General features: G+C 44.7%; 1 long non-coding RNA gene across 1 annotated transcript; it reads left to right on the plus strand.

Moving 5' to 3' along the window:
• Positions 1–1,264: 1,264 nt before the first annotated feature.
• On the plus strand, positions 1,265–6,975 carry LOC148185196 (uncharacterized). Its single transcript, XR_015773472.1, has 3 exons — positions 1,265–1,347; positions 5,236–5,352; positions 6,268–6,975. It is a non-coding gene; the product is annotated as an uncharacterized LOC148185196 (long non-coding RNA).
• The last annotated feature ends 65,114 nt before the right edge of the window (positions 6,976–72,089 follow it).

Here is a 72,089-nt window from a genome sequence, read left to right on the forward strand (position 1 = left end):
AGAAGCCTCCTGGCCAGAGAACCACAGAGAGCAACAAAAGCTGCTGCCTTGCCCTGCCTTCTCCTTCTCCTCTTTGCCCAGGGAGAAAAGAAACACTGCCCCTCTATTAAGGCATCTAACTGGCAAACATTAATTTTATCTGCACCCAAGCTAGCTGTGACTCTCAGTGGTGCTGCCAGACACTGATTCACCACTCTGCACCATTTTCCTCTCCATCTACCTGAGGAAGGTTCTTCCACAAAGAAACATAGTTCAGTAGTCTCCTGCAGGCTGGTGGTGGCCAGTAGCACTCAGGTCTCCAGACCTGCAGGCTGGGAAAGTGGGGAAACCATGGGAAGAGAGGCTCTGTTTTGGCTAAAGGGAAGTGGTGAAGGGAAGAGGTGCAAGAACAGGGAGCAGAACAGTCTGACCTTCCCAAGGCCAGGAGTATATGGGCAGTGCTTCAAGCATCATTCAGTTTTCTAGACCCCAGGCAAAGGCTTCCCTGCCAGTCCAGGTCATCCCACCGCAGCCCACACAGCCAGATGCTGGGCACCATGAAAGCATCCTGCCAGCCTGGCAAGTCTCCTCCAGGTGCAGACACATGAGACCACAAGCAGCAGATAGAGGTGATTAATCTTCCCACTTTGTGTGCCATAGGTCTGATCCCTGCTGGGCTGGTTGCCTGCAATCCTCATCACCTGGGGATTTTATGGAGCTGCACCTCCCAGAAAGGAGGTCTTTTCCAGGGAGCTGTGAAGCCATATATAATAACTGCACGTTGCTATTATTAACTTGAGCACCTGGAGGAGGTGACAGCAAAGGCCTTATGGAGGTGATGAGTAGCTGTATTTAAGCCTATCAGTTTCACCAGAGGAAGTTTTGGGGCCTTGACATAAGAGCAAATCTGCCTTCAGCACCTGGGCCTCCTCTCTGCTTCTTTTCCCCAGGCAGGCAAATATTTTCAGGCATGTAAATTAACTCTTTTGTGCTCAATCCCACTGTGCATTTAAAGCATCAGGATTGGGATGCATCCATGCTCAACACAAAGCAAAGGAGGGAAAGAGGTGACATGCAATTCCACCCTCCCCCCACAACAGCAGCATTTGAGGAGAAAATCCTCCAGAAAAAAAACCAACCCATGCTCTGCTTTCTTCTGATGGTGCAGGCTGATTTGTGCTGTCTGTAATTGTAATCAAAGTTAATTTAATCCTGGTGTGGAGGTTGCTGAGCAACTGAAGACATTTATCCAGAGGAGACAGGGGCTGTAATCACGTCACCTCAAGTAAAGGTGGTAGGGCAGCCACATAACACTGCTAATGCCCAGGGCAGAGAGCTGTGGGTCACAGGAAGACACTGGTGTTTGTGGTAGGTGCAGAAGCCAAGGGAAAAGCACTAAAATTATGCCAAAATTGTGCTTTCTTACGTAATACGGGTTGTATCAGACCAGGAATAAGGCCCCACATGGACACCTCACATGAAGGCACAACTTCCCAGAGGATGAGCAGAGAGTGCCTGTCTGGCTCACAGACATGTAAGCAAAACGGTGCAACGCCAGGAAAATGGTCAGTCAAGCCGGTTTGTGTCGCAGGTGGCCCCCTGACACCGCGTTTGTCAAAACTGAGAGCGCGGGGCTGTGCTATCGCCGCCAGCGCCTCGGTGACACCGAGCATGCAGCAGCCAGAGCCTGAGGGAGCTGCCCGGGGAAGGGGTGGGGACGGCCCCCCGCTTCCAGCGCTGGAGAAAGGTGGGAAGCTGCAGCCCTGCCGGAGAAGCTCCTCTGAGCTCGCTGAGAGCCGGCCTCGCAGGGCCCCTGCTGAGCCATCATCAGGGCCATTTGCCGGTGATGAGGAGATTTCCCGAGGTCGCCTCGGTGGGCACCTGCTGCTGCCGGGGCCAGCCTGATTAAGTGGTTCGGCAGGGAAGGAGGGGTCCTGCCATCAGCGCCTCAGCAATCAAGGAGGACTTTTATTTTTTTTTTTTTTTTCTCCCTCTGCTTTTTCTCTTTTTCGTTCTAATTGTTATTTTCTCCAGGACCGAAGAGCTTTCGTGGAATTTAAAGGCCTGTGGGTGCACAGGAGGGCAGGAGGAGGAGGTGGTGGCCTGCCAGGGAAAAGGACCAAAGCGTGGTGGGATCCCAAGCACACCAAGTGCCTCCTTACCTCAGCTGCTTCCTCCCGTCAGACCCTTTTCCTTTGGAAAAATAGATCCTGCAGAGCCACCAGGGTCCATCTCCTGCTGCACTGGCCAGGCTGTCTCTGAAATAGCAGTTGTACGGGGCAAAAAAGGAATTATTTTGCTTTTCTAAAAGGCATATTGGGTTTCTAGCTGAGAGGAGGAGCAGCCTGATGACTTAGGCAGAGATTGTGATTTTTCAAAGCAGAGCTGTCCTTCAGTATGTTGAAATGACCAAAAACGTAGAAGTATGGCAGGGAAAAGACAACACACTGAGCAGTAGCATTGCTGCATGCCAGACCTTGTGAAATGGTGGCAGCACAGCACAGCAGGAGAATGGAGCAGGTAAAGCCTAGTTTCAAGAAGATTTCCCAAAGACAGGCTTTTCGAAACCAGAAATGCCGTAGGAATTTATTTAGCTTTTTGCTTTGTGCTGCCAAGTGTGCTACTTTTTCCATAATTTTGCTCTATTTCATAGAATTCATTAGGTTGGAAGAGGCGTTTAAGACCATTGAGTCAAACTCTTAACCAGACATTGCCAAGACCATCACTAAATCATGTTCCTGAGTGCCACATCTACATGGTTTTTAAATACCTCCGGGGATGGTGACTCAGCTGCTTCCCTGGCAGCATGTTCCAAGCCTTGACAACCCTTTGGGTGAAGAAATTTTTCCTCACATCCAGTGTAAACCTCCTGTGGTGCAACTTCAGGCCATTTCTTTTTGTCCTATCCCTTGTTACCTGAAAGAGGAGACCAACACCCACCTCACTACAACCTCCTTTTAGGCAGTTGTGTGTTGTGCCCAAAATGGGCAATATTGAGTTGTTAGTTTTCAGTGCATAACAGCCATCTCTCCTCCTTCACCTCACTCCTTTCAGGGGGTAAAGGCTGTAAGTGCATGACATACTGGGTGTTCACCTGCCTACCACCCACCCCAGCACCCTCCAAAATGGGCCCATTCCATGTGGATGTGGCTCTTCCTCTTCCTCACTGTGGGAGGTTGTGCTTCTGCTTGCCAGCCAGGGTATTTGCCAGTCCCCACTGCTCATTTGCTTTGCTTCAAGCACTTGGTGGTGACAGCAACACTCAGAGTTTGCCTGCCCTGGGGAGTGCCAGGGAAGCTTTGGGGTTCTGTGCCAAGCTAGCCAGGAGAAATGCACCAGCCACACTCTGCTGGGCTCAGGGCATACAGAGCTCCTCCGCAGAAAACCCCGGACAGGAGGGAAGGGTAAGGCGGTGCTGAGATGTGGTTGTCAAAAAAAAAAAAGGAGGGTGAGCAAAACCACAAATTAAAAACAAAAATCCTGAGCAATTTTCTTCTGGGGAAATTAAGATGCAGTTTTGATTAAATTCCACACCTCTTAGGTTGTCCAAGCTTTAGTTTCACGCCGCCAGTTTTGGTCAGTCCAGGTGCTGATGGATCCAAATATGAGACCTTTTGGAGCAGTTCCTTAAAGGAAATGGAGAGATGAAGAAATGCAATGCATTTAATGAAACCCCACTATGGAAGCAAAAATAACCACCAATGCACAACTCTGCACAAGACTATTTTCCATTTTCTCCAAGGGAAAGCCCCTCTGAAGCCCCACCACCTTTCTGCAGTGGTTTTTGGCAGATGGTAGTCCAGCAAGGGTCCCATCCTAATCCATTCCCAGGGGGGTTTGAGGACTTCACAGGCCCTGCCTAGGCCTCATGGGTGAAGTTTTCCCAAGGGAACTGAGAATACAAGACCTACAGGGATTTCACCAGGCAGCAGGCTGGGTATCACAGTCTAACTGTGTGGCACATCCTATATCTCTTCAGCACTGTGTTGCTCAACAGGGAGAGAAGTGAACCAGCGAAAGCATTCCCCTTCCCATGAAGAGATTCAGAGCCTGTCCTCAGGCTTTCAAGTTTACATTTTTTCCTATGTTACAGGTTTTGGGTTTTTTTTTGTTGTTGTTTGTTTGGGTTTTTTTACTATGGAGGAGATATTAATTTCATGCTTGGCTTGTTTCTTGAGCAGGAGCATTCTCCCTTCTGCATCATGACATACACTTTTTTCTCCACATCAGGAGCTGCTGAGCCATTTCCCCTCCCTGGGGCCATGGGGATGGGCTGCAGACAGTAGGTTTTTATGACTGCTGAGGGGTTGTTTAGCACCACACGGAGGCAGCCACCCACCTCCAAACCTGACCCCATGTGCTGACTGGTGACATTCCCGTGCTGGAGCCACCCCACTGCGTACAATGTAGAGGAGAAATGCAGCATGTCTCAGCTTTGCTTTAAACCATGTTTCCCATGATAGAATCCAAAGTGTTATTTGATTGTGCTAGAACCTGTTTATATTATTTTCTGGGTTTTTTTCCTGAATACTTGTCTCAAAATCTTAAGCCTACAGAGCCTTGGATGGTCCATTTGCAAAAATAAATCTATGTTATACGCATGCCAAGAAAAATATAATATTTCTTTCTTAATTTTTCTAAGTGGTGTTTGTTCCTAACACCTTTAAAGCCCTCTGGTTTTCTGAAATTTCTTTCTTTAAGTCAGTGAGTACAGAGAAAGCAAATGCAGAAGCAGCAGTTTCAGGAGCTGGCGAGGCTACTGAAGATTTATGCTGACATATACGCTGTGCCTATGGCTGAATTAATAGTGCCGCCGAAGCATTTGTATTTTCTGGGGGTTTTCACTCTGACATTAGAAATGGAAGCACAGCCACACCTGCACACAGCGAGTGTGGATGGAATGTATATGGAATTCATCTGCAATTCTTACTTATTCCCTAAATTAGATCATTGTTGAGATTACAGGTCCAGAAATATCACCTAACTCCCCTTTGTTCCTACCCTACATAGGTGAGGATTTGTCTTTTCTGTGGAACAGGTCCTTGGACCAGTTTTACGCCAAAATATTTTCATGTCTTCAGTAAAGTTTATCTTCACTCATCTCAGTGTAATTGACGGCAGAATCTAGCCCAGACTGAGGAATTTAATTTCTCTCCTAAATATTTTGTTGCTTGCTATTTTAACAAAAACTAAAGTAGAAATATTTTCTTCCACTGAAAAATATTGAAAAATAATTTTCTTCTTTCACTTCCAAAGTTCAGTGTATTTCAGAGGCAGAATTCAGCTTCCCACACAGCAACGTGAACCACTTGGAGATGTCAAGCAGTCTATTCATTGCTCAGATTGTATTTTGATGCTGCTCAGAGTTCCCAGGTAAGAAAATACATTCAATCATTTATAGCTGTGAACCAGAGCAAAAGACCAGTGCCTTAAAGGGAAAAGAAGGAAGGAAAGAAGAGATGTAGGTTGTTAAGTGAAGGTGGAGAGCAAAACAGATGAAATTGATAAAGTGGAAAGCTATATTATTCACTCCAAGGCTCCATTTAGTCCCTCTGGCCTGGTAGTTTCAGCAAAGTGAAACTCTTGCTGGAATCAATACTGCTATCATTTCACAAAATTACAGTGGTTTGAACAGAAAACTAGTCATAAATCAACTTTGTGCATGGACAGCTGGAGGAAATATTTCTTGCTTTGAAGATTTGGGTGCTTCAGAACTAGTAAAGAGGATCTTGGCTCTCTAAGAATCCATATTTACTGCGTTTCTTGGAAATAGAAGCTGCTGTTGCATATTCAAACAAGTCAAAATAGCAATGTGAAAAAAGGCAGTGCCTCCATTTTAATCAGATGAGGAAAGAGCGTGCTGGATTTCAGTGAAACTCGGGTGTTTTGGAGATAGTCCCATTCTGTGGCACTCACTAGGAGTTCCTTCAAACTAGGCTAAGAATGTGTCCTTGTTGCTTCTTTTTCAAATGCCTAACCTAGTTCCCATAGATTTTGAGAGGCTTTTGCACCTCATTACTTTCAGCTTAATGAAGCAATTTTTTTAGTCATTGCCACAGGAAGATGTCCAGCCCTCAGCTTCCAGGGAAAGGGACTGGACTTGAAGACAGACTTTGTCTTCAAGGAACACATTTTAGGAACTATTTTAGAAACACATCCTTGAAGATCCTTCAAAGAAAAGCATGAAAAGCACAGCTGATGCCCACTTCAGGAAGGTTTCACTACATTCTTCTGTGTTTTCTTTAAAAATTCTGAAATTTAACATTTTCTCTTGTTCTTGTTTTCCAGTAAAGTTATGTCAGATGGCAAGAAATTATCTGTGTGGGTGCTGGAATCTTAAGAGATATAATGCACAGCAGAAAAGAAGTAGGGAAGGATAATGTCTCCACATCTAATTCCTTGCTCTGGACAGAATAAACATCAGCCACAGCTCCATGACCATCAGCTGGCCAGTGCATTAAGCCTGAGGGACTCTTAGACATTCCTGTTATGGCTGGAAGCCCTTTCCTCTTTTCCTGTGAGGCAGGAAGGGGTGGCATTGGAGCCAGGGCAGAGCTGGGAAGGCTGCTGGAATGAGGCAGCCCTGCTTGTGAAACCACCCCAAAGCCTGAAAACATCCCAGGTTTCTAAACTACAGCTTCTATCAGAGCTTGGTCTTGAAGTGTCAGACCTTTGGATGTGGTTGTCTTTGCTCAGCCCTGCTTGCAGTGAAAAGGCCAGTCCACTGTGTCCTGACTGGGTGCTGCCAAATTGAAGAGTGTGAAGATATAGCATTTGCTAATTTGGGATTGCATCTGGGGTAAATCTCTACTTGTTTTCCCTCTAAGGTGCCTGTGAAACACACATTTGTGCAATATCTAAGCACCATACAGCTGTAATTATTTCTAATGGTTTCCCCTATCTCTTGCATTTAGTGCACTGGAATTTTCTCTTAATTTCAGATATTTCTGAAAATTGCTTAGCTAAATTTGAATTCATTAAAGACAGCAATCATCATTATTTGATAAATAGCATCATTAAATCCATTACACAATAAAATATTGCAAATAAGAGCACAAGTAAATATTTGCAAGAGTATTCACACTGTATTTCCTCTCCTGGCATTTTGAAAAGCTCTTTTATTGTCTCACAACAAAATTGCCAAGTAGCTACAAATGCTCATGCATCATCTGCAAGCAAGGGAGAAAGAAGGCTGCTGTTTCATAAAATTTGATTCATCCAATCAGGGAAGGGAGGGAGCAACGTATGATGTGAGGAGCCAATTGGGTAGCATGTGCTCTGACGATTAACACCAGCCAATTTGCAACGAGACACAAATAATAATCCGTAATCAAAAATAATTCAAGTGACTGAGGCGAATAGACACACTTACTTGAACCGTGACCTGTTCCTTACTTCATCGTCGTGAAAAAAATGGGCTGTGGGTGTTGGGCGAGCTACTTGTGAAGGACTCAGTCAGCTCGGTTTCCAGATATTTAGAAATCTGGAGAATGGCAGGGCAGGCTGGTAAGTGCCCCAGGAGAGGCAGGGTGACTCTGGGCAAGGAGGGGAAGAGCCTGAGAGTCTTGGGGTCATATGGAGAGGACCTCATGGAACCCCACTGAGGCTGGTCCTCACCTCCAGAGTGCTCTCTACTGCCAGCTTCCCACTGCCCCTCTGAAAAGCAAGCAGAGAAGATGAAAAGTGCCTTCACCTCCAGAGAGGGCTCAAGGGCAGCAGTGGTTCCGTGGGCCCCTTGTCCAGCTGCCCATGTGTGGTGCCCCGTACTCCATGTGCTCTGTTGCTGCTGCCCCAGGTGCAGGCACCCACCAGCAGGGACATCCAGCTGCCCACAAAGAGGGGTGGGAAGGCAGCAACAGGGTTTTACAGCTTATTTCAGCCAAATGGTCACGCTTTGGAGCTGAGGCACAAGTAACTGTGAGCAGCCAGGACACTTCCCTAACGCTTAACAAGTCAAGCTCCGCTGCGCTGGAACCGAGTCAAGGAGGCAGGAGCCATTTAATTAGACCAAAGCAACTGGCAGCCACTCTGCTGTAAATCTTCCCTTGCTGCCTTTGAGGTCTCCGGTCCTCTGTGTCTTAATAGTAAATGATATCTCAATGATGGGAGAGAAGGGAACAAACATGCCTCTGCCTATTGGTCTGCTGGAACAGGACAGCAGGACTTGTAAGGGATCAGCTCATGGGCCAGGGTAACAGTGCGGGGCTTCTACCCAGGTTTCTTGGGTACCTCTAAGATGATACACAACAGAGAGAGTCAATTAGAGACTCAGCTGTGGTTTTGTGCATAAGGAGGAAGGAAAACACCTTTGCCACCATGTTTGCAAAACCTCTCTGCTGACCTGAACCAGTCCTTTCCATAGGCTGCTCCATCAACACCAATGCTGGCACCAATGCTGAAAGAGAAAAATTGTATTTGGGTAATAATGGCAGTCTGGAAATGCATTGGTATCTGGCCTGATAGTCATGTGGGGTTTCTTTTCCCAGTCTGTTTCCTCTGTGCCTACCAAAGAAATTAGGATAGGAGTACAAGCAAGCTGATGAAATTTGGTGAATACTGACATAAGGACTATTTTCCCCTACCATACTTCATCTGAGGTACATTAAAGCAAATGTGTTCACCTAATTGCTTATAACAGTGAGCAATGGGCATTAATTGGTTGCAAATGGCAATAAAATTGTGCCTACTATATGTCAGGAGTGGATCAGAGCCAATAACCTCACAGGAGACAGAAAGGACTGACATCTCCAATAAACAGATCCCTGACTTGTCTTCTCTTCAGTAGCCAACAGCTGCTCATTCCTTCAGATCCCATGTCCTGTCTTTTTTTGCAGAGCAATTGTTAAATATTTACCAATCTACACTGCAGAGTGAAGCTCTGTCCTCAAAAAACAGCCTCACGGCTCACTCCTGGCCACTGCTGAGTGGTCTGGCTCCCCTTGGCACTCGTGTTTCCCATGTTCCTGGCAGCAGAAGGCTCCTCCTCAGCATCATTTCCACCCACTCGCTCCTTTCCATGCCGTGCATGGACCATGTGAGCATTAGAGGGATGTTGCCCAGTTTCCTGCCAGATCTCTTTCTCTTGCATAGGGGCATTTTCCTTCTTTGGGCCCCCCGAGTCCCTGTCTCCCCATGGTTGACAGCAGTGTAGATATCCCCTCAGGGTGGTCGCTGTGTGGGTCACGTCTCTCCTGTCTGCCTCCTGGGGAAGCCTTGAGTGGCTGAGATGGGTAACGGATCATCTTTTAACAGTATTTGGGACCAACCAGCCTCTTACTTCTAGCCTGCTGACAGACTCTCATCTCTAGGTCAACTTTACTGAAATTTTTATTTTGAGCTCAGGCACTGACCCCACAGGATGTATAAGGGCATTTCAAGATCTGGTCTCTCTCCTGCCTTCTTTTTTTCTTATTCCTGTTGTGACATATTATGACAGCATCCAGACAGCGCTGAGGACACTGTGGTTCACAGAGGTCCAATCCTGGAAAGGCATCACCTTCCCCTCTCTAAATCACCCATGCTGGAAACTGCTGGCAAGGCAGTGAGCTGCAGTGATGCCATTTCTCTGCTCAAGAGATGTGCCACTGTGAGGCTGCAGGCATGGCACGGCTCCGGTGCTCCTGTTCCTGTCCTGCTTCTCCCACCATGTGGCATTTCCACCCATACATTATGTTGATGCAACCAAGCTACAATACCTTTTGTTGGGGAATTTTTTTCGAGTCTCCTTCCGCAGGCCAGCTCTTCCCACACACATTTAATTTTTGTTTTGCTCCTGAAGTCATTCTCCTGAATTTTAGGGGCTCATGAGAGCTTCTACCAGCTGACAACAGAAGGTATCTGCTCATCACCCACTGCCATGGCTGCTGGCATTCACCTACCCTTTAGCTCCTTCCCACAGTATCCTTCCAGCCCACAGAGCTTTCCAAGGACTTGCTCCTCCCACCCTGCTGCCCTCAAAGCCCTCCTCTCCCAGCCTTGGCCCCTTCCCTGCTCATTACCACCCTTCCCCACACCTCTGAGTCATACTCACTCTCACTCTGGTGCTGACCAATCCGGCATATCAAGAATTTCCCTACAAGTCACTGAGTCACCATTTAAATCTGATATTAAGTTTTCCTTTCAACCTTTAGCCAGTACATTCCTTATCCCATAAAGCATTAAGTAGATACAGTGCGTTCAGGCAAAAAAATATATATATATGTATATATATGTATATATATATATATGTATGTATATGAAGGAGGGGTGCAATGTTGCAATGCATAAACCATCACCTCTTGCCATCTCTCGCTGCATTTTTTCCTGCTTTTTTCACCAGTGGCCTTATGTAAAAGGATTTGCAATTGGCATGTGGGTTGAATGATAACCTTTCAAGGCAACTTTCCTGAGAAGGGTGCAGAAAGATCAAGCCCTCTGCCTTTATAATGATCCCTTTTTGAATTCCTGAAGTAATGTATGCCTAAGGCTGCTATACCCAGCTGTGCACAGGACATTAGTGTATTACCTAGCTGGACACACATGGGGAATTAGGAAAACCTGCCTTGGCCACTTCTGGAAAAACATAGCCCGAGCACTTGCCTCGCCTGGGACTTGGGTTACTCCTGGCTGGTGTAGGTTAGCCCAGTCCCTAAGCTGCAGTGTTATGGAAAAACAAAGTGTTTCAGGAAGGCAGGGAGATGGGGTGGAGACAGGTGGGGGAAGGGCTGCCAACATCTGGCACAATGGGCAGGACCACCAAAATATGGTAGAGCAGCATCAGTGGGGGCAGTCGGAGTGTGCAAAGGGTAAGGCACAGGGACATAGGGACTTCTTATGGGGTGATGCCTGCTGCTCCCCCCCAGGACTTTATCCTATTTCCCTGCCATAAGGCATGGTAAAGCCCTTGAAGCAACTGAAGTGCCCAGGACTGAGACCAGCTGTGTGGTGCAGACAGATTTTCTGTAGTGACAACTATTTGGCCCAGCCCTTCATTAAAATACCTTAAGGAAAGCAGTGGTGAAGGTGGCCTGCTGGTAAAATCACAACCAAAGACATTGCATCAAACTCATCAGCACAGAGAAAGTCACTTTTCAACCGTTTTCTACAGCTCCCCTCACACAGACATTTTACAGTGACAAATTGTTTTCCCTGCAAATGTCTACACACAGCCAGGCTGCAAGTGCAAAGAGAGATCTTGCAGAGTAAGGCAGGGCTCTGCTAGGTCTGATCCAGCCAGGCAGTGCCAGGAGGCCACACCACAGCCTCTTGGGTGGCTTCAGTCTTCTCACAGTAGCAAAATTTAATAGGCCAATAATCACAGGGTGCTGGCCAGACCACAGCTCTGGCAAATGGCATCAGCATTTCCCGGAGGTACAGCAGAAGGTTGTCCAAGGAATTTTCCAACAGACAAGACATTTTGAGATGAATTTGGGATACAATGACCATCGTTTCCAGACCCATTTCCTTCAGGTTCAAGGAGGCAAACCTACAGGTTTTCTCCTGGCTGTCCACTCCCCAGTTAGCTCTCTAAGGGTCAGACATTTGTAGTTACTAATTTTGCCCTGTGTCAGGGCGCAAGGCATCCACGCTTTGCCATGAAGTACTACATAGTCAAAGCATGGCTGCAGCAAGCATGAATTTTTATTTTTGGTGCTTACTCTCCCTGGGGGACCTGCAATCCTCCCTCACTGTGGTACAGAAGGCGGTAAACAAGCGGGGAAAGCCTAGGCAAGCAGGTGTTCTTCTCTTGTCTGATGATTTGAAATAGTATAGACAGCACTGGCATGTATCTGAAGCGCAATCATTATATTTCCATAACTTTATCTGCAGAGGACATAGGAGTTACAATGCAATCAGTGCTATACAGTTTAAAGTGTAGCTGAGATGTATTATAAAGTCAGCTGCAGCAAGGAACATATGGTACAGCTTGCCACCCCACTATAGTATTTCTTCAAAAGACATTTTTCTTACAAAAACTAAGACATTATCAGTCAAATTATAAGTAACCCATTTCCATTTATAGCGTGCAGTCTACCCTCTGAGTCACACACATGATCGGCAATAGCAGCTGTGAGACTTCTGAAAGTTTGGTTGGGGTGGTTTTTTTTCCCTTTTATTTTTATACTCTTGATTCTGAAAATGTTTCTGCTTGAGTGGTGAAGTCTTCCCTCACCTCCCCTGTGGAAGCTAAGCATTGCCACGGCTGTCCCTTGCCTTGCTCAGAGGGCACATGTGGCCCTGCCGCTCGCAGTGCCCGGTGCTTCCAGCCATGGGGGTGCCTGGAAGAGCCCATGGGATGTGCCTAAACCGGGGCACATAGCAGATACCTCGCTACCCAGTGCACCTTAGGAATCATTTCTGCTGTGGCTGGGTTGATTTAGCACAAAAAGCCCATCAGAGATTTGGGGCAAATTGCCTGAAACCACGTGTTATTTACCATTGTGTGATGGTTTACCCCCGGCCAGCAGCTAAGGCACACAGGCATTCACTCCCTACCAGCAGGGTTGGGGAAAGAATTGGAAAGAAAGGGAAAACCTTGTGAGTTGAGATAAAGCCAGTTTAATAGGTAAAAAAAAAGCCATGCACCCAAGTAAAGCAAAACAAAGAACTAGTTCACTGCTTCCTGTGGGAAGGCAGGTGTTCAGCCACCTCCAGGAAAACAGGTTTCCACCACATCTCACAGTTAGCTGGGGAGACAAATGCCATTGCTCCAAAAATGCTCCCCTTCCTTCTTTTTCCCCCACTTTATATGCTGAGCACGACTCCATATGGAATATCCTTTTGGTCAGTGGGGATCAGCTGTCCCAGCTGTGTTCCCTCCCAACTTCCTATGCACTTCCAGCCCACTCGCTGGTGTGAGAAACAGAAAAGGCCTTGACTCTGCTCAGCAATAACAAAAACATCCCTGAATTATCAACCCTGTGTTCAGCACAAGTACAAAACAGAGCCCCATAGCATCTATTGTGAGGAAAATTAGCTCTACCCCAGCCAAAACTAGCACAGCCTGTTACTGAATCCTTCCTACTACTGCTTGCATCACCTGCAAGAACAAAGTCTCCCTTTTCTCTAAGGAGCAGAAGTGCTCATACTTGTCATACTTTGCCATACTTTATCATACAAAGCAAGACTTTGGCACCTCTTTATAGGGAATTGCTTTCATTTATAGCATGTTTGGTGTTTGCTCTTATTCCAATGTGTTTTCATTTAGAGGCCACTCTTAAGGATTTCCCAGCAAAGAAAAAAAGGTCAGGGTTATTTCCTTGGGGAAGGAGGGCAAGAGGAAGGTCAGAAAATTATTTAACAAAATAAATAACACACTGAATTGTCAGGAAAGTATTGAAGTGGAGCAGATGGGTTGCGTTTGCAAGCACATTTGCATCATGACTACCATAGCCATAGAGCCATATCCTGCAGGCTCTATTAATAAGGGAACTTTAATCCAAAACTTCTTTAAACCTTCAGCAAAACTAGGACCTGAAGCTTCAGTCCCACCTCACTTGAAGGGGGGGAGGTCTCTATTGTTTCCAATGAAAAAAACAACATTATTTCCTGTTTAAGATATTGAAATTAGATTTGGCAAAAAGAAAAGTGTTATGGAGTCTGTGATTGTGGAGATGAAGACCATTGTGGAGATAAAGACTATGAAGAAGAATCTGGAAGGAGATTTCAAGTCCACACTGCAACATTTTACTGATTCCATCCTTCACCTCTTCCTAGGGTCGCATCAGCAGAATGAGCTTCCTGAATAATACTGGAGTGGCCAAGGATGTGCATCCAAGCTGCTTTGCAGCTCCATGCTGCAAAGTTTGCCCTCATAAGTGTCATATTCTTCCACGCTGGACAAATTGCTAAGTACTCAGGGGTGAGGCTGTGGGGACTGGTCACAGGAGTGCCTCTGAGTACAGCACAGCAGCTTGAATGACAAGGAACGGGAGAAAGAAGTGTGCCAGAAGGAGAGTGGGTGACAGTGAAAGTGCTTGGTGTGGTGAAAGGCAGATGTAAGAGTCCTTCATCACCTAATAACTCTGGGTTACTGCAGATGGACACTGAAACTTTGAACTTTAATCCATTCCTTATTATTGCTTCTTAGATCCCACCAGACATCATCAGAGGTGAGCTCTACCGAGAACTGCACACATTTACCAGCTAATCCACCACCATCTTAAGAAAGCCCGCTTAAAACTAACTGGATAGAGAGGGTAGATTGAGCCACAGCTTTTCAGGGTGTTTGTGATGCCAATCTGCCTCTGGATATGGGGAGCAGAGAAAGAAAATCCCGTGACTGCACTTTGCAAGCTATGCCTGTGTTCATGCTTTGCACTGCTGCAAGGCATCTGGGTGGGGGATCTGTGCCACCTGCTCTGCTCGAGAAGAGTGATTGCAACACACCTTGTGGCAGCCATTCATTTGTTTTCTGGTAAGAAAGTAGTCCATTGCAAACACGGCTGATTTGCAGTACAAAAGATTTCATAGTCTGATTCACTGATTCAATAGGCTCCCAAATAAAATGAGTCTTTCTTTGCTGGGAAGAGGGGCGTCTTCACTTGGCAAGCTTTTGACTTCTCTACATATAGCTGTAGATGAAGCTGAGGAATTATTTTTGCACTTGCTTGGGAAAAGAACTGCATGGAGTCTAATATAATCCACTCACATGAGCTACTTTCCCCAAGAGAAAAATAATAATTGGATGCAAACTCCTGTGTACTGGGTTTAATAACTCAAGTCTCAAATGAGATCATACCGGTTTTGTACAAATGAACCAGCACCTGAATTTGACTCCAAGGGAGGAAGCAAACTGCAGAAAGTGCTGAAGTTAAGCACATGAACAGGTAAAGAAAATGGAGCTTAATGCAGAAGTTTCTCCCTTGCTCCCACTTGTGGCATCCCCTAGAAGCAGACAGTGGGAAATTACCTGAGGCTTGGGTGCCAAAGAAAGGTTCCAGGATGGTCCTTACAGATCCACCTACCAAAGATAGCTTTGTACCAACCCAGTAAATAATCTCTCCCACATTCTGGAGCACTGTAACCTCCCAGAAGGGTGGAGAAATTATCTGGGATGAGTCCAGGGATTGTAGAAAAAACTGGGTAGAAGCTTTTCACTCCTGGCACACTGGTTTCCCTTCCTCTGCTTTCCACCCTGACTGTTTGATTTGATAGCTCAAGCCATTGTCTCTCCTTCTGGAAGAGTAACCAGTGTATTTCTATTTGCAGACCTCAAGATGCACGTCTTCACCTGCATTCTCAATTAGTTCTTCTCTTGCAAAGGAAGGGAGACAATATAATGAATACATCTATTTTGTGGAACACAGTTTTAATTGAAATCTTTGCTGCTGTTGCCACCATTGGATTAAGAAAGCAGATCTTCAATAGTGAAGAGATTGAGCTAGTTTGTATCTGCAGAATGCAAGTGAGAGGAGTAATTGGAAACTATAGAGAAAAAAAAGAGATCACAACTCCAGCATCACGAATGGGGAGAAAGTTCCACACTGCTAATGTCACATGCTATTATCATGCTGAAGTAGATGAATGAAATAAAAGCAGCCCTCACTGTGAATGCTCCTGTCCTGCACTAAGGCTTGTATGTATACATTGTCCTCTGGTCTGGAAACAAGATCCATACTTGAAGAAAGTTCCTCTCCATATTGGAGAAATAAATTTGTGCTCAGACCTTCCAATGTTACTAACACAAAGCTAAAAACACCTACAAAGAAACCTGTTATTCCCTCCCCCAGAGTAAAAACTCTATCCTAGAGTTATGGCTTGTGACTAGTGTATGTTCCTTCAGCTGAATAGGCTTTGGGGGATTTACACCACATGAGAACCTGACCCTGTGAGCTTGCCCTTGGTTGCAGCAATCACTGCAGGGAGGTGGGCTGGATTCCACTATGCAAAGTGTTTTGTAACTGGATATGGTGCAATCATGCAAAGGCTATGCTGCCACCTACAAAGCCAGGCTGTGCTGCCCTTCGTGAGCTGAAACCCAGGCTCAGAGGGGTCTGCCTTGCTCAGGCAGGACATGTCTTTTCTTCTTTTCTTCTTTGGTCTTCTTTTCTTCCCTTTAGCAGACAGAAGACTTGTTCATTTCCATTCCTGCTTACTGAATTATTCATCAAAAATGTTCCACTGGTATCTTCTTTTCTGCCAGGCAGCTCATCATACAACAATTCCTCTTCGGTCTTTACTTGTAATCAGAGCAATTAGCAACCCATTAAAGGTCTCAGCATGCCCATATCTGTGGGGGTACAGAGTGCAACTCAGGAGCTGGCCCACTTTGACTCCAAAAATCATGCAGAAGACCCACAGGCTGCAGTCTGTTGTGCAGAACAAACCTGCATCAAGAGATGGGGTCGGATGCTCAGAAAAGGAGTTTTCAGTACACACAGTGAGGTCACAGAAATCAGCACATTGATTTGGACTGATCTCAGCGGTGAGAACACAAGGTCTGCCTGGGAGGTGGGATATACTTCTTGTGCCGGCATTCAGCCTGCTCCAAACAAGGTTGTTCAGCTCCCAGGTGAACCTTCCGCCCCTTTTTTTGCTGGAAGAAGCCAAAGGGAACACAAAGGGCTGTCATTAATTTCCTTTGATGCTCTGAAAATGTGAAAAAAATGGTAACCAGGTGGCAGTGGAAAGCAGGGTATTAGGGCTGGGTTGTTCATCCCTTCAGTGGGCTGAACGAGCCTGGTTTGGTGAAGTCCACAGTAGCTTTGCAGGCATCTGATTGTTGCTACTGCTCAGGACCAACACACTCTGGAACTTCAATACCACACTTCTACCTCTAGGAAAGCACTTTACCATGGCTCAGATTCTTCCCTGGTCACCATGAGCTCATCATCTTGCAGGGAAAGGAAGGATCCTGAGCCAAGATCTCTCTCTACCTGCTCTCTGCACCAATGACTGACTACCCAGCATGTAACAAGAAGTGGTGGACAACCTCAGTGTGAAAGGTCAACATAAACACCATCCTTATAAATGTTCCCTTTAGAAAACAGGTGCATGGATTTCCTATTCTGTCTTCCAATCTGTGCCTGGGGCTTAATAGGTCATGACCAGAGCAATTTATCACCTTTCCCCTCTGTCCTTTGCCTTCCTAACATATCAGAGATGCTCTTCTGCACTTCTGGGCTCTGCCTCTGCTAATGTCTCTGGAAAGATAATCTGTTGAGAAAGAATGAGAATTATTAAATCAATAAACACTGCTAACCTTTCAACCGTGTCCATCCAAGGAGATCTTCTCACCACTGCAGCAATTGCTTTCTTTAACAGATTGAAAGCAAAGTGTTCTTATTGCGTATGTCAAACAAGACAGGAAAAAACATGCTCTTTCTCTTCCAGGAAAGTGGAAGTGTCCATGGGGGCTCCCAGTATGTTTCTCATACCTCTGAGTCTGAAAGCCCTAAACCCTGTATGAAATTTTCCTGTGCATGCCCAGATGTTTTTACTGGGGGAGAAACAACCAAACTTACATACAGCCAGGTCAAAATACGTGAATAATGCCTCAAATTATTTTAATGACTTTTGCCAGCATTGGGATTCTTGAGCAGGAGACATCTGCATTTTCTTTTCCAAATACTCTTCTGGAAGACAAAATGCAGAACTGTAGCATGTGCTTGAGCCTGAGCCTGCCAGGAGGAGCAGTGAGCTGCTGGGGCATCTTTCAGCTCTTTAACAGTGAGGGGATGACTAAACATTTTGCTGTTCTCATGAAGGCCAAGGTCTCCGATAAGCACATGGCGACTCGGCTCGTTATGAATATCAGCAGGAATTGCACGTGCTTATCTCACTTTATGGTTTTAGCGAGTTTGTTTCTTTGGTCTGCACAAGAAGTATCTGTTCTCAAAGCCAAATCTGCAACGTGGCTCTGCAGTAATGACTGGAGAGAAAGATTTTGCTCATTCAGGAAATTTCTCCCTCCTCCAAGTATCAACAGGATTCCTCAGCTTCCTGAAAAACACATGAACGAACTGCTAATAGGTCTTGGCTCTTGTGTTAGAAAAATATGATATAAATTGTGTTTGGGGATCATCCCTGTTTACATGCCTGCAGGAACTGAAATTGCTTTCCAGAAACTATTTCCAGATAATACTAGTGTACATTCTCCCAACTTAAAAATAGCCAACTCACTGCTTAAATCACAGAGTAAAAAATCTTTCTATCTGTAAAAGAGATCTCAGAAACTTTTCTTTTAAGTTGTCATGAGATCCTCCTAAAGCCGGTTGTATTTATGTTTTTAATAGTTGAAGTATGACTCTGAACCTCCTTTATCTTGTAGCAGGATCCTGTGTTTTTTGTGTGTGTGTGCTGTGTCAGTGAGCTTCCCAAAGACTGCAGGAGAGGGATTTTCAGGAACAATATTGTCAAAGATAATCCTTTAGGGGGAAGGTACACTGAAATCCACTGCTGCTTTAAATGACATAAGTTGTAACACAAATGTTTAGGTTGGGTTTTTTTTTTTCCCTTTGCACATTCTGAGGAGAAAGAAAAAAAAATCTGTGTGGTTTTATTTTTTTTTTTTTGGCTTTTTTTGTAAGAGTTGGTGCCATGGCAGTAACATACACAGTGAACAACAGGGCAACACAAAACAGCATTTCCAGGGTGTAGAGTCTTTTCCCAGCATCTGTGGCTATGAGCTGCAATGCCCTATACTGACTCATTTTCCTCAGCTTGTCCTGGCTGCAGAAACACCTTGATGTGACTTAGCATCACAACTCCTCAAGGCATCTCAACACAGAAAGGATACACCGGGCCCTGAGTCACTTCCTGCACACAACACAGCATCTGAGATCCACAGGCCAGGCCAAAGAAGAAGTGATTTGTTAATTAATGAAATAGCCAGTAAAACAGAATAGAGGTCCAGCAGTACTGTAAGCAAGCCAGATGTCTCTCAGGCTTGTTGGAGCAAGCTGCACTGTGCCCACACTCAGCTTTGGTGGGACTTGCTCAAGTCCAAGGACAGCTTTAATGAAGTGTCTTCCCCTTTATGCAAGCACATTTACCAATTGCATGATCCCACTGCCACCATGCTCTTGAGGGTCTTCCAAGCAAGGAGCAATGCCCATATGCTCTCTCTTCTCTTCCCGAGTCACCTGTAGGAGGCACTGCCCAGAGCCAGCGTCCACTTCAGTCCCACCTGGGACTGGAGGCAGAAACGGAGTACCCAGGACAGCATCCTCTGCTGGCCTCTCCTCCCTCTGCCAGGGTGGTGCCAGATTACACAGCATTTTGGTGGTGATGGATGTCCATGTCACAGCAGTGTCTGTCACAGACGCATCAAGGTGGGCTTCTCTGATGAACCAGGCACGTTTGCCACCGTAAGAGTTGTCAGTCAGTCGGCCTGGCAGTGTCTCACGGGGGCAAGGGGAGGTGTGGGCTAGCACAGCTCACACTGAAACCTTTCCAGACCTGCCGCCAAGCAGCAGCACCTCCAGAGACTCCCCTTCAAACAGGAGATCCACGAGAGCTACGTGCCAAGCTGCAATAAGAAACGGAGGCTGCGAGTTGTGTAATATTTACATTTAATACAATCCACTGACATCTGACATTTTTCTGGTAAATTTTACGTGGGCCATAAACACTTCTGGATCACTGAGTAAATTTTAACTCCTCTGAAGGTCTTTTGTGCTGGTGGTATCTGGAACGAAATATTTCTCTGCCTTTTCCCCCCAAACCTCACCCATCCTCATCTCTTCAAGCACTGAGATCTGCCACGAGACTTCTTATGCATCCTCAGTGCACCAATGCTCGGAAGTATCCCCCCGTTTTGTATTTTTGGTGTGATATTCCCTGCTATTGGTTTCCCTCCACAGTGCAAACAGCAGGCACATGGCAAACCCAGCTTTCCTGCACCTCAGCAGCATCGTCCCTCAGTGGGGTTTGCATAAGCCATCCCCTTGGCTCTAGCAGTGCTACACTTTCACTTGGTGATGTGTACACAGCTGCCCTGCAAAGTAAAGGTGTCACAAGAAGACACCCTTTCAAAAGCAATAAAAATTCAAAGACAGGGAAAGAAAATTAATAGTTGAGCAGCCAGTCCACCACTGGTAATGAAACACAAAGTGGAGAGACAAGGAAAACCTGAGTCAAATGCAATGGCTCCGGGCTCTGTCTCCAATCCCTTCCCCTCAGACCTTGGAAGGAGGCCAGTAGAGCATCCCGGTATCTGAAACAGTATCCGACTCCAAAGCTCAGATCGATGTGTGCTCTGCAGCCTATTAACTTCTTGTTAATCCTCCCCACACTGTTTTACATCTTGCCCTCCATCACGGACGAGGAGGGACCATGGCAGTGCCGGGCTGACTAATGGCGAGTGGCCCCTCGAAACCGGGGGATGTTCAAGTTACAGGCAGGTGCGGGGCTTAATGGGCTCTGGCGATGCTGCCAAGATGTAATTGCTGTAAATCAGCCTGAGCCTTGTGGAGACAGTTCCCTGTGTTTTGAAGTCCATTTGCCCTTATTGCTTGTTCAGCTCCTTAATGGATTAATGATAAGATAGCACGGGGAATATGCAGTACAGCCTCCTCCACACCCACAAAAATCCTGGAGTAATGAATCAATATTGTGCCTATCTGCTCTGACCACGGAGGAGAGGAGCCTAGACAATGCTGGATGCACAGAGGATCTCTTTTTCCAAAGGTTTCTTCATAATCCCAGGGGAAGCTTAAGCATCTTTAAGGACTGTGGGGGCTGGTTTGAAGAAATGTCCCCGAGTTTTCCTCAAGACTGCAGCACTTCTTCCCTTGCTACCTGTCTGCATGGTTATATTTTTATTTGTGCCCATCAATGCTGTTCAAATGCTTTTTCAATTGAAATTTGCTGCATTAACAAAAAAAAACCCAAGGAGAGTACCACATAAGGACTGGAATGTTTTTTTCTTATGTCTGGCAAGCTCAGTAAATCAGGTGTTAAGTGGTACTTCATGACAAATAACTTGCCTCTAAGTGGGCCAAACACTTAACCTTCAAGTAGGTGACAGTGTTGGGTCTCTGAGCTGATCCCAGACAGGCAGAGGGCAGCTTAGAGAGCTGTCCTGATGCTCAGTGCTGGGACACCCAGGGGTCATGGCATTGCTCATCAGCACAGGGTAGCTGTGTGGGCACCAGGGAGGCAGAGAAGACGTGAGCCAGCCAGTGAAGCCAGGGCAGCCAAGGCTACCTCCTCAGTCCCAGGACTGATCAGCTCCTGGGAAGTTATTGGGCTTGCCCACAAATGAAAGAGGCCCAGCACTGTGCACAAGCACAAGCAGCTCCCTTTGAGCTGGCTGTCTTGGCAGAGTTTTCTCCCCTCCACCCCCCTGATTAGTGCATTATAACAGCTTGACAAATTGCTGGTGCTCTATTGACACGTTTATGCTGCTGCTTTTTTCCCAGCCAGTCAAGAGGATGCTGGCTGCTGGAAACAGAAGCTCTTGGGCATTGCAAATGCCAAGTGATGCAAGCATCACCCTGTAAGAATGAAAAATGTTGACACCCATGCAGAGACTATCATCTTTTTGATGCTGACATTGTTTTCATTCTGCCCCATCTCCTCCTTTTCATGTAAAAATTTAGAAGCAGGAAAACCAGGCAGAAAGGGCAAAGAGGTAAAAATCTCTGTCTAGCTGCTTTTCATTGCTCAGCACAGATTAAGGCAATGAAGAGTTTCTGCCCACAGAACAGTTACAGCAGTGAGCTGTCTCTGCCTTGTGACCAGCTCAAAGTAGGGACTGACCTGACCTGTACCAGAAAGCGCAGCCCCAGCAGGAGAGCTGGGATGGATCTCAGTGTGAGCACGGTCTAACTTGTCAGAGTAACTCCTCCCCCAGCTCCTGCCCCCAGCTAGTGGGACGTGTGGTGAGCTTGGGAACTGGCTGTTCCTCTGGTATCAGCCTTGAAGCTGTCTCTGCGCCGTCTCAACTTGCCTGGGAGAAGGATGACCAGTTGAGCTCTGCTTGGCTGCCATCAAAGAAGCAATATGAATGAATAATAATAATGGGGTAAAGTGTAGACCCCTGTCTTTGTTCTCTGGGGCAAAAGGCAGTATTGATATCCTTGTTCTGCTTTTATTTTGAAATATTTTTAATCCATTGCCTCTTGGAAAACTTTATGCCCTGGATCAATTTGTATTCTGAGTATTACAGTGTACCTAAAATGACTCTGCAATCTGGTGTCACAGGCAATAAAACTTACTTATTCACTCTGCTATCCATTACTGAATTGCATGCATTAACTCCTCAGAGTACTGTGGACCAGCTAATTGGGTGGTGCAATCCTTCCACAGAGGTCCATGTCTTTGGAAGTGAAGGTCAGGAGTTTTGTTCCTGCTGCTGCCTATGTATAACTGGCTGTCACCCAGGGCTGGCTCCACCGGCGTGTGCCAACAGACCTCTACCTCTGCTGCTGCAGCCAGCAGAACTACGTGGAAGTCAAGAGATGCTATACAATTAGCAAGTGACAACCCTTCTGGCAGGGTGCAAAGCAGAGGAGTCGTCTCATCACGGTGTGGCATCGGCTCCCCTCGAGGCATGACTCAGCTCGGGATCTGCTGCGCCAGAACATGGGGCTCAACAGGGCTTGGGCCACCAAAGATGCTGAGTGCAGAGGACCAAAGGGTTGCAGACAGATGCTATAGAAGGGGTACAAATAGCCCAGCTTTGTTACAAACAAACAAACAAACAAACAAACAAAAAAACAAACAAACAGTACAGAGAGATGGAAAAGGGCTGTAACTTACCCAGTGAACACACTGCAGATGCAGATTTTTGCCTTTTAGTACATTTTTGAGTACTTTTCTAGCCTAGTGCTAAATAACCCAAGATTTTACTGGTCCCCTTAGGAGAGGATTTCGTAGATCATGAAATGCCTCCGCAAGGAACCATTTCTCATGCCTACACCTGAATTTTCATTTGTGCAGTTTCACCCATTTCTCCTCATTATATAGTTCCCAGCCTTGCGTGGCCCTGGGGAATCTTCTCATTCCTAGGTGCCCAATCCTTCAAGTCCTTGGAGTCGGCAATTATGTTCCCCTGAGATGTCATTTATCTGAGTGATGTGCGTTTAGTTACTTTAATCTTTCCCCATAAATCAGCTTGTTCAACGTTCTCTCTGTTTCTCATTTATGAGTTTTTCTCACAAAAAAAAAAGTTTTTCCCTCTCTGCCATCTTTCTAGTATTACTGAGGCATCTGTAAGGTAATTTAGCATCATATTTTCAGCCTTGTGGGGGCGGACCATCATTTTCTTGAACAATCGGATGACATTTACTATAGGATAGGTATTTTCTAGGCTATAGAACTCACCAGTACCATACTTCTTATATCACTTATCACAGCTGGGTTTCTCTTTGCAGTACAGATTTCCCATTTATTACCCACCACCCCGACTTCGCACCTTAAATTGGACAACAGGTTCTGGAATAGGTCCTACTTGTGTTTTTTTTGCATTACACCAGTCTGAATGGTAGAGAACTATGTGAGCAGAAGATCATTAGACATCTTCTCATCTTGGTTTTCTTATGCCTTTCTTTGAGGCACCTAAAGTCAAGCTTGCCTAGAATCCCATCTCCAAGAAGGCTGAAAAATTTGGCAGTTCCCGTGATCTTAACTGAGATGACTCTTTTCACAGATAAATACACATTTCTATTATTTTTTTTTCCAAGTGCAGAACTGAGACTGCAAAAAGGTCCACAGGTCACCATTCTCCTCAATTACAGGCAGCTGCTTGAAATAGATGCTTAGTCTGGAAGAGTCTAGCAAGCTTCTAATATATATTCACACAGGACAAGGCTCACTCCATCACTGTTGGAAGCACAGGACTTGTAGCACAGAAGACCAAAAGCTACACAAATAGCAATATGCTTCAAGTAAAGAGCAATGAAGGACACTACCAATGTCCTAAATCCCCACACCAGCAAGAAATTTGTCAGCTGAAAATGTCCAAATGAAAGATGGATCTCCATCCTTACAGTTATTTCTAACTGTTCTTCATTGTGTTTTGCCCAGATGACTTCAGTTACTTCATAAATCACTGCAGCTCCACGGAAGACAAGCAAGGCACCAAGACATGCCCTTGTTCTGAGATGAGTGATACTGAGTTGTCTCTTGGCACAGAGGAAGAAGAAAAGGCTTTTTTGATCCTCTGCTCAAGGTGGGAAGTCTAAAGCCATGTACTCATACCTCTTCAAAGGCGTAAGTGGCCTATACTTACTCTGGGCATTTGTAACCCCAAATTTTGTTGCCCTTATCTAGCAAAGCACATAAACACCTTATGCATGAGCACAGAGAAACAGAAGCAGGTTGATAAACATTGATAGCTCAGGGAATGCTTCTCAAAATGTGGTTGTAATTTTTTTCCTTCACTTGTTACACTGTAATGTACTTCATGTCAATGTACATATTTCTTCTGATCTGAAATTCGATACAGAACATCACCATTTATGCAACAATAATGTCAGTTTTTAGGCCAAGTGCGTTATATTTTACACGGACCAAATAGCTGCAAACAAGTATGATAGAAAACGTGGATTAAAATACAAAATTCTAGGGGCACTGACAAAAACAGAGCCCTTTCTGTGGAAATGTGGAATCATGGTTTATATACTCATTGTATCATTGTTCAGGTTTCAAGAAGCCCAGAGGACATGGAATAACAACTTGTGTCCCTTCTTACAGAAACAACCGATTTCTTTCCACAGGAATGCAATCAGTAGAACAATGAAAATAATTCATCAGATTAAAGTACTAATAAATCCTGTCCTGACAATTGGATGTTATCGTGCTCAATTTCAGCTTAATTATTTTTGTATTTAATTACAAAATGGTTAATTACTTCATTTTAATTATGTATCTCTTTTAATTAGATTGAGGCTTAAAAACACGATAAGGCTGCTGCCACCTCACAGCCCTTCCATTCTTCGTTTTATCTCACATTGTACCAGTTCCTTCCCCTTGCTTTGCTGTTATTTTCCTGTGTCAGGTGTCTCCCAAATCCCATGCATTGTATTTACCTTCACTCCAGCAAAGCCCTGGCATACAAACATTGTGGCAAGGACAGAAGTGTCTGCTGGGCACAGGGGCTTTGCTTTCCTCACACATTTTCTTCTGTTGTGCAAGAAGTTCAGGAATGTCTTCTTTTTATAGGTGTTTGTTTTGGTGGTAGGCTGAGAGAAGTGTCGTTCCCCTTTCCTTGTTCCCCTATCAGACTGTCCCAGACTGCCCATCCCATGAGGCTGAAGACCCCAAAGGGAAGCACTGTCCTGACCTCCTCTTCCGACCACAGCTGGTGCCATCTCCATCTGCCCTGCTCCCAGCTTTTGCATTCCCAACACTACTGGTCAGACTTAAGTCAACAGCTTTCTTTGCATCACTGAAACAGTAGGCCTTTGAAAGAAATGGGAATGTTTAGTGTAACACAAGAACTTGACCCGCCCATGCAATCCAATCTGCCATTCCCGCAGTTCTGGTGCGTACCCTGCAAGCGGAGGCGATTTGATACAATGCAATGTTTTTTTTATCTCAGCCCATCTGGGTAATTCTAATATCAGAATTGCTGAAATATTTATGCTATGCTTTTGAAGAAAAGCAGATTACATTTAAGAACTGGTCTGGCTGAGGTTTTTTCTGGCTATTTAATGTCCTGGCTTTTCTTTGAATTCCTGCTGTGGGAAAGGGTAAGTTTCAGGGAGATTGCAATCTCCCTGGAAAGTCTCTGATGGTGAAGTGTGTAGGTGGGTTTGTGGCCATGGGAGAGCAGCAGTGGCATGTACCCTGTTCCCACCTCTTTCCTACAGCTTCTCCTGTTCTCCACTCCAAGACCAAGCTAAGCAGAGGCTGGCCTGGCCTGGCATCTGTGTCCTCAGATCTAAATCACAGGTAAGGCTGGAGTACTATTTAAGTAAAACTGTGCCAGGCAGTTCACTTCTGTTGTGTGTTGGTACTGTCATGACAGCTGTACACAGTAGTGGTACCTAAGAAGCAGCCTGATGGATTGGAAATAAATATAAATATATATATATATATATAAAATGTGTGCATCACAATCTTCTTCAAAGGGTAGTGGATGATTATAAAAGCATTCATGGTAGAGAGAGCCCACCTTTCGCACAGGACATTTCCCCTTTCCTTTGAAGCTGATAAATAGTTTTCAGGTTTTAAGCAGCAACCCCTGCAATGTCACCAGTTCAGAGAGGACCCTGGGCTGGGAAAGAGGAGAAGGGAGACTGTGGTGATGATGCTGGCACCAGTGGCAGCAGCTCTGCTCCCAGGCTCTGGCAGAACATCCTTGGGCTCCCTGCATGGACAAGTGAACAACAGTGAGCACGAAAACCAGGCTCTAGCTAAAGTTGTACTTTTCTCTGCCAACTCCCCATCATCATGCCAGACTAAGCAGAGGGTCTGACTAGCCCCTGCTGATGCTGTTTTGGGTCAGCCCATCCTGTAAGGAAAGGAAGGAGACAAAATTCTCAACTCCTTACAGACCAGGGCATTAAAACTCAATATTCAATGGAACTTCCATTGATTAAGTGATTAAGTGGTTTAATCATCCTGTCTTGTGATATAAACCTTATTGCAAAACCCAGCCCAGCACAGAGTCAGGGGCTGCAAAGTTGGTTTTGGGGAGGTCAGAGTTACCCAGAGCAGCTCCTTCCTGCACAGCCTGAAACCGCCCCTGCTCAGTCACACCATGGCTGCAGCTGGGCTGGCATCACAAACAGCTGTAATCCAATTAATAGATGTGACTTGGAGGGGAAAGGGAGAGAACAGGGGAATGTGGTGGTGTCATGAGAGAGTTTGAGTGAAATACTTTTTAGCCACCCTTTCAAAGAGCTCCTATCAAGCACTTTATTTTTAATGCTTCAATTTACTTTCCTCTTCTTGATTGTAATACCCTTCTTGAACTTTGCAAATAAAATGTGCTTTCCCTTTTGATTTTTGTCATCATCTCCCTGGCAAATTATCAGACTTTTAATTCTAAGCCTCCATTTCACTCCCCCCTCCACCTAGACTACCAGCAGGGTGAGAAGTTAATAAAGAATTTCTCCTGGATTCCCTGCTCTCCAGTGAATCAGCACTCTGCTCCCAGCCCTGGGCGAGGTGTATTAGATCAGTTGTACTGCCTCTTCTCTTCAGGAGAAGAGGAATGAGATGTTAACCAGGGTCTGGAACCAGATAAGTCTATTACAACCTGGATTGTACTAACTTCTCCTCTGTCAAAAGTCTTCAGTTGAAGCAAGGTCATAACCCTGTGTCGGCAAATGCAAAATGTTCCTTTTCTGCCAGTATCTCAAATCTGGAAGGAGAAGAGCTTCCTCTGGAAGAAAAATGGCAGTGCTAGAAATTAATACACAGTCCTTAATGACAACCTCCGAGGAGTAAGTGCCTAGATGCTATCTATATAGAAACCACAAGTTAATCAGAGCCAATGGTGTTACTTTCAGGTCGCTAAAAAGAATTGCAAGATGATCCAGAACAGACTGGCCAGCAGAGAAACAGGCAAACTGAGCAGCTAGTCTCCAGTTGTGGTACAGAGAGAAGAATGGCTCTTCCTCAGGTCTCAGCCACTGTGCCTGCCCTGGGCAGACCCAGCCATCAGTGAGGATCCCTGCTCAGGCAGCCCCTTAAAGGCACTTCTGAGCTTATCACAACCGCTAACAAAACAGCCACAGGGTAGTGGCTGCTGGGAAGGCCAGGTCAGAGGCTTAATTTGCTCGGTGGTGGTGAAATTCAGACATGATGATGGGGATGATGCAGACACCTGGTACCCCACATTTTCTGGGGTCAGCAAGAAATAGAAAATGATGAAGCCACCACAGAACACATCAGCCAGACAACTCCATGGGGCAGCAAAGGCAGCAAAGGCAGCAAAGGTGATCCTACAGATAGGTTCTTCAGGGCTGGGGAAATGAAACCTTTTTTCTCAGGAACATGAAGACATCTGTGAGGGCAGTTAATTGAACCAGTGTCACAGAAAATGATGTGGGTAATGACAGATAGTGTCAGCTCAGGCTGCTGTTTCAGTTACTGGTAAAAAATGAGAAAAGGGCAGAAATAGAAACAAATGGAAGATAAATTTCTAACAAAGGTCAGGGAGAAGATATTTTTATCTCCCCACCTTTTCCCATTCAGATAATAAGCAGCCTTATTAATAAGCCACCAGAAGGACCGTGTCCACATACACATCATTGGCCTGTTTCTATGCTGAGGTCCTGGAGGTCCTGGCATGATGTGTTAAACACCCACCATTGCTTTCCTCTTCCTTTCATACCTAACTGGGGAGCAAGCAGATACCAAGCACAGGCTGCCTTGGCAGCACCCAAGGATCCCTCAGAGAAGCAGCACCCTTGGTATGCCTGCACAACACTCACATCTAGTGAAGAAAATGAGGTGACATTTGATCTCTGCTGCAACTGTTGGCTAACTTCCCCTGATTTCTGAAGGACCAGGATTCTGCTCTGGGAAAGCTGCATTCCTTGGCTGACACTCCTTGCATATGTGTTTCTTGACAGTCGTCTCCACGCCTTGAGAAGGGATGCTGAAGTCCAGGTGCTATTTCACTCTACCTCCACATGAAACACTAAAGAAACAGAATACCAAAATCTGATGTTGTGAAAGATAGCACAGAAGTACAAACTCCCGAGGGCTCTGTCTCACTCTCTGGGCTAGTCCTGGCAGCCAGCTCAAAGGAGGTGCAGCCTGGTTAGGAGCAGGACACTCACAGAATGTTCCTGAGCTGCCTGGGACCAGAAACAGGGACTTGCACAGGAACAAGGGAAAAGGCAGCTCTGCCCTGGGCTGGCTTTGCTGTGCATGGCAGAGGCAAAGCCAGACATGCATGGTGGATCCTGGGCCACAGCACAGCCTGCCCATGGGATGCTGCCCAGCAGCTACCACTGAGAGACAACAAGAGGGTGTCGAGAGCATCTGAGTGAAGGACCTCAGAGCTCTCGGTGGCACTGAGGGTTAGCCTCTTTCTGGCTCATTCTGTGATAATGCAGCTTGTGTTTTGGATGCTTGCTCACACTTAAGCCTTTTAATCACTTGTTCATTAAGAAAAGGTTTTCAGGACACCTTGCTGAGAGGCAGCATCTCATATACCTCTGAGGAGAAAAAAAACCCCACTTAGTCAAACACTCAAACCACTCAGATCCTAATGATAGAATAGTAATGAGATTGAAGTGTATTATCGACTTAATGATAAACTAAGAGATTTGGCACCCATAACATGGGTTGACTCTTTAAGCCCCTTGGCTGGTTCCTGAAGGATATGTAAGATGCAACTGGTAGGAGCTGGAAATAGGCTCTTTTTCTGTTGGGAACTAGGCCAACAAAATTGCATTTTAAAAATGGTTTTGTGATACATTGGAGGAGTGGTCCAAGGTGGTGAAAAAAACACTAGACCTTCACGTCATGAGATTTATGACTGAATCAGAAATTGCATTTATGGAGGAAAAAATCCTGATGGGATGCATATTATTTCCTATTTACCTCTGTGCACATCAGTCTTGGTGTGTAAATTGACATTCCTTAACTCTTGCTAGAAGAACCAATAGTTTTGGGTCAAAAGGGAGGTAAAGTCAATGACTGAGCCAAATTTATCCACAGTTATCCAGGATTCATTCTGAGAGCTCAGCCCTTCCTTGAGAAGCCTCCTTTTGCCATTGCTAAAGGCCACTGCAGGTGAACCTGGAGAAAGCTCTTATATAAGAGTCAGACCACCGCTGTAGCTGGAATAGATGCCTTTTTGTCTTTTTCTGCAAAGGCATCAGAATTTGAATGTATCAGTCTTTTCCTGTTCTGTTCTTGGATCCTCACTGCTGAGCAGCCAGGATATGAGATTGCCAGTCCTGCACTTACTGCAGACTTTTCTCTGGCTGTGGTGAAATGGGAGAGATGCCCATGACACCATACCCACATGAATATTGCATTTGCTAGGAACTGATGCAGCTTTACATACTTATATACACATGCATATTGATTGGTCACATATAAAGCACAATCTAATGCAATGCCCACCTAAGCAATTTGCAATTGTTTTAAAGGATCCTTTTCTGACAGAGTGATCCATTTCTAACCCACATAGACACAGGCCATTTAGTGTCTTTTACCTTTAAGAGTGCTCCTCAGCTTGGCCAAAAGGAAAACAGGCTCTGCTGAAGGCCCAGGGAGCCCAGAAACAGCTAGGAGTAAACCTGGGCTTTAAAATCTCCATCTCCTCAAATATAATGCTAATTTTTGAGGTAGCTCATCTCAATTACTTGGAAGTCTGACCCAGCCATTTCTGGGCCATGCAGATGGATAACATGCCGTGAAATAACATGCTGGGGAAGCCATATGAGCCACATGGGCGGTGGCTGAGGTCTTTTGGTTTGTTCAGCCTGTGGAAATGGCCCAAAGCTGAGTCAGGGGAAGTTTAGATTGGATATTAGGAAAAGGTTTTTCACCCAGAGAGTGGCTGGGCACTGGAACAGGCTCCCCAGGGAAGTGGTCACAGCACCAAACCTGACAGAGTTCAAAAAGCGTTTGGACAACACTGTCAGACACATGGTGTGATTCTGAGGGCATCCTTTGCAGGGCAGGAAGTTTGAAAAGATGATCTCTGAGGGTTCCCTCCTGCTCAGGATGTTCTGTGATTCTACAAAATCAAACTTGCATGAATGCATAGGTGTCTGTTTAGGATGGTGGGCGATAGTCAGGAGAGGTAGGTTCAATTGGAATTGAAAGACTTCCAGTATGAGTCTAAAATTCTTACCATATCTCTAAAATTCTCAGATAACTGCATTTTTTCCAGAGAGGGTGTTTCATTTTTGCTTAGACTTGGTGGTTTCAGAGTCAAAACAGACATTATGGAACTTTTTTCACTAGAGGGGGAAAAAAGCACATTTCAATCAAACCCTACAGAAACAGGTGCCTTTGGAGCATCTAATTTTAAAGCTGAGGCTTCAACTCATCCCCAGATTTCAGTCCTAAAAGACCAGATGCGTAAATATGCCCTATTAGCTTGCACACCTCATTGTAGAGCATCAGGAGTGGCTCTCTGCAGCCTGGGATGGGTCTGACCACGTGGAGAAATGCTGCTGCTTGTGGCAAAGCTCCTGTGGGAGGCCCAGGGAGCTGGAGCATGGCTGGCATCCTGGCCAGGAGATGCCCTGCATGGTGCCTGTGTCACTGGGCATCGCCAGTGGCAGGGGCCAGGCCCATCGGCAGCTGTCACCAATTCTTGTCTCCTGAGACATCTTCCCAGCATCCTGCCATCTCTCCTCTGGCATCTACAGGTAGCAAACCCCTGTCCAGTAGCAGAGGGCTGATGTGTGTCCACATGCTCTCCAGGTATCACTGGAGGCATTGCTCCAGGTAGCAGAGACCTCCTTCTTGGGTGTGCTGTTTCCCACCAGCTCCCAGCACTCCCTTCCCTTCTCCAAGCTCAGGCAGATGCAGTGCTAGTACAGCACAGTTCTGGGGCACCTCATTGCTTGTTTTGAAGGCCTGTAACTAAGTTTGTCAGATAAACACAACATTATTGTCATTAGTAATGAATACAGTAGACAATAATTTCATTCTTTGAAAATGAAATTTTCAAAATTTAAAAAAATTAGCTTTTATTAAGGTGATTTTTTTCCCTTCTCAGTATCTTACATACAGAGCTCTGAAAATCAAATCTACCTGTTATGTAAATCATTTTAATAGAAGGGTTAAAAATGCTTCACACCATCATGCTCTATGGGCTAGGGTGCATTTCTCTCACACACCAATGTTCAGCTTGTGCACGCTCTCTGAGGTTCAGAGGTCGGTAGCAGACGTAGGCAACATTTTTAAAGAAAAATATAAGTCAATAAGAAGGGTAGGGGTTTTATCAGTTTCTCTCCTACTTGCTCTTCTGTAATTACTGTTATTAAAGATTTTTTAACTGCACGTTGTAGGATTCTTCTTTCTTGTCTAGTGCAGGTCTGGCACCCTGAAGAGCCTGAGACACCCATGGCCGTTCCTCCTGCAGTGCTCTGGACCAGGTACCTGAACTGACACCATGCTCTTGCTGATAACCTGAGGCACACTTTCTGTTCAAAAATTTGTATTAGAGCTGCCAGATGTTATTATCCAGCCCCTTTGCTGGCATCAGGGTGTGTGCATGGGAAAGAGAGGACAGGGCAGACTGCAGGAGCATGGGGAGCTGCTCAGGCCACCCACTGGAGCAGTCTCCAGCCTTCAAGTCCCCCTGGTCCAAGACCTCCTTCCAAAATCACAGGACATGGAAAACCCACAGTTCAAGTCTGCTTTATGGCTGATGTGCTGCCGCTCTCTTTTTCTACAAATAAATTAGTGGAGCAATAATTCATGAGAAAATAGCATAATGAAATCTGGAGCGAAATCCCAGTTTAACTGAAGCCAGAGGGGTTTTTGCTTCCTGTGTAGCAGGAGTCCACATGTCAGCAGTGAGACAAAATAGAAGATGAGGAAGCAGTTAATTATTCTTGTGTTTTTCACTGTGATCACTGGCCCAGGGACTCCCCTCCCATCTTTCCTCTTGCAGCCACTTTCCTCCCTTGCTGCTGGGGGCCTGTTGCGCTTACAGACAGGCAGACAAACCCCTAAGAGGGGACCCTGCTGCTGGATGCTGCCACCCAGCAAGGAATTTGTGAAGCAGATTTCTCAAACACCAGAGGAATTTTTACCTTCAGAGGCTGCTTTTTCATTTCTGGTCATCTGACATGAGGTAACAGGAGAACAAGGGAAGGAAGAGCTGTAAGGTAGGTGTGCCTGGCACTAGGCACCACTCTGTGCTCCGAGTGTTGGTTTAGCAGGAGATACCCACAGAAAATTCATTCCTCCATCTGTTCCTCTGTAGATCACTTCAAAAATTAACTTGCTCCATTACAAAGAAAATGTGATTGTTACCGTTAAGTGGCTGCAGTGCTAGAGATAGTTTGTCCTACCCCCCTCAAATTATATACAAAAATGCACAATTAATAATGCATTAACTTAGAAATGAGTGAGAGTAAGTTAAGGTTTTATTATAAATACATTATATTTTCTGTAATAAACAGATATTTTTTTTTTCCAGGCCTATAATGTTGCAGAAGAGATAATTCCTCCCTACAGCACATTTCACACTTACCCAGTTTCAGACAGATTAGCACAAATGACATTTCTTGCTCAACTCATCTGACTTTAGAAAGCACTCCTCCATCAAGTTGCACTACGTTCAGATAATTATTCTATAAATGTATTCTTAAACTAATTGTATGAATGGAGCAAAAATACAGCCACATCAGCTAGACACTCTTTCTGGGTCCAGCAGAAGATGAAGAGCACAGGGAGCTGCCAGGGTCCTTCCACCAGTGGAAGGAGCGGACATCTGACAAGGTCAATATTTATGCACAGTTCACAAATAAGAGTATAACCATTAAAATCAAGGTAATGCAAATAAAAATAGGTTTTAATGTTTCAAAAAGCTCAAAGGAGACTTATAAATCCATGAATTTTTCATCAAGACTGAATCCATTGGAGCTCAGATCCTTCTTTCTAATAAATTCAGTTGTCAGATGCAGAGTCCTTTATTGCAAATGCTGACAGTGCTCTATCAGTACCCAGGTTAGGGTCTGCTACAGCAGGATTTTCTTTCTTTTTATTTAAATTGATCATGTAATAAAACCTGCTGCTTGAGCAGCGGGTCTTGCATCAATTAAACCACTTAGTTTTATCCTCTTTTTATTCCACAGCAAATAAAAATAAAATGGCTACAGGTAGCATTTTGTTGTCTTCAGAGCTAATCTGGGATCAGTTCTCTTATGAGAAAAACACTGCCTGAAATGAGATGTGAGTTCTGCCTTGTTACACTCCAGAGCACAGAGCAGCATAGTAGCACTCCAGAGAGCCATTTTCCAAAACAGTTTCCTTGCAAGTATTACACTGATATCTTGGGCAAAGCAAAATGTAGTGCAGTTATCAGTAAATTTGACCTTGGAACACTGAGTTCTGTCTCTGTTTCACAGGATGTTTTCACCACCTTTGGATAAATCCTACATGAAGTTTGCCAGTAATGCTTGTCCTGGCTCATGTTGTGTTAAATCCTTCTCTAAAAGCTTCTTTGAAGATGTCACTGTACTTCTGGGTTTCTAACTCCTCTGATAGCATTGCTGAGATATTGATGGGAAAGCCACAAAGATGCTAGGCCTGTTAGTATCAATCCTTGCCCTTCATTAGGTTTCCAACCTAACTTTCCACAAGTTAAAAGAGGTCATAAAATCATAGAATGATTTGGGTTGGAAAGGAGCTTAAAGACCATCTACTTCCAGCTCCCTTGCCACGGTCAGGGACATCTCCCAGCAGACCAGGTTGCTCAGAGCCCCATCCAACGTGGCCTTGAACACTTCCAGGGATGGGGCATCCACAGCTTTTCTGGGCAAGCTTGTAGAGAAAAATTTCTTCCTAATAATCTAACTCTACCCTGTCTCAGTTTGAAGTTATTCCCCCTTGTGCTATTGCTACATGCCCTTCTAAGAAATTCCTCTACAGCTCTCCTGTAGCCCCTTTAGGTACTGGAAGATGCTCTAAGGTGTCCCTGGAGCCTTCTCTTCTCCAGGCTGAACAACAGCAGCTCTCAACCTTTGTAGAAGAGGAGCGTCAGCTCTGATCAGCAGCCATTAGCAGTCAGAGCAGCATTTCATTCTCCAAGCTGTAAACAGCCAGCAGTTTGTGACCATTCCTTTTCTGTTCCATGACTGTACCTCCGTGCCCATGCATGGATTGCTATTCTTCACTTGCTGGTTCACCTTAAATCCAGTTAGCTGGTTAAGATGGTGCAGACCTGGTGGTAGTGTCCTTTGCTTCAAGCAGTGTCTGTACTACAGAAGGGTGCAGTGGCTTCCTGGTGGCTTCTGGGTGGCTTCTATGGTGAGAAACTTAACTTCAGGATTGCCTCACCACTGATTCAGCTTGGGCAGCACCTGGAAGTTCAGACAGGGAAAATATTTGGGACTGAATCCTCATCCCACCCCCACTTTGAAAAGCAAAGCTCAGTTAAGTGCCCCAAAGGCACAAAGGAGATGTGCAGTGAGACAGTCTTGGGGTCCACTTTCTTATATAATACATTTGAAGAACAAAGTACAGGTATTCTAAAATGTATGTGAAGATTATTAGTACTCAGCTGATTCAGAAAATGTACGGAGAATAATTCTCATAAAGTCTATGACAAATAAAGATGCGAGGGATAAAAATCCCTGTGAATTTTTAATCCAAGAAATAAAGAACATAGTGTTAATACAGCACAATTATTTCATTAAATATTTAAAATATACCTTCCATGCTAAATTTATATTCTAGCAAATATCTATTCCGTTTATAAACTTGTAATACATTTTATAAATATTGTATACAGGCAGGAGAAATTTCCTCAATAAAAATAACTTAATCCTTACATATTCAGCCTCTTGATCGAACATTTCCCTTTTATGTCAGGATACATTTGTATAATTCATTATAATTTATAAATTTTCTACTTAGAGATAATGCAATTAAAAATGTTTCTTGCAAATCTTTCTTACTGGCCTTACATACCGTTTCATTTAAATATCATTCTGTTATTTACAATTGCTTCATTTTAATGAGAAAAGATGTTCACAACCAATTATTTAATTGCATGGTGCTTCACAACACACTATTCATCTCTTTCAAAACAATTTGCATTTTGTGTATTTGGAGCAGATATCAGAAAACATTATTGTAATTTTCTCAAATAACATTTTTGCAACGTGCCACTACTTGGGGCAAGAGCTGATACGACAATGGAAATCAGCAGTTTCAGCAGCCTTACCAAGCTTGTATCCTCCTTTACTAGATGAAAAAAATATCTTACTGTAAGCAGAACTTTATCCAGCAACCACTTTAATCCCCTGAAAACTGAGATGAAAATGTTAATTTGGATGGGGCTTGTAAATGTGCCTTATTTTAACACGTTCCCAAAAGAATGGGCAAATCCACCAGAAACTCTTGCTGTGAAGGAAAGCTTCTCAGACCCACCATATTTCAGTAAAGAGATCCATACAGTACTCCTTTTTATTCTTTTTCTCTTGAGTTTTTCTATATTTTTTTTCATTTTTTTGTAATTTACATTTAATGAAAGTCCAGGTTGTTCAAGGAGAAGAAAAGGAGCTGAACAATGAAATCGTCTGTAGGCAGACAGCATCTTGATAGCACAGCAACATCCTTCCACGGAGTTTTCGTGAGGGTTTTTTTATGGTGTGTTTTCGTGTTTCCACCATTTCCACATCATTAAAATTCATAAGAAACAGTAGTTGCAGGAGGCCATCTAACATTGCCAGCAGAGGTGGTATTTGTGCCTTGATGCTCTTTGAAACACAAGGGTCAGTTTCTCATCTGATATAAAAAATATCAATATGGATATATCATATTTTCTTAGACCAAGGGGATATGCTCAGACCTCACTTCTGCAAATACCGAAGCAACTGGTGAATGGTATTACACAAGATCTCCTAAATGAGTGTTTAATTTTGCATGGTTGTCTGAGCAATTGTTACCACTTCCTATGGGCACATGGGTTACAAAACATCTTTAATTATATCGCTATACGACTGAGGTTTTTTCCCGCTTGACCCCTCCCTCACTAATTGCTCCTCAGAATCCTGCCTGTCCTCATCATCAATGCATGACCATCTTATTTATTGCACACTTTTCACACCCTGCTCTGAAAGCAGCGTTTCACAAACATTTAACTGACTCTCACCATGCTTCTGGTGAGATGAATTATCAGTGGAGATGGTTGCATAGAGAGCCAAGACACACTGAGAAAACACTCCAAACTACCCACTAAGTCAGGATGGAGGTTTTGAAATGCCTAAGGCTTATCATTTCATTGTACATCATATTTTCTACAGCACTTTATAGGCTCAGAAAACAGCTTCTATTGATTTCAGATGCAACTGTGCGTGCCAAGTATTCCTGCAAGACCAATCCTGAGATTTCAAGCTGGGTACCACAACATGCAAATTGCCATCTCTGAATAGCTTGGTTTGTGTGCCTTTCCACCATCACAAAGGGATTCTGTGGCAGAAAATAAGGATGAGCTGAGATTCCAGGTGAGGATTCAGCTGTGCTGTAGATCAGGCCTTTGTCTGTGCATTGCCACGTGCAAGCCACGTTCTGCTGGTGTGAGAAATGAGATGCAGAGAACCACTCAGCGGGTTTTGCGGCTCTGATCAATTCCAGAAGCAAACCCTTGGTGTACACAGTGCTGATCTATTGCACTGCACAGCCCACTTGTCCTTTAGAGAGCTCAGTTTGGCCCTAAGACACTGTAGATGTACCACAATCAAATGACAGTTGTCCAGCCTGTTTTAGTTTTGGCAGCTTTCAATGTTTGAGGCATTTCCTTTCTTAGCTTTAAGACAGTTACTTTTTCATGCAGTCTTCTGCATCCTTTTTCTGAGAAAGATATTAAAAAATTAATCCCATCATTTAGCATCAGATAACATCCATGTGGTAAGCAGGACAAGCTGTTAATAAGCAGATGCATCCCAAAATGGAGGGTTTTTTTCATATTCCCATACTTTTTCATTTTTACTTGTACAAATTAAGCTGAGAGATATGTTTTTCCTCAGCTTCTTTCTGAGAAAAAAATAATGAGCGGTAAACATCCGGCACAGAAAACAACATGCAAATATGCAATAATAAAATAATGCAAACACTTTTCTATGTACAGAAAGAAATGTTTTATCACATAAAATACCAGCAGCAAAAGGTAATGGCTCCAATGTCTTCGGTAAGTAGAACAGCTTCTACAGTCCTAAAGAGGCTATTTAAATAATAATATTTTCCAAGTTATTTTGACTGATTAAATGATGAACAACAAGCAGGAATCTAGAAAGATCATTGAAATAGTTGTAAGCCATTTGGTATGCAATCCTGAGCCTGTGAGCAGGTGAGTGTGGCCCTGTTTGGGAGGGGGAGGCCAACGCCTTCCAGGAGCATCACCTCCAAGTGATCACTGAAATCCTTTTAATCTCATATTTCATGTTACACCTTTCCTTTTGCCTGTGGCTCTCTGACCAACAGCATTAGGGTGGATTTCCTGTGAATGCCTGGCATGGACACATACTGGCTTCATTGACATGATCTGTCTTCCCTTCCTGTTCCCCTACTTTCATGCAGGTTTGTGGAACCTACCTGCAAAACCTCTGGCACATTTTGCTGGGAAAGGTTCAAAAGCTAAGCAGAGAGGGCAAGTTGACATGATAAGGTCACAAACACTTTTACTGAGGAGCTGGAGCTAGGAAGATGTGTGCATATATGGTCACAGAAGGGCACTGTATACAGAGCACAGCTGGAACAGCTGGAGCCATGCCAGTTGTCACAAGCAGAAGATTTGGCATGTAATTTGTGTGGTGTGCAGAGAGCCCAAATGGTTTCCTTTTCTTAAAGCAGTGCAACACTTGAAGTAGATTTCTAGGGCATAATTGCTGTAGCTACTGCATGTATTTATCATCTTTGCACAATAACTGACTCCAAAGCTTAATAGAATGGGATATCATTTCTTGCACAATGGTGATGTCTTGTTAAATTATTCACATTATTTATTTGACAGATACTAATAACCGTTATTTGGTATTCAAGAGGGAGACAAAAATGGCTATTTGTTACATTCCTCCATTATCTAATATTCATAAAACGTATGTGATGCAAAATGTCTCTGATGGATGGCCGTCTAGGATGTGTTTACACGTTTTGTTTTATTAACAGAGAAAACACTGCTGAAACTTATTTACAACTGTCCCCTGGTGTTCAGGACAGAAAAATTGATTTCTGATCACTGGTCCTCCTTCTTCCACTTTCAAAAAATATCCTGATTTGGACCATATCCCACTCTCACAACATTCCTCAGCCTTTCCCTGCGTGGCTGCCAGCCTGATCTCACATCTGCTAAAATGTGGGCACTGGATTCATGCTCTGACCCCTCCACACATGGCTGAGATCCCTCAGGAGGTCTCACTTATCCCAGAGGTAAATTTGTGTTGACATTTGCCTTCAGAGATGAAAACCTATTCTATGAGCATTGGCTGTGCTTTCCACCCCAGCCAATCCCCCACCAAGGAACCGTACCACTGATAGGCCCGATTCATGTGATGGAATGGGCTGCAGGCAGGAATTATTTTCCCACTGTCAGGTCCCATGACCCTTGAGGCAAAGGGTATTTAAGTGTTTTAATAGACATTAGTCATGTAAATCCCCAGTTCATCAATGGGAAAAAAGGACTCTGAAAATTGTTAAATCTGATTTTCCACACTTAACCTGCTGCTTCTATCACAATCTTCTTTTTGCTGTTGTTTTTAAGGATGTTATTTTGTTTATTCAGATATAATGACCTAAATATATTCAGTTATGCAGAACAAAGAAGGTAAACCAAGTGTCCTTGATTCCCTGACATGCTCCTATGGAAATGAGTGATTAAATTGTTCAAAGCAACAGATTTCCTCATTCTCCATTTTAATCATCACATTATATACCACTACTGTTCAAAGGCAAAACCAGAAATTTATTTTCAAGTGCACATCCAGCATTTTGATTTAGTCTTTTAAACCCCACAAACAAGTTTATCACCTGATTCTATAACCTCAAGCAATGGTCCTTCGTCTACAAAGGACCAAACAGATCCCAAAAAAGAAGAACCATTCCAAGTTTCCTTTCCAGTACATCCCAATCAAGACACAGGAATTGTCCTGTTCCAAATCAGGACACAGGAATCAGGCTGTCAGCTCAAAAATGGTAATTCCTTATATTTCTTTGAATAGCTTAGATATTTATTTTACTTGCAGGTAAGACCAAACTAAGTAGGTTTACAAGTAGGCTGCAGGTTGAGATTAGCGTTCAAAACCAACTTGGATAACCCAGGATCTTTTCTCCAGCAGCAGATCCAATCCAATAAATACAAGAACAAGATATGAATAATAGACTGTACAAGCAAAAGGGTGGTCAGGCAGCAGTGCTGCAGGGAAGGATGTGGGCTTGAAAGGGTTTTTTGACCCAAACATTAGCCCTGGTGGTGTGCTCTGGAACAGCCGAGACATGAAACCATCCCTCACAGAAGAATCAAATCCAGTCTTGGATATTGTTTCTAAGCATCTACTGTATATATTGTAGCTACAATATTTATGGGTGAGAACCCAGTTTTTTTCATTATTATTGCCTCTTTATATCACATAGCACGATGGGGTTTGTGTTAAGCTAAGGCATTCTGTCAGTGATGAAGGTGATGATGATATTTACTGACTCCACGTCCCCAGTAGGAGCTCCAGGACACAGTGAGGTTTGCCCAAGTGAGGCATGAGCCACAGGGCAGGTGGCCCTCCTCTTCCTCAGGCCTTGCAGAACTCAGTTCAGCTCATGCACAAGGGAGAGAGCAAAACTCAGTGCATATCATCAACACCACCACTACAGAGACACATCTGTGTGCTTGCCTAAACGATAAGCAGACACCTGGGTGACAGACCTGTCATCACCTTTTGGGGAAGCCAGACAAAATGTGTCCAGAGAGTCATCCTCATCCACAGACCTACCAGTTCTTCTGAAGGGCTATAACAGATCTTTGGTATCAATTCAACCTGTCTGTCTGGTCCTTTTTTCATCATGCTGCCTGACAATTTGCTTGGAAAGGAAGGCAGACAGACAAGACTGTGGTTTCCCAAAGCTCTTTTTTTTTTTTTTTTTTTTAAAGAGAGTATCCTATTTACCACCTCCATTTCCTGGCACATGACTGATGGAAGGCAGGGGTTACAATCGTAGTCAGCAGTTTGGCAGTCCTGTAATTGAGTCTCCTTGGGAGCCCAGGCTGAACCCCAGCTGGACCCGGTGATTTGTTGCTGTTCATTTCATCAACTTGTTCTAAAACCTCCTCCTCCTCTGACAGTTCAATCTGAGCCTGTTTCTTGCTCATCTCCAGCTGGAAAAAGCTGTGGCATGGGAGGTCTCCTGAGGCTCCTCTCCAGCAAACACCAGCAGAGACCTTGTCTGCCTTTGCTCTTATGGTCGTGTCAGCTTTAAGTGCTCCCATTACCCACAGTCATCTCTAGGCCCCATGTGCTGGCTGGCAAGTAGCCTCCACCTGATGTAGCTGAAAATGGTTTTGTTGTTGGGTTTTATGCCCAACAATGAAATTACTCCACAAAAATCCATTTTGGCTGCTTTTACTATGGGTTCCTACCTGTTTGCTCTTCTGCTTTCCCTGGTGTGAACACAACCTACACTTAAGGACATCTTTGACAGTTTATCCAGCTGCTTACCTTCTGCCTGTTTTAATTTCCTTTTAAAACCTTTTCTGATAACTGGAAATACCTTTGCTGTAACCAGGTAATAAGGTACCTTTTGAGATAGCCTGCAAGCATTTTACACTCTTGGCTGTTGCTTCCAGTTCCCTTCTAACAAGCTGCACAACACCAGTTCCTTTGGAGCACCTGGATGCTTTGCAGGTTGCATTGCTGCATAGCTGGTGGACACCTCGACCAGACATGGTAACCCACCTATCTGCTGAACAGTCTGAGGATGGGCACCACCACTTCCCACTGGCCTTTCTCCTTTGCTCTGCTGTACCTGCAGTCCTTGGCAGCAGGGCTGCAGAAAAAAAAGAAGATTCTGTTTATTGTTTACGTACCCTACTTTAATCCATCTGGTACGGACTCTGGGGAGTGAAGTGCTCTCTTTTTCTGGAGGAGGGGATGAAGACTCCTCTCTCCCTCTTCTCCATCACCTTGTCTCACCCAGCCATAGCAAGTGAAGTCACCAAGGCTGCCTTACAGTGCTGTCCTGCTCCTCTGCAGCTCCACAACAACATGGCCCAACAATGAATGAGACAACAAACTGCACTGCATGTGGAAACCAGCTCCATTGTGAAGTCTGTGGTCACAGCAAGCAATTACCTCTTCACAGCCTCTCATTTTGACTCCTGTAATGTCTTCTTTTATGATGCCTGCTCACTAAATATTAATCTTCAAAATGCAATGGCTCATCTCTTAATATGACTGGACTCATGCCTGTGTGCTTCCTGTGCATTTCACAATGCAATAAAAAACCTGCTCCCTGCTCTTAATGACTTTGTGATTTATTGACTTGCCCATCTTTCCTCACTTCAGCTCGCCAAGCTTTATTTATTCCTTTTGTACATCAGTTGAGCGAAATAAACAGCATACACCCCACCTCTGCAAGCAAACAAATGCATGATGGCGATACAACAAAATCATCATTAAGTAAAGTCCTTCCTTGGAGGTATTCACATTTGCTACTTTTTTGGCAGCTTGCATAACCAGGCATACTAAACACTGAGTAATTATCCCTGCTTGGGATTTCTCCCTAATGCCATTATCTCTAACAACACTGGCAAAGATTTTGCTTCATGTACAGCCTTCACTGAACATGTAATCACAAATATATTCACACAAATTGTCTCCTGGATATTGGAAGAAATGTCTTGGTGTAAATTGATGAAATTCAAAAAACTTTCAGCACAAAATTTCTCTGAACTTGTTCCCTCATTATCTCTTGTGGTTATCCGCAGAGCAAACTATTCCTCTTTTCTTGAAAAGAGCTGTGCTTCCCAGTTCTGATCCCAAACCACACTCCCAATTTTTTCCCCTGAGACCCAAAGACCTCAACTGTCTCTGATGTCACAAGTCCTGAAAAGTCTCTCTAGATTTCTGGGAGACCTTGTTTGCTCAAAGAGATCTTTCCCTGGGTGATGTGGACATGGTGCAATGCTCTCTGTGCTCAGTTGCTCTCTGGCTATTCCTTCACTTCATGTTTGCTGTTTAGTCTTGTGTGTATGAGAAGGGAATCAATAAAACCTGTTAATCTATGCCCCTAGAATCCCTTTGTTCTCACAATGTAACAGACACTAAAAAATAAAGGGCCAAGATTAAGCAAGTGCCAGGACAAGTGACTGGATGGGACTCTCAGCTAAGAATGGGTGAGCCCGATCCAAAATTCGAGGAGGAAGGATCTGCATCCTAAAAAAGAAGTGGTGGCTGTGGGGACAAGCAGCACAAGGTGAGGCACAAATGCTCAGTGCTTCTAGAAAAGTCTACAGCCTGGGACAGGTCCTTCAGAGAAATCCAAGGACCCCAATGGCCAAGGATGAGACAGCTATCTATAAAGAAAAAAAGGGGAAAAAAAAAAGCAAGTAAGCACATCTGTACGGAGCACTGATGAGACTAAACTGGGAATAGTGAGTGTATTTCTGACATCCATGTTACCAGAAGTATTTGGAAAAAGTCAGCAAAGATGTAAAGAAGGGAGCTCCAAACCAACTGGACAACCAGGGAGCAATTCTCTGGTGGAAGGCTGGGAGTTCAATCTGTCTAGCTCATCAGAAAGATGACTGAGGAATGATTTGATAGACAGCAGCTTTTTCCATCCTAAGGGAGGAGAAATATTGGCATATAGGAGCTCTTTTAACCTCATGGAGGAAAAGGACAGCAAATATCAGAGTGGATGGTGAGCTCAGACCTGTTCAATCGGAAATATGGCACACATTTTTAGCGCTAGAGTTGATGGGCAGTGGGAGCAAACTGCTGCAGAAAGTTATGGATTTCCTCACCCTTAATTATTTCTATGAATTATTAAAATTTTTCTGAAATATGTGCTTCAGGCAAACATGAACATCCTGTGCTTCATAAAGAGATTAAATGTGTTACACTGAGGGGCAGAAGAAGCAAGAAGAAGTGAGAGTAGCCTTCTGGCCTTGGACACAACCACCATGACTCACCTCCTTTGTGCTCTTAGTGGGCTTGACTGCCCCTTCAGAGGAGAAAAACAGATTTTTCCGTGTGGGAGTGGTCACATCTGGAGGTTTGATTATTTTTTACACAGAGGGGCTCTGATGACTCTGCTTCTGGACTTCTGTGCCTGAAGACCTTTGGCAGCACTGCAGAAGGCAGGGCACTCTTGGTTTTGTTTGCATCTTGGGTATTTGCAGAAACATCTCTTCAATTAGCCTCCCCTTCTGACATACGTCCAGTCAGTTGTCAGATTGAATTATTGTCTTCTGGATTTTATTTCCTTTTTTTCCTATTAAATAATCCATCTTGCATACCTGGTTCTGTAAAACTAGCATTGTTTCGTAGGATTTTTCTGGCACTGTCTTGGTTACCCCTTAAAACTCTCCTAACCACCAACACGTGTCAAAACTGGTGTCCACAGGCCGCCAGTTTGATACACTCAACCAACACTGCATGCATTTCCTGCATGCATTGGCATATTAGCCTATAAAGTTATTCATATCCAAGTGCATTTCTGCTGCTTAGTTGAAATCCTATCATCTTTACCCTTGCAGGGCTTCTCTTGGCCAAATTTGCAGTTGTTTTTCTCATTTCCATGCCAGGCACAACACAAAGGCCTTATTGACTATTCTTGCTGGAGCCAAGGGAAGATACCAAGCAGAGTTTTGCTTACCTGGTAGTCTTCAGTTCATAAAAGACTTAGGCTGATACCATTTTCAGCACAGTGGGAGCCAGGGCTGCTGAGAAGCCTCGGTTAGTCATACCAGTTTTTAATTTTTTATTATTGCATCTACTACAATTCATCCATTGATAAAAATAGTTCTTTTTACACACACTTCCTACCCTGTTATTTCCACCTTTGGGCAATCAGTGTCCACAACCCTGTGAACTGGGAATCATCTCTGGGAACACAATTTTCCTCTTTTGAAAGGCTGAGAAAGCTGAAGCTCTTCCTCACCATGCAGAGGAGCCTGGCAAAAGGTGTGCCAGAGTGGGGGGGACAGAAGGCAGCAGACAACCCATGGATGCTCTCTGGATAAATCCCCCGAGAAGGCATCTCTCTTGCACAGGAAAAGATGCTTTGCTCATCCTGCAAGCTCACCTGGGGAGCCTTGCACTGCCTGAGCAGCTGGCATGTGCTGGGGACAAGCTCAGCAGCAGAGCTCTGCTGCCTCTCAGATGTTGTCCTGTACAACCTCCTGCTCTATAAATCCCCTGGCTGAAGCTGGGTGTCATTTCTGAGCCAGGCAAAGTGCTCTGGCCAGGGTATCCACCTCCAGCTGAGCTGGTGAGGACGCAGGTCATAAGCATTTGCATTGCGCTGGTCCCTCAACACCTGCACAAGGATGGGTACGAGTCCTCTCCCACCAAAGGCAGGAGGGAAGAGGGAAGCTTAATGTATGGCACTTGGGGCAATATATGCCATGTCCTGACCATTCCTTGCCATTTGCTTTCTGGGATGCAGCCAAATGAAAACACTGTAAGTCGGAGCTGGGAAGCCCTGGTGTTAGCTCAGAGCACAAGGACAGACACAACAGGTCAGAGGAAGGTCCCCATGGCTGTAGCAGAGGAGCAATGCAGGGAAGTGCCTCTCCTTTAGACACTCAGCCTCCAGACACCGACAGCTCGGAGGCTACCTGAGGCTCAGCTGCTGCCTTCATATTTAACAGCCTTTGTGGGGACTTCTTCCCATCAATCTGCTTTGCAGTCTGTGTCATTTTGGAGGCACCATTAAAAATTTCTCTCTCTGCAAAAGCTACCACAGACATAATTCTTGCTTTGGAGGCAAACCATTCCACCAAGACTTTAAGCCATGGTATAAATTACAGCAACCTTTGGTCCTTCCAGTGCAGCAGGTGGCAGAGGAAGAGGAAATTGAGAACTCGTCTCTGACAACCACCTTTATTCCCTTTGCTGAGCCGCCTCCAGCTTTGGCTGACAGTCAAGCTCTGCAGCACAAAAATTCTGAGACCTTGTGCGTGGAGCTCACGCGAGCAGCTCTTCCTCCAGAAAAAGCTCCTTGTAAGCCAGGGAGCTGGCCAAGAAACAGGTTTTCTTTTCATCAGAAAAGGTTGCAGGTTCAGTCTCTAATTTGTTTGATAATTTTTTTATTGTGCTGGCCAACATGCTAAAAAGAGATTTATTCATGAAAGGGACAACGTCAGCATCTATACCCTGTGCAAACAGATGAGAAAAAAAATATCTGTAAACAGCAAAAGTAAGACAGAAAGCACAAAGAGCAGCATACTAAATTACCCCTGCCATGTGGGTCACTTTGGACCATGTTTTTATTTTATTAAACTGCTCCTGCACGAAGTGTGTTTTGCTCAACTAAGGCATAGTACATTGAATATTAAAATGATGCTGAGGCTTGCAAGTGCTGGGGACAGGGGGAGAGCGGATACGCCCCTTTTATTCCTGGAGTTATTGTTTTACAAATAAAAGGTGCTGATGACACTGTGTGTACAGCACAGATAGGGCATAAAAAAAATCACTGCAGTGGCATGATGGGGATGATCTGTAGCTGAAAACCCAGTAATGCAGACAGTAGGTGAGGCAAATGTGCTGAAATGTCAGGATGTGGAATGCCAGGAGAACAATCCTTAAAATAGTTGCACCAAAAATAACCTCTGTGGACAATAGGAGGGAGGTTTGCCTTCATTTATTTCTATTACCAGCTTCTTGACACGCCGTCCCTGGAGCACTCCTGGTCCCAGGCAGAGCAGGAGTCCCACACATCTGTGCCACTGCTGCAGTTCCCGCAGGGATGGGAGCACCCACCGAAAAGCGAAGCGTGCTGGGGCTGCCACAGCCAGGGGAGGAGACAGTTGCCTCGTGTGGCTGGCAAATACACCAGCTGAAACTACACCTCCCCAGAAGCTTCACAGCAGCTCTCTGCAAATAGCAGCAAATCCTCTGACAGGGCCCAGAGGAAAAAAATTGAATGGTGCCTCGTGAGCTGGCGGGGTCTGCACAAGAGCAGGGGACAAGCAGCGATGGTGCAGCAATGGTGGGGAAGCAGACACCTACCCTCCATCATGCCGAGCACACTCCCATCCAGTAACCTGAAAAAATCGCCTCTTCCCAATATATCTTCTCTGCAAAGCTGGGCCAGCCATCAGGAACTGCAGGCAGTGCCCACACAGTCATCATTTCTCTGGGCAAGAATTTACATGGTTCTGGAGGAAAGGCCATCCCTCAAGGCTAAATCAGCACACAGCTTCAGGGTGACTCCAGAGCTGCTGAACAGTACCAGTGTGAACTTAGCAAGGCTTAAAGAGAAAGACCTTTGGTTTCTTTAGGTAAAAAAGTTGAAAAACCAGGTGTGTAGGCAAGAACCAAGTCACCACGTGTCTGAGCACAATGGTCTGAGGACTAGTTGTGCTAGTCTTAAGTCTCAGTAGGAGGCAGGACCCAAGGCAGGGAGGGGAAACCTCCAAACAAAACAAAAACACGGGAGAAACTCACGTTTTGGCATTCAGTGAAGTGCAGCTATGTCAGCAAAATTTGTTTTCCAATACATGCAGTGAACATAGGTGGGAATGCAGTGCTGGATTTGCAGCCAGCAGCTTACAATTCAGTGTGATGACTCAGGATTTTCAGTTGCTCTGCAGGCAATGGCTGCTCAGAACTTACTCAGACAGAATTTCCATTTTCCATGACAAGAGGCCATGTCTCGCTCTCCTAGTTCTTTTTCTGATAAAGCTAATATGGCTAACTCACAGCATTTCTGAGATTTTGTATGCAGTCATCATAGCCCTGAAGAGTTGTAACCATTGTTTGTTGGCTTCATAGTCATCATTTCTGTTCTTAGAAGTGATGTTGTCACACTTCTTTTTCAGACCTATTATCTGATGCTGTATCTGCCAGATCTCCCTGGGATCAGAGGGTGAAACATTCATTCCGTCATTCCTCTCCCTCGGGATGAGATGTTAGAGGCAACTCCTACTCCTGATTTTGGTTTTGTAACAGGGTCATGGTGTATTTCTATGTACTCCCTGTGCAACATCACCCTGTGCAAATCCAAAGGGTCCAGCCTCTCCTTGAAGCAGAGGACTCCCAACACCTCCAGTGCTTTGCCTGCCTCCAGGTGACAACAAAGATAGGAGTAAGATTTATTCCTAGGTCAGGGGTAATTAGGTAACACGGGGTTTGGAATAAATTAAGCATAAACAATTCAGGTGTTGGTAAGTATGACATGGAAGTAAATCTGAGTGAAGCTTTGACTCTAGAGTTGAGTGAACACAGACATTGAAGCACTTGGGAAGGTATAGGAAAGAGGCAGACTGTAGCCTTCAGAAGCATAAATCATAGACTGTATCTATCTTCTCCAGTCATTAGGAAAAAAGAATGAATGACAGAAAAAGAGAAAGGAGAGGAGGTCAACAGAGAAGGGTTAAAGGTTAATTTCCTGATTGCTGGGATATGAAAGGTAATGGCCCCAGATGCCTGTGAATTTCCTTTCAAAAGAGGCATCATCATTTAATGCACTCTTTTATTGCCCCTTTCACATCAGCTTCCTCATATTCCAAAACAGTCTTTTCTTCTGCTATTAAGCATTACATTTCACATACTGTGGACCTTGACAGGTTTGACATGCTAGGTAAGGGCAGTAAATCTCCTAGAAACATAACCTACTCCTGCTGAAGGTAACAGGAATTCTGCCACTGGTGGCTGTGGCAATGCGGAAGGTCCATTTCTGATGACTAATGGCATTAGTCACATTTTTACTGGAACCCCTTGTTTATGAACAGTCCCAAAGTGTTTGTTCAGAGAACTCAATTTAAATGCAAACATTGCAGCTTGTGTTCCATTTTATGATATCATGAGCTCCTGAACTCCGGTTTATGTCACCTGTAGTCTGCAGGCTGCCCACTGCTCTCATTTTAAGTGGGGGATTTGCATTTTGGAGGGCAGGTGGCATACAAAGGACTCTTTCTTACAAACACTGTACGTGAAACTGTATGGGAAAGCACAAGAAGCAGTCTGCGTGTTAAACCAAAGCGTTACAAGGTTGAAAGGTTACAAGGTGATGGTGGCAGTTGTGATCCCTCCCTGGTCATTTTCTACTGTTAAATGAATGGGAATTGGAAATTATGAGCATTGACCCCTTAGTTTCAGTGAATTCAACTCAGACATCCTATAGCAATAATAAATAAATTTTTTGTAGGCTGTCTGCTATGGCCCAGCTCCATCATTCCCTGATGGAGAATTAAGGACACGACAAGGGATGTCCCCTGGGCCACTCTGCAGCTTTGTAGCCATATGTGGAAATCTCTCCCGGGGTTTCCCAGGTCCTGTCCCATAGAGGATTGCTGGACTCACATGTGCTGCAAGAGGGGTCAAAAAAAGTTATTTCTGGAGTAGAGGGAGGGAAGCAGAGGGCTGTCTCTTCTTTCCCTAACCCCATGGGAAACTGGCAAGCCTCTGAAGGTCTGAGCTGCAGTCTGCTGCTTTTAGCACTGCTATTACTCCAAGCATGTGGCCCCATGTGGGTACTAGATGGGAAAATCATTTTTGCTAGGCCTTGATCTCTCAGCTAAGTTCAGGGCCCCATTTTGTGTATGATTAGTTTGTGGTCACTGGTGTCTAGGTCCTAAATAGACATGGCAGAGCAAGGCAATATTATCTCTCTATTGCAAGGAAAAGGCTGGCAGCTGACAGGAGGGCAAGGCAATGGTACCCACAGCTCAGGGCAAGAATAAAACCAAATCTACAAAGTGTGCCCCCAACACAACCACAAACTCATCCTTTGTCTTTGTAAGGCTTTGTAAGGCTTTTCAAGTCAAGCTCTGCTGCTTGGAAACAAGAGCATATATATATGGGAAAGTGGGGTTTTCCAGCTTCTGACAGGGGTAATACAGCACTTACCTGTTCTCATGTACTGCAAGTAAATCAGGGTTCACCTGCTGCTTCTTGCAGAGGAGCTTGAAGCATCTGGGTAGCTCTGAACATGTTGTGAGGGTTGCCTGATGGCTGAACTACCACATCTGCCTGCCCCTAAAAGGATGTTCAATGCTGATGTACAGATCCAGTGCATGCAACTTACTTTTTTATCCTCCAACTACACCAAGACATATTTTCACTTCAGCAGAGAGTTGAGATCTATGTAAAAAGGCACTAAATGGAGTTACGTGGTATTGACATTTCTCAAAACATCAGACAAGGATATTGCCATTTTTTGAGACGTGGGATGTAAGATGAATAGATTTCATACCATGACTTCCAAGCCTCCATACTAGGACCTCTGATCAACTGCCCTATTCACCATAGTTATGGAAGTTATTTATGTTAAATAGATTAAAGGCTGAGCAACTTAGATTTTCTCTGAGTGATTTGTTGTTTCAGCTTCTTTTATGTTAACATCTGTTTGCATTAGTGCGGAAATACCATACTTGCCTTCCCTTGAGATAAAAATTTGCTTGTGGACTCAAGTTTATCTATTTTTTGTTAGACTAACGATGTCTTCTGGGGTGGGGCCAAACAGGTTATTTCCTGGTGGCCACTGCTCAACAAAGCACTTAATTCTTTACACACCTGGTGAGGAAAAGTCTATGGCAGAAGCAGTGAGAAAGACTCCATCTTCTCCCACAAAAATAATTTTAACGGGTTTTAAGCCAAACTTTTTCCCCTTTTAAGTCACCAGCCTAATTCCTAGAAATGTACCTTAAAAACAATTGTATGTACTGTAAGTTGCAAGACTCAAAAGTAACCAACTCCTCCTGCTATTTGCAGCTTTGTTATTCATTGGCATTAGAGGCAGACTCTTTGGAAACGCTTCACAGCACTGTTTAAAGACTCTCAATTTTCTGTTTTATGTAATGTAACCTAATGTATCCAAAAGTAACTCTGAAAGTATTCTTATACCTTAAGTATAACGGGATGATTACTCTACTATGGAAATTTGGGAAATTTATACAAATACGATGACAAATTCTCTGTTTGACTCAGGCTCCTTGTGCTTGTTTTCCCCCCCTCTCTCTGCCCGCCCTGCCTCTTGATCTGTGCTGGTGATAGATTAGTAGATTGGTTCTTATTTTGGAACAATTACCAAAACTTCTGTACTCCCTCTAGTAAGAGTCTCCTAGGCAAGGAGGGAGAAGCTAGAGGTGTATCATGCTCAAGCAGGGACACAGCTCTTGTTCTTCAGTGCCTTTGCCAGGCTCTGAAGCCCCGTGTCCCCACCACGGGCAAATGTTTAATTCTACTGGCTGTGCAACCTGGCTGGGAACATCTGAGCATGGGACGGGGCAAAGATGTGGCAAAGGGGTGTTTCAGGTGAAGGTGAGCCAGAGGCTTTACCTGAGTACTGCTAGGAGCATAACAGAGCACAGTTTTATATTATACTTCTTTTGTAACCTGCTCCTCCCGAGCTTTGCTGCTTCTTAGCAGTGCTAAGGGTTTAGATCATCTGTGCACCAGAAAGCTTTCCTAAATCAATAGTCTCCTGCAGCTACATAAATAGCTAACTGGAGCAAAGATGTTTATTTTTGAAGTGGGAGATGTTGCTCCTGCGACAATGTTTTATTATAATGATTTTGATCCTCAACCTGCAATCTTTACACCAAGACAAGACTCCCCTTGATTTCAGTGCAAGCTTTGTCTGACTAAGGATTTCAGAATTAGCTCTTTGCTTTTATTTTTATTGGAAAACAAGCCTGCACTTGACAAGGAAAAAACAGTAAGTGGATCATGTCAGAGAGACAAGTTCCTATGAGAAATTTCTAGCAGGAAAAACACAGCTTTATGATTACATGGCAGTAAGCTGCAAGGTTAAAGCTTCAAGAGTTTTCTGGGAGAAAAAGATGCTAATGCACTAAATGTGAAGGGTACCTATTCCATCAGGGAAAAAAGGTGCAACCCTGCACACACCTCTCCTTCCTCTCTGTCAGAGACTACACAAATGAGTAAAGGTTGCAGCAATGAAATTAATAATAATCGAATATAAACATTAGGAAAATATTTCCACAAAAAATTAAAGTATCCATGGAAATAGACCACCAATTTTGATCTAAGGATTTGATCTGAAGAATACACATCAGTCTAGACATATTTTATGCCACCAAAAGGGCCCTGATCATAAGGACGACATAAGCCTACACAGGAGTGGCAGCTCTGCACCAGTGCACTTCCCTCCGTGAGAACTACCTAAAAACGTGCCATTTGCAGGGAGGAGCCACATGACAATCAAATCTCACAAAGATGAGGAGCACATAAAGCTCTACAGCTAATAGTAATTGCAGAGGCATGGAAATGGCAGCAGAGAGGCTGGGATGTGCCTGCCCAGGCTGGGGGGCTGCCCACCAGCACTGCTGTGCAGTGCAGACAGGCAAGAGGAGCCAGGGGAGCAGGGAGGGTATGGGACTGGGACACTGGTAATGGAACAGGCAAATGCAGAGCTGGGGCTTCCCTTGGGGCTTGTCCCCTGCCCCCAGCATCAGTGGACCCAAAAAAAAAACCTAGGACAAAATGTAAGCAGGGTAGGGGCATCTACTGCCTGATCTGGCAAACAAGAGCAAACAGGGTATTTGGATGGGTTTGATGTTTGGGGTTTTTTTGGAGTGGGGAGTGCAGTTTGGGAATTTTGGGGGGTTTTCCGTTTTAAAGACAAAATTTCCCCTGGCAGCAGAGAGTTGGGAATGTATTGCTCAGCCCGCAGCTGCTCGCTGAGCCCTGGTATGCACTTCAGTGCCCCGCTGATTCAGGTGGGCGCTCCCAGAAGTTCGTCTCAGTTCTCGTGTGTGCAAAAGTCTCATTTGACACAAAATCGGGATGCAGGCACAGCAAGGTGGAATGTGGGGGTGGATTCTCCAGGGGGGTGGGGGCGGTGAGCATTAAAGAGCAGCAGCCCCGTTGCCCAGAAGAGGGGTCAGGAGCCTGGATTAAGTAACTCGGTGTTCTCGGGTACCGAATTTCAGAGGTGGGGAGCAGTGGGGGTCACGTGTCAGACAAGCCTGCTGCTTTTCCAGCACTCCGCGTGGGCAGCAGACAGGAGACAAGGACCCTGGCAGGGCGGGTGTTCCCCCGCAGGAGGCTGCACCAAACACTCATCTTCGGAAGCGGAGGTCCACCAGCATCACGCCGTAAAAGCGAGCTGTCAGCTCACCCTCACTACAGGCTGACAGCCCCTTTCAGTGAGAACGTGCAGCCCTCTCGATCGTGCTTTTTCAGCAGAGAAAACCCCGGAGTCAGTGTGTTTAATGAAACTCATCCCACCATAGGCGTGGACCGCAGGGACTGTCCCCACGCCAGCAGAGCGCGCGGTGCGGGGACACAGGCGGCTCCTCCCGCCGTGCTCCCCCCGCACAACCCTCTGCCCACTTCAGAACGGCCTGGGCACGCCGCTTTCTGTTCCCCCCGCTCGCCCGAGCCGCGGGTACCTTCGCCACCGGGGAACTCACTGCGGCGGCGCTGCCCAGCGATCGGTACCGACCCGCGGGGCGCGGCAGGGCAGGGCAGGGCCCCGCGGGAGCGGCACCTCCGACGGTGCGGCCCGGCCGATGCTGCGCGGGATCCCCGGCCGGCCGGGAGCGCGTCGGGATGGACGGGGGTGGGCGAGGGGCGTCAGGGGCCCGGCGCTCCGGAACGGAGCCGCCCCCGACCCGCGCCCAGCCCCTTCCCGCGGCATCCCAGGGCCCCGCACGTCCCGGCCGCGGTGTGGCGTGGCGTGGCGTGGCGCGGCGCTCCCCCCGCCGCCCCCCCCGGCCGCCGCCCGGCGGGTCCCGCCCGGCTCCGCAGTGTCGGGGGCTGCCCCGTCACCTGATCGTCGCCGTCGCCGCGCGCGCGCGCTCACCGCACCGCCCCCCCCCGCACCGACCGTCCCCCCCTCCCCGCGAACGGGGGCGGGGGTGCCTGGTATATACGGCCCCGCCGCCCCCGCCCCTGCCTGCCTCCTGCAGTACGGGAGGCTGCGGGCCGCCGCCGCCGCCGCCGCCGCCGCCGGGCCGGGCCGGGCCCCGGCAGGGGGGCGAGCCGTGCCGGGGCGGGGTGCTGCGGGGTGGGGGCGCGGGCGGCGGGCGCGGGGCTCCGGCCCCCCCCATCCCCCCCCCGTGGGGGGGGCGGGGGAGCGGCGCCGCCGCCGCCGCGGGAAGGTGCCGGGGGGCGGCGGCCGCGGGGGGCTCGCCCGGGTCGAACCTGTTCCGGGGCTCGGGGGGCCGGGGGCGTGGGCGGCGGCGGGGGTGCGGACTTCGGGGGGGGGCGGCGGTGCAGCCCCGCGGGTGCAGCCCCGCGGACCCCCAGCCGGCCGGCCGGGATGCGGAGCGGAGCGTCTCGTCCTGCCCGCCCCGGGGTCGCGGTGTCGGTGCGGGCGGACGCTCGGCCGGGGCCGGGCACCTGCACTACGGCAGCTCGGGAGCGCAGCCCCGGCTCGCCTCGGGCGCTTCCCGGAAAGTTTCTAGAACTCCGTAAGATGGGAAGCGGCATTAACAAAACCCCGATCCCGGGGGCCGGGCTGCCCCGCCGCCGCCCTGTGAGGATGTTGGCGACCTGCCCTTCCCGCAGCGCTGCTGGCGCGGAGGAGCCGCTCGGGGCCCTGCCCGGGGCGGTGCGGAGCCTGCTGCGGGCACGGCACAGCTGGGGCTGCAGGACACGCGTCCCTCAGAGCAGCTGCGGGGAAAAGGGTACTGCTGTACCTCGGTTGTCGCGGTGTGTGTTCCTGGTCTCAGTTGGGTTTTGTGGGGATTTTTAGTTAAAATCCCTCCAAACTTAGCGCGCATCGTTCTGGCCACTGCGTACCCCACGAGGAGCAAGCAAAAGCGCAATTAATTACTTTAAGGTTTCTTTGGGAAGTACAGTATGTGAAAAAGCCCTCTTTTGATTGCGGGAATTTTGTGTGTCGGGAAAAGCAGCCGCTCTCCAGGAGCGCGCTTTCCCAGGCAGATTTCGGGATGCAGGCACTGGGCTGGCATGCGCAGGAAGGTTCCAGAACAGCGGTGCCGCCTGTTCCCCGGGCAAGGGAGCGCCCCAGAGCACCCACCACTTCCTAGGGACTGCGCGAGGGGAATGAGCAATCAGGCTCAGCACATCTCGCTGTCACTCGGGAGGGGGGATGCCAGGGGAAAGCTTGAGCACTGCGTGTTTGGGATGTGGAGAGCTCGGCTGCCTTCGTGCAGGCGTCGTTTGGTGAGCAGGCTGCAGTCATTAGCAGGGAGCCACCAGGAAACACCTTTGCTGTGCTGCTTGTACTGAAGTGGTTTTGGGAAATCCAGGTTGCCACCACCTGAAAGAAGTCTAAAATGGCCATAGTGGGTGATGCTCCCTTTTAGCAGTAATGGCTTTTAGCGAGCCCTCTCCCTCTGCAGTAGGGCACTGGCTCTCCTGGTAGCATATGCTGCAGGATGGGTTCTTTGCTTTTTAACAAACTAGACCAGTTACACAAAATCAGCTGAGAGGGGTGACCTACTTGGAGGGCGAAGAGGGAAAAAAGAGTTTGAGAAGGAGACCTTGATTTCAAACATCACCTTGCTTGTCCTACCATTTGTCCTAACCTAGCAGGGTCGTTATCTCTGAAGGTGTGAACTGCACGGCTCAAGGGCTTGCTTTTTTCCACCCCCCCCACCCCCCCCTTTCTGCTTCAGCAGGAAAGAAATAGTTACTCATGAAGGGGCATTTCAGGTGTTTCTTAAACATCCTCACATTACAGCTTTAGCATCAAGAGGTTAAAATACCTAATACCTAGAACGTTTCTCCTTACCCTGTCTTTCACACACCACGTTTAAAATTAGAACATCATTAGCAAAATTGTAGATGGCTCTGGGGAAGCAGGGGATATTTTACGGCTGAAAGTCACAAAGCCATCAAATAACATCTTCACAAATACCTGGGTCTTGCAGGTCTTCAACATGGCTGGCACTGACACAGCTACCTTCCTTCCTGCATGCGGCTCAGTGCAACGTGTAAGTACAAGAGATCTTCCTATGAATTTTGTGTGTGTGTGTGTATTTTGGTAGATTAATGGTTTCTTCTCCCCGCTTTAAATAGGTGAGTCCATTGCGACAAACGGGGAACGTAGCATACTGCAGATGTTTTTGGTTCTGGGGCATCATGGGTAGTATCTGAAAGACTGCTTTTCATACCAAAAAAAAGAAAAAGTAACTAGGAAAGAATTTACCTGTGTTTCTAGTGCTTGCATTATCAGCATGTATCCCCTGTCAAAGAATGAGATGCATTTCAAATAATTTGTGACAATGTTATGGCCTTGCTTGAGCCATTAAAGTGTTGGAAGGTAGGTACCCCCAAGGATTCCATTAATACTATTCAACAGTCAAGGAACAGATGAAAACTGAAAAGCAAAAGTAAGGTATGGTAACACATTCAGTTTATTTAATGTGGAAATAGTCTTTTTAATGTAATAAGAATTAGAACTGTCTTACCAGCATGAAACATCGATGTATTAAATGCGCGTTCAGAAGGGAAGAGTTGGTCACATTTCACCACAGGTTAAGTAATTGTGGGTTAATAGGACTCTGACAAATACATGCTGGGAAATATTAGGTCAAGAAGTAAGGTTTCTTCAGAATATGCCCTCATTTTACCTTGAAAAGAAGTCCACATTTCTGAAAACTTGCTACTGCGTATATGCGTGATGGCTACCTGGAGATGTGAGAGGGGTTTTTAAAAGATGCTGTGGAGGGGAGAAATAATGGGTGCTCATAAGATCAGTTTTAAAAATAGAAGGAAGGGAAGAATTGGGCCTTCTCATGAAAACCGTGTACTACCTCACAATTTTCCCTTTAATCCATCAAGCTAAGAGATGCTCCATTTTGACTTGTATTAGCATAATATTGTTGTTGGGCAGCGTTAGTCAGGCTTGCATTTTAAAAGATAGATGTGGGGTTTAGTTAAACCTAGTCTACACAGAGACACCTGTGTGAGGTTCTATTACTTTAAATTGTTTTGAAAACAGAAAATGTTTTCTGTAGTCTAGCAAGGTCTTCAATATTCTCTCCCAGTGTGTACTTGGTATTTCATGATAAGGTATGGCTGCCTCAAATCACATAAATGGGGTTAAGTAAATGTGACATTCTTTCATGATAAACTTGTCATTTACTGTTCTTATGAATGGTTAAGTTCATGTGCTTATTGCAAATCTCATAACCTGGATTTCAGAAGTAAAAAGTTTTTAACATTCTTTTCACGTACTGTGCATTTGTGTCGATATACATGCATGGTGCAAAGAGAGAAAAAAGTACAATTTACTTCATCTTGTTTTACCTATTACATTTGATATGTCATATGCAGACAGAGCGAGGTTGATGCAGGATGCATGCATGGAAAAATCCGCGTTCTCAAAATATATTTAGAATAAAAAATTAACCAATATAGGCTTGCCTGGTTTTGGGGAGGAGTGGGTGCTTTGAAGAAGGGTTGGGTTTTTTCCTTCCGGTAATTAATTTTTAAAGAAGTGGTTTCCTAGTTTAAGATACCAGCAAGGGAGGGAGAGATGCAAGACATTATTACAAGAAAAGGTCAGTACTATCCTGTTCCTTCATTGTTTCATTCATGGGTTTGTTTTGTTTTTGTTTTTTTCCTCCTCGTGTCTGACCTGCCAAAAGATTATTTAGGAGGGGAGGGAAAGAACAGAGTGTGTTTATAAGGTAGACACATGTATCGGAGGGAATGCTTAATTAGGAAATTGTGATACAGCCCTACAGCCTAATGGAGTGAGAAGATGACAATTCTCAGCCAGCTAGCTGGGTGGGGCACAATGCAGTGCTAACTGTAAGCCTTTTGTCTAATAAAAATGCTTGAAACAAAGTGGTTGACTGGCAATCAGCATCCCACTTGACCTTTTTAAAGCCAGGAAAACAAAGTTAATGAATGTATCTTTCAGTAGCCACCCTGTATATCAGGATTTTTGTGCATTACTGGAGAGCCGCGACTCTTGCAGCTTTGGTTCTTATCGAAGAATGGCTATTCAGAGTTTGAAAGATGATTTGTGAAATTGTGCCTGTTGAAATTATTAAAGCCTCTAGCGAAAGAAAAGCCCTGTATACAGCTGCTAAACTACTTTGCCTGACTGGTTTTGAGGTTTCTTTTCTTGTCAGTGCAATGAATTAACTTCGCCAGAGTTTCACAGTGTTGCTGGAAAATACAAATCTTCCTGTTCCTAAGCTGTGCTTTAAGTCTCCTGCATTACTGAATAGTTGGAATTACTAGATAATTACAGCAAACCCAGTGCATTATGTAAGTTAAATGTAGACATTGTTTAAAACTTTATTTTAATGAGGTAAGGCATTCCTAAATGCTCTCGCTAGAAAAATGATTTTGAGCTTTTTTTTTTAAATGCTGAAAATACTGCATGACTATTAAAGAGTTTGTAGCATTTTGTAATCAGGATACTGGCAAGACACTGTTGTTTTTTAATGCTCTAGAATGTAAAATCAAGTCCTAATAGTCCCAGATATGTGTAAGCAGCTATTTATGTGTTGCTAAATTTGAAACAGTATAGATTGTATAGCTTGTGCAAGACTCTGGTAAGCCTGCATCTATTGAAAATGGTGTACAAGAGTCTGTTCTGATGCAGATCATCAGCATGAGGGGAATTTTATATGGTTGTGAGATACCTTGGAAACAGAACTAATATTTGAGATGGTTTGTTTGTACATTAAATGCTTAATTACTTCCTTTGAACACGATTGAGGAGGTTGATTTACAAATTAATACTTGTTTTTAATGCTAGGTGACAGTATCGCCGCTGAAATGCAGAATTCTCCGTGGTTTACACTTTCTGTAAAGACAAACAATTTAATTTGCATGTATCAAAAAGAAAATGGTGGCTTCTCATCTCTCGGTGAAGACTGAATAGAAAACTGATGTGGTGATGCCTTAACACTGGGGCACTGTTTCACAGAGAATAATGTATGCGCTGAACTGTCATCATAAAATTAGACAAACTTTTTAATGAGCAGTGAATGTTTTAAGATGCAGTTCCTTTCCCTGCACTTAATGTCTGAATGTTATAACGGGTGTCTGCCTTAATAGAACACACTCAGGCTCATGTGTTGTGGTACAGATAAAACAGGGAATAGGCTAGAGACGGGAAATGTAAGTGCTATCCAGGAACTGATTTTTCTTAGGCTTGCTGTAGGATATTCAATGAGATGAAAAAGTATAAATGGTAAATGGTACATATTTTTCATCTGAGCATTTTTGATCTAGATGAAAAGAAAACAAGTAAAAATCAGCATTTTAAACAGAACTTAAAAATGAATCTCTGAGACTTTGAAACCTGTAATCAATGTAAATTGGAGGGGAGGAGAAGGAAGGGATTGGGGGAACAGTTGCAGGCATTGAGCACATGTTCTACTTCTTCATCTTTGTCTAAGGAAATAGGTATCATGATGAAGAAAATAAAGCAACCACCTAAATTTACTGGATTTCAAATCAACTAGTAGCGCTTCTGAATTTTGCGGGGTACTGCTGCAAATCAGCGTGTTGTGTCTGTGCTTTGTTGGAGCAGCAGACCTATTTGCAAAGCTGTTTGTCACACTGTTGTTTTTATTATAATAAGGCTTATATGGAAATACTCCTGCAATGCTTCTAAAGAAAAGACGAATGGCAGCGTTTATAGGAGGTGGCAGATTATGCCACAGCGTGTGCGTAGGGAGGAGGGGGTTGGTGTCGTTCGTCCCAGCCCCCTTACTAAAGAGGGATTGACATTACTTTGTTTAGTTATGAGGCATGTTGCTCTGAACTAATGTAAAGATTAACACAACGGGGCCCTTAACCTGGTTAAAGAGTCGGGGTCCTGCCCCAAGTTAATAATGAATACGAGTTTGTTTGCCCAGTGGGTCTTAAAAATAGCTGGGAGTCTGTTCCTTTTTCTTTGTAACTGTTTGTCTAGCATATCAGTCAATTAAAATTAGGAGAGTTTTGAAAGAAGTTTGGCCTTTCTAAACAAACCAAGAGACTTGGATTTTGTTGTTTTATTTCCACTGAAGGGTCTGATCCCATTTTTAATATTTTTGAACTTTAAAAGCAAACCCATCAATTTCAAGATAAAGAAAAATAAATGGTGACCGCTTTAGCTGGTATAAAGCCACAGCTGCTCTTGTGGACTTGTGCTGTTCATCCTCTGTAGTGATTGTGGTCCTCTGTAATGCAGCAATATGCTGTTAATTCTTGCAAATTTGGAATTTAATTTTTCTTGACACATAAAAGGGACAAATCTGAGCGAGGAAGGTAGAGATGAGGAAAAAATGTGGCTTTTCTCTTTGTGAAAGACTGCCTTCCCTGCTGAATAGATTTAATTTCTCTGTCTTACTGACGTGAAGGATGTAAGTCCTGGAGGAAAATGCAGGCTTTATGCACAGGAAGTTGCAAAGCTGGACTCAAGTTCTTGGTGTCCTGATGGGTCACACTTCCCCCTGTGGACCTCACCTGGGGGTGGATAGCTTTGGCTGAGCTTTTGGCTGCTCTTGGTTCTGCTGAAAACCTATGTTTGTCTTGGAAGCTGACAGATAAGAAATTGTTAATTTTTAAGGATTTACTAAAGTGTGAGCTTAAATTAGAATGCTTCTGAAAACAGATCTAGTCTAGATTTAGACTACAACTGGAGGAAGAAAAAGTTGTAAATTACCATTTTGGTTAACTATCAAGGCAACGATGCCGCAGAGAGTTTTGGAGTGCACTGCAGGAAAATGGCTACCTTCATTTTTCTTGGCTGGGCTTACAGCAGTGAGCTCTGCCCCAAGTCATCACTGCTGGCTCGTGGTCCCATTGGCTCAGCCAAGGTGCACCTTGCACTCCTGGCATCCTCTGTTAGCACAGGCTCCATGTTCTCACTCACACTGCCGGCAGGCTGTGGACTTTCATCCTGAGCAGCTTGACTCATCAAGACCTCTTAAAAGAAATATTAGCAAGGCAGAGACCAAAAGCACTGCAGCGGGAATGGTGCTGTGGACTGCAGTTGAGCCGAGGCATTTCCCACTGGTGGCCACATCGTGTGTCCTCTTCCCTGGCACAGTGTCCTCCCGAGAGAGGAGGGTCTGCAAAAGGCACCAGAAAAGAGGCTCTTACCACCTGCTTTCCAGTTCAGAGTTAGCCAGCTTACCAGCTTGGTCTAGCCTAAAGAAAGAACAGTCTAGCACTCAGTAACTGATGCTACACGTGTCACACAGTTGCTCAAAGGCGATCATCAGCCTCGCTGTGCCAGAGCAGGTACCAGTGCTTTGGCACTAGCTCTGCTTGCAAGTCACCGTGAAGGGCTTGCAGGGTCGTTGGGAGCCAGCTGAAACACTTCTGGCACACTGTGGTAGGTATGGTACTGGTGAACACACTGGTGGCTGTACCTTTACATCTCTGCTCTTGGCTGATGTGCAGGTCCAAGGGAGCCAAGGAAAGACCAGACAGAAGACTGGACAAAACCCCACACTCCTAGTGTGAGTTGTGCCCTGCTTTCCCCCCACCCCAGTCTGGTATGTTACTGGCTCTGAGAGCTACTGAGGATGGGCACAGCCTGAGGAGCTTGGAGCTGGTCCTGGCAGGAGAAAGCTTGCTCCCAAAGGAGAGAATGGTATTGCAGCTGATTTCAGAAGTACAACCTCTTCAGCTCTTCCAGTGGGTCTCCAGCTATGCTGTAAATTTTTTTCTTTTCCTTCAATGCTTCTTCTTTAAAAGTTAGAGGCAGTGCCTGGTGTCTCATTCTAGGATTGAAGGCTGGATGCGCAGGGACTTAAGACGTCTCAATCTGTCACAGATGCCAAGCCTGACCGTGGACACATAGATAAGCTTCCCTCTAGCATTGCTTTTTCAGCAAAGACTTGGGTGAGGTGGTAGAAATTATGTTTATTGACTTCTTCCAAGTATGCTGTGAGGTCTAATATTTGTAGAGATGTTTGTGATTTCTTTGGGAAGAAGGGCAGTCTGGTTCTGGCTGGCACTCCTGCTTCCTAACCCACTTTGATTAGGAGTGAGGTGGGAAGCATGGTTTGAATCTCTACTCAAAACCCACTCACCAGGGGCTCCTTTAGCAAACAGGGACAGATTTCCTGGATAAAGCGTTTGATCCCCAGAGTGCTTGAATGCACTATCCAGCTGGCTGTCAATATCAGAGCTGCTGAAATGGGGAGTGTAGAGGGTTGCATGCAGCCTTCTTTTGGATAATAGAAGATGCTTTTCCCCTTGTTTTGTGTTTTAAGGGAAAACAAAGTCTGCTGGCAAGAGAAGACTCGGCAGCACAGTGTGCTCTGTAACCTGCTTTGACACTGCTTGGAGCCGAGCAGCCAGAGCGAGGATGGGATTTACTGCTGTGAGTGATGTGCCCTCTTCCCTCTGTGGTGTTCTCAATGGGAAGGCTCCACATCTGCCTGTGACTTTCGCCTCTGGACAGCAGCACTTGCTGGATTATGGAGGCTGTCATTTATCATCACTGTCTCTGACTGTAAAAGACAGTCCAGCACTCCTGACAAAGTGACGGGAGGATTGGGTATGGTCGAGAAACAGCTTACAGGCTTTTTTAACTAGGAAAGTGATTTCAGAGGAAGTAAAGGAGGTTGGGAGAAAGGTAAAGACTCCCAAAGACCTACAGCAACAACTTTGCAACCTTGCACAGAGGGTTGAAATTCATCTGAACAATGGAAAACGGAAAAAAATAAATGTGCCTGGCCACAACTGGAGATAGGGATTATTTAAGAAAATAAAGAACGGAAGGACTTGTACTCAGAAAGGTCAGAAGGATTAAGGTTCCTTCCAGGGAAAGCCGGTGGGAGGTGAGTTCTCTGGGAGGGAAGATGCAGCGTATGGAAGAAAAGGGACCTGGTGGATCACCCAGTGCTGCAGGGGACTCATCAGTGCTTGTGGGTGCACCAGGTACAGGGAACCTGGGAGCATCTTATTGCTGCCCATGTGCCAGGAGGCTGGTGTCCAGCTGGGCAACAAATACCCTGTTTGAGGGGTGCAGAGATTGAATGGTAATGGGATTATCAGCACACTTGTAATCTTAAAACTAACAAAACCTGGTACTTGCCAATTCAATTCTACTCCCATTAAAATCTCCTGGTTTTCTTTTGGTCTCAGCAGGTACAGCTACTATGCCAAAAAGTGGACAAACTTCCCAGGTGCAACATGAGCATGTCTAAGAAAGGTGCTGAGTATTCACATACCTGTTTATATTGAGAGCTGTGGTGCTCTGTACTGCTTTTTTTATTTTAGGACTTGTTATCTATTCATGCAGTGTCAGTACTCTGGAGACCTCCTGGTTTTCCTTCAGACGTGTTTTCAGCAACATAAAAGTGACTGTGTGCAACCCATTTGCCTAAGTCTTGAGCAGGGTTGATCAGTTTAAAAGGTAATCCAGCAGTGTTAGGAAAACAAGTTGAAGGTTCCACGAAAATTCAGCAGACACTTCCATCTGAGTGCAAATGGGCACCTAGCAGGGTGCAGTGTGCTGCACAGACAAGTGCATCGGGAAAGTTCTGCTGCTGTCTGGTAGCTGCACTGACCCAGAGATACAGGCAGGACCTCAGGTGGGAGGAGAGAAGCTGCTGATTTTGTGCCATGTGTGTCCACAAATCCTGGTGAGGCTCAGCTGAACAGTGTAGCAACTCACAGTTGAGCGAGCCTGTGGAGCTGGGTGTGAGAGTCCCTCCTCCCTGACTCCCCTACTGTGATGCTTTCACCAGCAAGGTGCCTTAAAAGCCACTAATCTGCTCTCTCATGGAAAGTGTGGGGCTTTTGGTGGTGGTTGCCATATCCTGCCCAGTCATACCAGTGGCACATACTCTGCTGCCTGTCTGTTCCTCAGTGGCCATCCCACTCTTGGTGGCTTCCCTTCATGGCTCATCTTGTTCTTCCCTGGCTGCCGCTGTGCCTGCAGCAGGTCTGGGTGCTGTCACAGGCTGGCATCCTCATGCAGCGGTGACGCAAATAACAGATGGTGCAAGAAACTCCTGTCTGCAGTGTGTGTCCCAGCAGAGGCACAGATGTAAGTTCAGGCTTCTCTTTAGGAGCAGGGACTTCTGGAAACACCTACCCCATTAGCAGCAATGGTGGCAGTAGCAGTAGAAAGCTTTAGTAGGTACCGCCACCCACACCCTATTTCAAAATAGTAACGAGAACATTCAGCAGTTGGCAGTCTAGGGCAGTCTAATCCAGGGATATACAGGGTTTTTTTTATTTTTATTTTTTTTTAAAGCTAGCTTTGCTGGTTATTCAAGAATCATGTGATCAAAAGTTAAAAGTGTTTCATTTTTCTGCATCTCAACAGTTCAAGTGGCAACAGTTTCTTTGATTCTGCGTCAGACGGTTTTCTGTTTGACGCAGAATTTAGCCACAGCCCAGGAGCACCACGGCTTCCCTTCAGTGGTGCATGGCTGGTGGATGATAACATATCAAATATCAAGGAACAGCTGAACAAAAGCTCTTTTTAAAACAAAAAAAGCCCTACACCAAACCTCACAGAGGCCGTAGTGTTGCTCATTAAGCTGTTTTGGACAACTGGGCTAGGATTGGGAAGCATATTGGATGCATTTGCTGTGTCAGGGAAACAGAAAAAAAAAAAAAATGTAATCCCTCTACTCCTGCCTTCAAAGATAATCCAGGCTAAATCATACCATTCTTTAACTCCACCTGCCCTGAAACTTGGTGAAAGCCGTCATTCCCCCTACTTTTATTAGGTCAGAAAGAGTAACCTTGATGCCTCAGGAAATGTGGAGGGACAGGGCTGCCTTGTTGACTCAAAAGATGCTTAGGACCTACCCGCTGGTGTAGAGCCACCAAAACCACAGCCAGGTTGTTGCTACACCTCATGAAATGGTTGGGGAGGGCAATGTTAAAAGCTGTGGTGCTTGATTGCTTCCAGACTTTTTGGAAGAGATAATTGAGGTGATGGAGGAGGTATTTTTGGACAGGCAGGAAAAGGGATGTGAGTTGCTTTGCGGGTAGCAGTTTTTGCATTGTGTGCATCTAGCTTTGTACTGCTTGGTCATTTTATAAATAGATCCAGCCAGGAATATGTCTGTTTATACAAATCTGCAAAAAACATGGTAGGTTTCTGTGTGTTGTACACACAGAATGTAATTCTACATTCCTACAAGGGATTTTGTTCTTGTATCTGATTCTGGAGAGACCAGTATGTGCGATTTGCAGTGCTAGTGGGGATGGAAGCAAAAAATGAAAGGCAGAAGGGTTTTTGTGCAGAGCAGCAGATCAACCAGACCAGGAGGGGTTCAACCTTGCAAACTGCCAGCTGTTGGAGGATTTGAGGGGGTGTGATAGGGAGCACACGGTTTGGCAAATACCTACTAGGGGTTAATGGTACCCGGAGCATTTCAACCCCACAGGCAGGTCCCTGGGGCTGGTGGGTTGGGGGGTGGGGCAGGCAAGGGGTTTCCCTCTATGGTTTTAGGGTTTTTCTGCGGTTTTTTTGGTTGGTTGGTTTTGGTTTTTTTTATTTTTCTGCCCTCAAATGCTCTGGGGGCTGTGCCCTCCATCTCCTGAGACTGGGTGAGTAGGGTGAGGCTCCTCATCTGCCAGGATCATCCCAAGCAGGGCAGGGGGAGCCAAGTTGTGGGATGCTGAGGCATCCCAGCTCAGAAACTCCCCACACTGTGGAAAACATAGCAGCACCCGCAGTCCTCCTTAGTCCCTTAAATGTAAACCCACAGGGGATTCAAAAAATGGTGAAACCCAGGACAGTAATTTTAGGGAATGGCTATTCTTTTATTATTGGGAAGATATCGTCTCTCTGTGTGGGTAGGAAAAAGGAAACTCGAGAAAGAGCGTGTTCTGTAAGGACGCAGGGTGTGGCTCGAGCATCAGTAACAAATGCTGGAAGAAAAAATGCTCTTTGTTCTGCAGTCAGGTGGGTTGACAACTCTTCTCACCCATCCCTGGAATGCATAACACCCAATGCAATTAAAAGATCGAGGAAAGCTTGACATACTGAAACTGCTGCAAGTGCAGCAAGCGGAGAGATTCAGCCTGGAATCTGCTTCTTTTTTTTTGCTTTCCAAACAATTAAGTTCTGAAGGTTGTAGCTATCAAAATCAGTATGTTTGTTTCATACTGCTGCATTGTTTTAATGTCTATGTTTTGTGTGCTTAATGCTTCAAATGGTAAGTTAAAGCTCTCTAGCACTAAAATTTATACTGGCCTACATGTGACTAGAATTGGACCAAAGCGTGCATTAAAGTGTATTAAAAACGTGTACATCCATATATGCGTGCAGTACAGCAAATTGACTTGTAATGACAGTCTCGCTAATTGGAAAATAATTTCAAAGCTATTCCTTTTAAACTACCCTTGTTTGTCTTGCAGGTTTAGCACTTTTTATTTTCCATTTATTTAACTAAAAAAAAAATTACATTCACAGTTGCTTTTAGATTGCTACAGGCTAAAGCAGTATCTTGAGCTTAAAAAAAAAACCTATTATCCTGGTTTTTTTATGCTTTGTTCATTCTGCTGTGAGTTGGTTTGATTCAGTGACTAAAATGCTGCTCTCTTTTCTCCCCCTAAGCATCAGAACTAAAACTTGGTCTCATTGCAGTTGCTGGCAAGAAGTGAAAATCTTGCACAAGTGAAATACTATGAACTTGTTCATAGACAGGCAAGCGGGACTGACTGTGTAAAGCAATGAAAAGAAGATGTGACCAATATACATCTTCTCTCTTTCCATTTTAAATAAATTCTTTTAAGTTTGGGGTCGGGAATTTGGATGATTACTTATTTTGTGTGTCTGTGTATATATATATATATATGTATGTATGTATTTATATATATATATATGTATTTATATCTTCTAAAAATGTCTTATTTCTTTTTCTGGGAGGATGAGAAATCTACTTGCAAATTTACATCTTGTGACATTTCCTTACAACTGCACACTGGCATATGTACTGCTAGAGGCCAGCCCATCATTTCTTGGTAAAAAGAACCTTTCAGCTCGGTTACCTCCTGTAGAGAGCTAATTTTCCAGCAGTCAGGCTTGATCTGGATAAATAATTAGAGAGCGCGAGAGAGAGATGAAGATGATCACATCAGCGCTGTCTGTAATTCAGTTAATACAGCCAGACCCTGTGATTTTGCGTCTGCAGCGTACTTGCGTGGTCTCAAAAGCCACAGAGGCGAGCAGGCAACAAAGCCAATCGGTTACATTTGTCTTGGAAGAATTAGCGGCACTTTTCATTCATTTGTGGAAAGCCAGCAAACAGCTGCAGCATGCATCTGCAGCACAAGAAGGTGATTCTTGACACGTTCGCTCTCCCCAGCCTACCCCCACACATGCAAAAATTTCCTCGTGCAATTAATGCTGGGGTATTTCCATCCTTAGGGATGGCTTTTTCTTTTCCTCTGCAGTTTGAGGCGTTGAGGTGGGTTTTTTTTTATTTGAGTTAAAATTGGTAACTCGCGTAGCGGAGTAAAAGCCCACTTGAGGAAGCCTGCTGTTCTGGCATTTCTGGTTTGGTTTTTTTTTGTTGTTGTTTATTTTTTAAGCTGGTCAAAATTATCTGGTAGCAATGCTAAAGTGTAGGGATGTGCCTGGCTCTCTGAGAAGCATTTCACATGACTCTTAACACCGGTAGAAGAGATCCAGTTAAAGCAGACTGCATTCTCGCACAGTCTTTGAGGGTATGTTTGTTATTGATGTGCATGCATACGGTGCTATAAAGGGGTTAAAAATACGTCTTTGGTTCACTTTATTCCCAGTGGTAGCTCCATTGCATTTATACATGGATCAGATTAAAATAGGTCAATATCTTTTGTGGAAGGTCTTTTGACACTTTGGTGCATGACTGCAGTACACCTACCTTGAGGATGAATGGACCCGAAGGAAATCCAGGCATTAACAAAACACAGCCTAGGGATACTTTAGGATCACATTCCTTTATTCATTAACTAAATCAAAGGCTTGACAGAAGGTACTGCATGGTCGAGTCAGTCTAAATAATACTTTTTGAGGTGACAGATAACTTCTGCTGAAGAAATAAACTATGTATTTAGGTAAGAAAAATCTGAATGGTGTGGGATTATGCTGTTTTCTATACTGCAACCTTTACGTGGGAATGTGTGTGCTCCTGCTGAAAAAATTCAGAACCTTATTAGAAAGAAAATTGTGTATTCAGGAGTTGCCTTGTAGCAGGAAGTCTTTGTCTGCCTGTTTGCTTTATTGCAGTTGTTTGCTGCTTTGAATCGATTTTGTCTACCAAATCAGTATATTGAGGATGACTGGGGAAGGCAGGGTGAAGGGAGAGGGGTGCAGCTCTGCAGTTTGCAGGACCAAGAAGCTGTTTGCTGCCTCATGGTGTGTAGGGATTTTCTGCTTTTTTTAAAATTAGAAAACCACAAACAAACCTAACTTGGAATTTTGGGATTTCCATAATATAAAGAGGAAGAGGCTTCTTTTCAATATAATGGCGCCATTAACATCTATTAATAATGCAGACAGGGTAAGTAGCTGGAGTTGGAGCTCCCTGGGGGCCTCGTAAAACAGATGTGCACTATATCTTCCCGGATTTGATAGCTGCTGGGGTCGAGGGGGTCGCTGTGGTTCCCGTTTATTTCCTCTGGCAGCGGTTTTCTAATTTAAGCACCTCTGTCTCCTGGCTACAGTTGCCTGCTGTGCCGTGGAGGGGTGTTCGTGCATTGTCACGCCTGTGCCGGGAAAGGGGGCACGGCCACCGCCGCCCCTGCCTCGCTCGCTGCTGCCTCACGGCTCCGCTCGCCTTCCCTGCTCGAGGTGCTGGAGCCGCGCTCTTCTCTTGATTTTTTATTATTATTATCATTATTATTATTTTTTCTAGAAAGAAATTAAGGTAAGTGTTTCCTCCTCTGCAGATTTTAATTAATTTATTTATTTTTTTTTTTTGGTGATGGGAAGGAAGAAATATTTCGCAAGAGCATGTAGTGTATCACTTGAGGTGAGGTCTGGCTCCTGGTGGGAAATACAGTTGCCGTATCCCCTTTTTTTTTAAGATGATGCTTCGCAGTTTTAATTGAATGTATTCACGGTGCTGCCTCTGAATAGATAGCTCTGCGTGTTCTTTCTCTAGCTGTCAGCATTTAACTCAGGGGGTGGGTTATACAAGAAGGATTTAAAAATATTTCATTCTTTGTGCTATCTCTTTAATTGCAGATTACTCTGCAAAAGTAGTGATAAAATATTGGTGGTCACAGTGTACGGCAAAAAGTCTTTATAATTGGTTCTGTATCAAATGTATTCCTATCATAAACGTTTAGGTTTGCCTCCAGTCCAGTATGAGACGTGAACATCTGTCCTTGTGTGCACTTCCTTTGCAAGGCAGTCTTCCTATTTGTATTTAAATGTAGAGATACGCACTTTTGCTAGCTTGTCACAGACATGAGGGGGGAAAAACCCTGCTATCGGGTCCAGACCCTTTTCAGCTGCTTCCAACCCCTGCGTTATTCCAGTTGAAAGTTTAGAAATGTGCAGAAAGGTAGTGTAAGTCCTCGGAAAGAAAGAGACAGAGCAGTTATTTCTCTGCCTTTTTTATTCTTCCATTACTATATATGCAAATGACAGTACCTGACTGCGAGGAACACCATATTATACAGGGAAGCATGACGTCTGCTGTATACACTACAGTAAACCCCTCAGCTGAGAATCAGGTTGCATCTGTTTTTTCGGCGAGATGAGGGTACATCAGGTAGAAGGAAAGAGCAGAGGTGTGAGCAGGTTGTTTTTGGAAGTGCTGCGTCAGCCAGTTCATGGGATTTCAGCAGGCAGCCTTTTGAGTAGAATGGATGGACCTTACTCTTCCCCTACATTCTCTGAAAACTTTAAATCTTCTGACTTATCCCTAAAAACCCCTTGCTGTATTGCTTTCTTCTGTTCTGCATACCGAGACAGTGTCCTTGAGTATGTGCACTGACAGACCAGGTGCCTCACTTAGAATGGTACCGCGTGGTTTTCAACCAGACCTCTGTTAAACTGGGGTGCCAATGGACATGCTAATAACCTGACTAGCTGGTATAATTTAAAAGCATAAATATTTACAGCATTTGTTTCTCAAATGTCTTATTTCCCTAATAGTGTCCAAAGCTAAGAGGTAGAAATTAAATTATTTTTTAAATGTATGTGAAATTTGAAGGGGGAGAAAAAGACCTACAAGCAAAACTCCACTTTTACATAAAACTTCAGGTTTTTTCCCTTTTATTAGTCTGGGCTATACTTGCAGATAGTTGTCTTCTTTTAATATATTGACTGTTCTTCTTATCTTTCTGATAGAATTGCAGTGTAATGCTAGTGTCATTTAGACTTCAAATATAAATGTGCAGATTTAACTAGTTAAATGGGTTTCATTTTAAAGTGTGAGCACATTTGCAAATAACTTTTAAAAACAGAGCCATTTTTCTTGGGGAAATTTGCTGTATGTTATTTCTGGTAATTTTGTTTGCTGAATAACACAGAACATTTGCCCCCTCATTACAGAAAAGGTCAATAAGCCTCATAACTGACAGGTTCAAAAGAACAATAAAATGCTCTGTGTTTTTAATCAGATACTTGAGTCAGTGGTTTTTATTGATATTTTGATAACTTACAGTCCGTTCAGTAAATTCTGTTACGAATGTATACAGTATTTGTATCATTGAGACCTTTCTTTGTGAAATTGGTGTGTGAAGCTATGACTGCTGTTAGTGCTCAATGAATCCTTTTCTCCTGGCTCTGTGAAACAATCCCTTCAGAATTAATTGAAGACCTAAACATTAACCAGCATAAGGAGAGATGGTAGGACCAAGCTTTGTGTTTTATAATTTATACACAAAACCAACAAACCTAAAACCATTTTTTTGTTTTGTTTGTGGCATGGGTGGTTTATTTGGGCCCCTTTTGGTTTATATCTGGCAAATTTAACATCTGAAATGCTGTTCAGATGCATATTTGGTGGCTTAATATTTAATGACTGATTATGATTGAGTTTATATATAATTTTCCTTTGCCCTGGTAAGACTTTCTTCATGAAATGAAGTCAGACTATATGGATTTTGAGGTGGTAGTGTACATATTCCTCTTCTTTTTCTGCAAGGAGAAAATACAGACAGAGATAAAATCAGTAATAGGAAATAAAAATTTTAATTACTTTTATAGTACGATTGCCGTCTGGATAATCAAGGCTTTTTTCCTTTTTTTTAAGGTAGAATAATAAACAAAGCTAAAAGCAAAATTGTCCACTTAGGGAACTTTGCTGAATATAAAAATACATTGCCAGAATTCAGGCTTCCGCATTCTTTGGGAAACAAAGGAAAGATCCTCTTTCCTTTGTTAATGGTATTTATCATCTTTAACTCATTAGTTGCTGAAGGCAGAGATGAAATGTTGGAGGGACTGGAAATGATCCATTGATAAAATTCACACAAGTTCTTTGAAGAATGCCTGTGTGCTGGTATTTTGCAGTTAAAATACACACAAAAGTACGTAAGCTGCTGGCATTGCTCTTCCTTAATGCTCCTTAAAGAAAACAGAATTTTTTATCTTGTGTTGATGCGTGTTTCATGTCTTCTAAATAAAGAAGAACAATTGCAGGATTCCTCTTTATCTGAACATTGGGTGCGCCCTTGTGTAAAATGGAAGTGCTTTGTGAGGCACCCACGAGAAGGAACAAAGTAGAAGGTAATATGGGGCTGCTTTATATGACAAGCTGTGATTTGGCCTCTGCTGAAAAAGTATCATTTTATTTTTGTCTGAGCCCTCTTTAATTTCTTGAGAAGTTAACCTTTTGCATCTGCAAAGCAAGGTCAATTATGGGTTGATATAGGGCAGTATATAGAAACAGGTATAAAAATATAGATCTCTTTATTTTAAAATAATCTTGTTTTTTCTTTTTATTTACATGCTAGTGGAAAAGATATATCCAAAATATGAGGGATATTTTTTCCTTTACTTTACGTGGGTGTAGAACTTCTGCATAACACATAATCTTTACTTTTTCCAAGTCCATTGAGTTCTCCTCTAAATTAATTTTAAAGAACGGTGTTTCAGTGGATGCTTCACTACATTGTCTTGTTTACATAAGGCTTATAAACCTTATAAACAAAGAATTTGTACCTTTTTTTTTTTTTTTTTATTCCCATTAAATTGTATTTAAACATTCCTTAAACTTTTTGTTAACGGGAAAATTAATTCTTCCATCTAGCAGCTCTTACATTTTTGTGTGAGATCTTGCAAATCTCTAACCAGGATCTGTACTGTAGCTGCTTATGATAACTGCCAGCATATTGATGTGAGGGGAGGAGCAGAAATCTTAACAGCTCACACTCCAGACACCCACACTGATTGCAATAGAGGAAACTCTGCAGCAGCAAAACAGAATAGTAAATACAGAGTAAGAAATTGTGAAAATGTGGCAAGTTATAATTACAAAGAGGGCACTTACATCATGCTGAATACTTTTTCCTGTGTGTGGTACAAGTGAGATTTTTTGCACTGGGAAA

Source organism: Pseudopodoces humilis, chromosome 1 (genome assembly GCF_049639895.1).
Source record: "Pseudopodoces humilis isolate 2021_Gansu_Grassland_sample_001 chromosome 1, ASM4963989v1, whole genome shotgun sequence".
NCBI lineage: Eukaryota > Metazoa > Chordata > Aves > Passeriformes > Paridae > Pseudopodoces > Pseudopodoces humilis.